This window comes from Lampris incognitus, chromosome 2 (assembly GCF_029633865.1).
Source record: "Lampris incognitus isolate fLamInc1 chromosome 2, fLamInc1.hap2, whole genome shotgun sequence".
NCBI lineage: Eukaryota > Metazoa > Chordata > Actinopteri > Lampriformes > Lampridae > Lampris > Lampris incognitus.
In genome coordinates, this window is record NC_079212.1 from 15,446,285 (window position 1) to 15,517,543 (window position 71,259).

Consider the following 71,259-nt stretch of genomic DNA (forward strand, 5'->3'; position numbering starts at 1 on the left):
ATCCCCCCCCCCCATAGGAGGACAATTTTATCACTGCCCAGTTATCCTTAATTATTATTTATCTGCTGAAGAGCCCAGTAAGTGTGAATAACAGAATGTAAAGCTATTTCTAATAAAAGGATTATGGTGAGTGCTCGAGCACGAGTACTCGCTTTCTTTGTGTGTGTGTGTGTGTGTGTGTGTGTGTGTGTGTGTGTGTGTGTGTGTGTGTGTGTGTGTGTGTGTGTGTGTGTGTGTGTGTGTTGCTGTTAGGGAATTAAGTCATCTGCTGGGTTAAAATACCTGTGTGCAGACTTTTTTTTTCTTTTTTACAATGACTGCAGATATTACTGTATGTAAACGACCCCAATGCACAGTGTGGTTCATGTGTATAAAGTTTGCATTTGTAATGTATTGGTTATATTACGTTTATTTTGTTGTTTCCTGTGAACGCGAAAGTGCTTTTATTTTGAAAAGAGTAGACACGGAAGTAAATCGACGGAAAAACGCTGGAGAAAGTTAACGTCAACACGGAGAAAAACGGGGCGATAAGCAAGGCGTAGAAAGGACGAACGGGGAGAGCATAACGGGAGTTTAGCTCCGGTCGAAAGGGCAACAAGGTATTTACGGTGTCTAATTTTCAATAATTTTGATTTTGTTTGTGTTTTGATAACTCTGGTGTTAAGCGAACTTTCTGGTGCTAAGCAAACTGAGTGTAACGTGCACGGATAAATAAACTCGCTAGCCCTTGGAGACTTAGGTTCGCGTCCCGGCTGCGGCGATTCTTGGCTGCCCCCCCCCCCCGAATTCGTTACATTGGTGTCAGAAGTGGGATGGTGAGACCGTGAGTCCATCGGAAGCGCGTGGGTCCAGAGGCGTGAGGGAGCTGATATGCTGAAGCACAGGGACGCGCTTCACGAAGGAGGGGGGTAGTGTAACGACCACGGATGAGTAGATGATCCGGGTTCGCATCCCGGCTGCGGCGATTCCTGGCTGCCCCCCCCCCGAATTCGTTACATTGGTGTCAGAAGTGGGGTGGTGAGACCGTAAGGCCATCGGAAGCGCGTGCGCGCAGAGGCTCGAGGGGGCTGATATGCTGAAGCGCGGGGACGGAAGTGCCACGTAAACTTGTCTATATGAACAGTGGAAAATCCAAGCACGTGAGGCAAGAGAAAAACTAAAGTGAGACATAAATGAAGCACACTTGTCATCACTTGCGGACATTTTAGAGAAAGGAAAAGATGACATTATGAAACTCTACACTGAAACAAGACATCATGCAGCCCCAACAGCTGATTTAAGGCTAAAAATTGATGCATGTGAAGCGGTAACTGCTGACATTATCAAAATCATATATGAAAGATTAACAGGTATTGATGGAGATTTTGATGCAGAACATGAAAGATGTCTACGTGAGCTGCTGGATCAGGACTATGCACTCTCCATTTATGGTTTTACTGCTGCACAGTCAAGTATCTCCCGTTGTTCCTCATCTCCATACATTGCATCAAAACGGGTTGATGCAGCGGCAGAGCTAGCAGCAAAAGAGGTTTGAATACAAGATTGTGCAAGAAGAAGGCAAAGGGAAAAGATAAAGGTTCTAGAAGAGCAGCACAAGAAAGCACTGGAAATTCAAAGGTTTGAGCTGGAGCGTCTGCAGGCTGAAAAGGACTTGGAGGCAGCTCGAGCCAGATTGGAAGCTTACAACAAAGAAATAATACAGATGGGTGATGTCCTATCTTCACAGTGGGAAAAGAATCCTTCAAGAAATGTGTCATCAAGGTACTGGTTGGGATGATCCGCTGCCTGGACATCTGAGACCATGATGGGAGCGTTGGATACAAGTTCTCATCATTCTGGAGAACATACAGATAGCCATATGTTATGTGCCTGCCAACTTTGGAGTGGTGGGGAAAAAAGAACTGCATCATTTCTCAGATGCAGGCACCACTGAGTATGGACAGTGTTCTTATCTGAGACTTAAGAACAAAGATGGAGACATTCACTGTGTTCTCGTCATGGGGAAATCTCGTGTGTTTCCCACAGTGGTCACCACTATTCCAAGGTTAGAACTGACAGCAGCAGCAGTCTCAGTCACAGTGAGCAACATGCTCAGAGAAGAGCTTGTTTATAGCAATGTGGAAGAATTCTTTTGGTTAAACTCTTAAGTCATCCTAGGGTACATAAATAATGAAGAAAGGCATTTTCACACCTTCGTTGCAAACAGGGTGCAGAAGATACGTTATAGAACAACACCCCAGCAATGGCTTTATGTCTCTACCAATGAAAACCCTGCAGACAACGCATCCAGGGGAAAAACAGTGGATGAACTGCTGTCATCCAGTTGGCTCATGGGTCCCAAGTTCATGTGGGAAAAGGAAATACATCCTCCAGTAAAGGCGATTCTGGAACTTCCAATCGGAGACCCGAAATTTAGAAAGGTTCAGACATTGCAAACAGACTGTTGTACAAGTGAGTCTCATGGACCGCCTGGTAAAGTTCTCATCCTGGTCTCAGGCTGTCAGTGCTGTAGGACGTCTCCAACGGCAACTCCTAAACGCAGAGCTTGTGATCATCAAATACCTGCAAATACAAGCATATCAGGAAGAAATTAAGACACTAACAAAGGTAATCTGTTATCAAGTAACAATAAGCTACTATATCATCTTGATGTCCTTTTAGACAGAGATGCTGTGCTCATGGTGGGAGGAAGTCTACGTTGTTCAGCCCTTCCTAGTTCATTCAAGCACCTGGCAATCATTCCCAGAGAGCCTTATATCACAAAACTGATAATTGCACACTACCATGAAAGGGTTAAACACCAGGGCAAAGACTTTACCATCAATGAAATCCATTCCAATGGCTATTGGATCCTAGAATTAAGTCAGTCAGTGACATCCTACATTCGCCCATGTGTGGTCTGTCAGAGACTAAGGAGACCTGTGGAAGGACAGAAAATTAGTGATCTCCCTAGAGAACGAATGGAACCCTCACCACCTTTCACATTCTGTGGCATGGACTGTTTCAGCCCATTCCTAACTAAACAAGGACAAAAAAAACCCACAAAAGATGATATGGCTTGCTCTTTACATGCTTTTGCTCTCGTGCCATTCATGTTGAGATGTTAGATGATGTGTTGACTGATGCTTTCATCAATGGTCTGCATTGCTTTATTGCATTGCGAGGCTCAGTCAGACAAATTAAGTGTGACCAGGGTATCAATTTTGTAGGTGCCAAAATGAACTGAATGCGGCTCTACAGGAAGTTGATACTGAGAGATTGGCAACATTCCTGGCAGAAAAACAATGCGGTTTTATCTTAAACGCACCTCATGCAAGTCATGCTTGTAGAGCGTGGGAGTGACAGATAAGGACTGTAAGAAATATCCACAACTCTACACTCTCACTCTCCCCTGGTAGACTTAATGATGCCTCCTTAAGGACTTCATTGTATGAGGCTACGACAATCGTAAACAGCCGCCCTCTTACAACTGACAACCTGAACGATCCAAATAGCTTGGAACCACTCACTCATAATCACCCTGAAGGCCACCACTGCACTACCTCCCCCAGGCAAGTTTGTCAGAGAGGATTTGTATGGACAAAAAAGATGGAGCCAAGTGCAGTATCTGGCAGAACAGCTTTGGAGCCGTTGGAGGAAGGAATACCTCCATAACATCACTGTCAGACAATGATGGCACACACCTAAGAGAAATATGCAAGCAGGTGACATAGTGATAGACACCAATGAAACACAGCCAAGAGCTGTGTGGAGATTTGGAAGAGTCTCAGAGACTGTATGGACTTGTAAGGAGAGTCAAGGTATTTCTAGGAGATAGAAATCTGAACAAAAGTGGTGAACGCATAAGCAAAGTGTCTGTGGTAGAACGTCCAGTTCATAAGTTAGTTCTGCTATTAGAGGCCTCTTAAGCACAAGGGGAAGGTAAAAATTGTAAGGGTTTGTAGTGTACATAGTGTTCTATAAAAGGTCATTTCATATGAGGAAATCATCTGTGTTTTAAGTTAACTTGTATGTAAAACACTTAATAATTTGGTGGGAGTGTAAATGACCCCAATGCACAGTGTGGTTCATGTGTATAAAGTTTGCATTTGTAATGTACAGTATTTGTTATATTGCTTTTATTTTGTTGTTTCCTGTGAACACGAAAGTGCTTTTATTTTGAAAAGAGGGTAGACATAGAAGTAACTCGACGGAAAAATGGTGTAGAAAGTTAACGTCAACACGGAGAAAAACACAGAGATGGATAAGCAAGGTGTAAAAAGGTGGAACGGGGAGAGCATAAAAGGAGTTTAGCTCCAGTTGAAAGAGCAACAGCTGTGTCTAACTTTCAATAATTTTGATTTTGGGTTTGTTTTGATAAGTCTGATGTTAAGCTAACTTTCTGGTGTTAAGCTAACATAGTTTAACATATTATTTTGCCTTCTGGTTGTTCAATTTCTCTTTAGGTCTTACATTGGTCTATGAAGGAAAGGAAACAAAAATAAACAGCATTAGACAATCAGTCCAGACTTGTATTTTTTTCGACTGGGACGCTACACTGCACTTCAGGCTCACTTTGAAGAATTGCCAACTCATTTTGTCTCTGCTTTTTGTGGCAGTTACAGCCAACTTGCCGTCCACTGACAAAAATCTTATCGTCGCTGTACAACACAATGTGACAGTAGTTTTACTTCAGCCTGCGCAGTCTGACAAGGGGGACATATCAAGATTTTACCTTTTCCCTATGGTACAGTGTGACATACAGTAGATGGCGAAAAATCACAAAGTGTTTTGGAGCCTTAATTATTGCCCTCATGGAACACAAGCACAAATTAAAAAATGTATATATTATTTAGATTCCCAGGAGGACTCGAGGTGGCACCCTGTAGGTTGCGCTGTTTCTTACCTTTGCTAATTTTAGGATTTTTTTTTCCTTTGACGCTTTCATAATTGTATATTTTTTCGCAGTTAACTTTAAAAGTCAGATAAGAATGGACTTTGCATTGGTCATTATATATATTTCTAAGTAATGTGCGGTACTGTAATTTATTCTTGATATTTTATTTGATTTTCTTTCCTTAATTTATTTGTGATTGTACTTTATATATATAGATATATATTTATTTCTGATTTTTCCCTTTTTTCTCCCAATTTAGTGACCAATCGATCCCTATTTTTTTAGTTCAAACACCCACCCTCATACTACATGCGTTCGCCAACTGCATCCCCCCAGCCGGCAGTCTCGAAGGAGACGCCTCCCCACTTTTGTGACAAGGCGAGTCCAGGCCGAACCACTGCTTTTTCCGACACACACAGAGACGCATTCAAGTGACGAACACAAGCTGACTCCGCCCCCCTCCCGAAGACAGCGTTGCCAAGTATTGCGGCTTCGTCGAGTCCGGCCATAGTCGGATCTGACGAGACCGGGGCGCGAACCCCGGTCCCCAATGGGCAACTGCATCGACACAAAGCCGATGCTTAGACCGCTACACCACCGCGATTGTACTTTTTACAGTGAATCAGAAAAGTATTGATCATTCTTTGATCAATACTTTTCTGATTTTTAAATAGTGTACTCAACTCACTCTAAGTAGCATGAAAGCTGTCTCATGCCTGCTGGTAGCGCATATGGCATACATGTGCATTTTCTGTTTGCTTTCATTATGGTACACTTGCGTTTTCTGATAGTATTTCTGAGTGTTCATACGATGCTGATACACTTTGTTCTAGTATGAAGGCAGAGATCATACCTGAACACGACAATATGTGAGACACTAGACACTGTAGCTTTAAGTGTATATATTTGTTTTTGCTATAAAGATTTAAGATTTTCAATTTTATGAGCATGTATTTTGTAGATGTCCCCCAAGTGTTTCATCGACAGAGAGTCGTGTTTAAGCTGTTCTGGTAATTTGTTAGACTCGCATATTGGTTTCCTTTGTCGGCTGACTGAGAATATGCAATTAATTCATGTTATTTCACAGTGCCTCTTAAAGATTGGGGTGATTTAAGTCAGAAAATTCAACGTCAAATCAAATGTATCGCAGTTAACTGGCCACTACTCAAACAGCCAAGAACCGATTAATTTTGACATGCACTCACGTTTGCAAACTGAGGATGCACAAGCCAGTGCATTCTTAGTGCCGGTCCCAAGCCCGGACAAATGGGGAGGGTTGTGTCAGGAAGGGCATCCGGCGTAAATTCTTTGCCAAATCAAATGTGCGGATCATAAATAAGATTTCCATACCGAATCGGTCGAGGCCCGGGTTACCAACGACCGCCACCGGTACTGTTAACCAGCAGGGTGCCAGTGGAAACTATGCTACTGTTGGGAGAAGGAGAGGGGGAAGGCATGTCCAGAGGCAGCTAGAGAGGAGGAAAGGTAGGCACGTGGAGGTGAGAGTCGGAACTTTGAATGTTGGCACTATGACTGGTAAAGGGAGAGAGCTGGCTGATAGGATGGAGAGAAGAAAGGTAGGCATACTGTGTATGCAAGAGACCAGGTGGCTGCCCCCCTCTCACCCCCCTTCTGCAAATGCACACACCTCACTTAATTCTGCACTGTTCACTTTCTGCCATACCACTCCTATGTACAGATATATGTACAGATATCCATCCACCCCTTATCCGAACTGCTTATCCTGCTCTCAGGTTCACGGGGATGCTGGAGCCTATCCCAGCAGTCATTGGGCGGCAGGTGGGGAGATACCCTGGACAGGCCTCACTCAGGGCCAACACATATATACACACACACACACATTCACACCTTGGGGCAATTTAGTACGGCCGATTCACCTGACCTACAGGTCTTTGGACTGTGGGAGGAAACCGAAGCACCCGGAGGAAACCCTGGCAGACACGGGGAGAACATGTCAACTCCACACAGAGGATGACCCCCAAGGTTGGACTACCCCGGGGTTCGGACCCAGAACCTTCTTGCTGTTAGGCGACTGCGCTAACCCCTGCACCACCGTGCCGCCCATATACAGATATATTTAACATATTCATTACAACTACATACCTCTGTATATAGATACATTTACATGTCAACTGTTAATTTTAGATTTAATATGTGACTTTAGTTTGAATTTAAGTTTATTTTTCTCCAGTCTGTACACACTGTGAATTGTAGCTTACTTTTAGTCTGTTTTTAGTTATTTTGGCTGGACTGTAAATACTGGAATTTTAGATTTTAAAAGTTTTTTTTAGTATTTGTTTAGTTTCAACTTAATCTGTTATGTCACATTCTTTAAAACTTTTGAGGTTGAACTGATGCCTAAGCACTGTGATGGCCTGGCGGCCTGTCCGGGGTGTCTCCCCACCTGCCACCCAATGACTGCTAGGATAGGCTCCGGCATCCCTGCGACCCTGAGAGCAGGATAAGCGGTTTGGGTAATGGATGGATGGACTGATGATGCCTGAGCATTTCATGGCCGGCAATGCCTGCCATGCTGTGCTGTGTGTGTGGTGCATTTGACAAATAAAACAACTTGAGATTTGAACTTGAAACTTGTTTTCTCTCTCCACACAACCTCTCTCCGTATAATAAATTCTCTCTCCGTATAATAAGTTCTCGCTTAGTATGATTTCTCTTTCAGTTTAATAACTTCCCCATCTATAATAACTTGGCCCCGGAGTCTTCAGACGAGTAACCTAGATGACGTCACGGCTGTCTGGCTCGCTTCATGCCGTCCGCTACGCGAAGAGGCGCGCAGGGCGCGTGCACAAGGAGGGGGGTGGGGGGGAAACCACAACATCATCGCGCTGGCGGTGCGGGGTCACGAACTATGACCTTTAACAGAAGAAAACCAAAACAAATATTTTATAAGATAGCAGAGAATTATAAATCTTTGATTCCGGAATCCAAAAGGTAAGTTTTTTTCCTCATATTTAAAACGGCAGAAAGCTCAAGTGTGATACTGGATGATAAAAGAGCCTGGTCGATCTCTCTGGCTAGCGCAAGCAGGCTAGCTAACGTTAGCTGTACGGAGCCTCTTCCCAGCCGCTCTCCGGCGGCTTGTGAACCGGGAGTGGATGGTGAAGCCCCGGGCGATGCCGTCATTCCGGCTAGAGCGATTGTGTTTCTCAAAATCGGAAATAACATTTTACAAACACATGACATCAACCTTAATTAACACTTGCACCTTAAAACAGAAAAACAAAGGGGAGAGGGGGACGGCACAGATGGTGTTTGTGCAGTAGCCCTTTTCCGCCTTGTTACGGTATTTGCGTTAGCATAGCCAGCTGTAGTTCGCGCAGATGAACTCGACCCTTTTACCTTTGCCATCCCGGGCACAGGAGAGGGCGGAAAAATACATTTGTTTATTCGCTGAAACATGACATTAGTCTCGACGTTATCTTCTTCAAAATGAATCACTGAATCACTAGGACACTGTCATCCATCGGATTGTCAAGAAAAATACCGTAATACATTTAATAAAGCTTCGCCACTGTTATTGGCCGGTTGCCAGGTTCTCCATTTTGTGTTTTTAATGCTCTGATGTGATTGGAAGAAAGTGTTGATGGATGTTCTGACTGGCCAATGAGCGTAAGAATTGAAGGTACATTCTCCTTTCGGCCAGTGAGGCCGCTGCGGAGATGATGCACGCATGAATAGACCATATATATTATATATAGTCATTTGTGACATTGGTTATATTTCGTATGTTTGCTATAATCTCAAGTCACTATAGATGAAATACATTCAACCGAAGAGTGGAGGTTATTGAATCATAAACTTTGACTAGGACCTGTGTTTAGGCAGAGGCTATCCCATATCAGAATGAGCTAATGGCCAATAACAATAGCATATTGCTTCTGCCTAGGAAATGAGTTGTCCTGTAGTGTGGTGACCACTTGGCACAGGGATGTTCAATTGCCTTGCTTATTACTTTTCAAATAGAGCAGAGATGTCTAGTGGTGCTGAAAATGATATTGTAACACTTGTAAACAGCAAAGGTACAGCCTGTATTTAGATTCATAGGTGAAGGACGGGTTTGTTTTTCAATAGTCAAAATAAAAACTAAATACAATTTAAGTAACATATTGACACCCCTATGATCTACCACCACCAGAAGTCTGCTCCTGAAGTGCTCAGAAGACAGTATTGTGCAGGTTCTTTCTAACAGTTTTTGCCTCTGCTGCTGATATGTGTGTTTGGCTTCTCTCCAGACAGACCTCACTAATGACCTTACATCACTGTGACAAGCAACCTGAAGCTGCTTACTCATCACAAAGTAGCTTCTAAGCAGGTGGCAGAGGTGAATGTGCACCGAGAAAAATAGCACTGAGAGATGCGCATTACAGTTAGAGGTTTTGGCTGGAGAGTCACATTGAATGTGAAGTATTTGATGCTACCTTTATGATTTTTTTTTTTTACATTAATGGGCTCTTACTCAGGCTGTATGAATTGTAAGTACTGGTGGATGCTGGGGGTTTTTTTCCCAAGGAGACGCAGGGCACTTTTACCCTTGGTCTGGGTGGGCCTTGGAGAGTGTTTATACATTTAAATGTAGGGGTGAGCTTATGTATTTGAATTTATTTGTTTTATTTGAAATGCCACATTGAACAGGCTGTTTTGTTGTATATGTATTGTTCAATTTTAAAAAAAAAATCCACAAATTTGAAATGTGTTGTAAATTGTAATACATTTAGGTGCCAACCTCTCCTTCAGATTCGATGATGAGCGGGTCTCCGCACCGCTTTCAAGTCATCTCCACGGAACCCACTACAACACCACAGCGAATACAGGTAACTGTTGTTGTACACCAACAAACCACTCAACTCCAGAGATGGAACACCCACTCCGCCACCTGTTGTTGACCATCTTAAAGCGCTTAAACAACAATAATAGCCAAATTTAGATGTGCATTAATTTGATATTGCTACATGTGCTATAGATCTCATGTCTTCTGTCTTTGTTTCAAGCTCTTTCTCTGTTTCCCTCCTCCATTGCTGCATCTTTATTTGTGTCTTCCCCTTTCTTTTCCATCTCTGCTCTCTCTTCCTCTGTCTCTCTCTGTCTCTCTCCTTTTCTCGCTTCCCTCAGATTGTAACTGACCAGCAGACTGGTCAGAAGATCCAGATTGTGACAGCAATGAACTCATCTAGTGCTCCCAAGCAGCAGTTTATCCTGGCTGCAGCTGATGGCTCTGCAGCAGGCAAGGTGATCTTGGCCTCTCCAGACAACCACAATGCCAAGCAGCTCATCTTCACTGCTGCAGACAGCCTGATGCCAGGCAGGATACAGGTACACATTGCCCCACAACACCACCCCAGAGCTTAGTACATGGTGTCATGTTATTTCTAGTGATATGGTGTACTGTCTTTGGTTTTCAGTATTTTAAAGGTGTAATGTTATTTTATAGTATCACTGTAATACTCTCGGTGTATGAGGGTGATACACAGAAATAGCTGCAATTGTTTGACTCGAGTTCTTTTTGCAGATTGTCACTGATGCAGTGTCAATGGAACGGCTACTAGGGCAGGCTGGGGATTTGAGCCGGCAACAGCCAGTGGAGTACTGTGTGGTATGCGGAGACAAGGCTTCAGGTACTCAAATATACAGTTACATACTTGGACATGAAATACAATGTGTGCACCTTGCCTGATGTGCAGGTCGTACTAAGGTGTAATACTGGACAGCATAGCTTGAGCCATCTCACACACACACACACACACACACACACACACAAGGCCCAGCCCAGCTCAAGCTCATGAAGAGGGCACTAGAAAATGGACAGGGGGCACAACTTTTTGCACTCTATGTATATAATACAAAAACAAGTAGGAGGTTGTGCACGCGCTTCACTCAGCCACTCATACACTTTGACATTGCTCATGCTCAAAGGAAATGTGCTCTGACATCAAGTTTTTCTACAAGATGATCATTAGAGTTTGACACAAACGGTCTATTTTTAGTGATATCCATTCAGTGTTCTATTTGCAAATAGCTTCTGTGCCGAATGAGATTTCCTAAGGAATCTTTGTTCATAACAACTGACTCCCCACATTCTCTTTCAACCTACTGCATGGTTTGGTTTCATAATTTTCATCTTACAACTTGTAAGTGGTGCAGCATGGTGGTTAGCACGGTCGCCTCACAGCAAGAAGGTTCTGAGTTTGAGCCCCGGGGTAGTCCAACCTTGGGGGTCATCCCGGGTTGTCCTCTGTGTGGAGTTTGCATGTTCTCCCCGTGTCTGCGTGGGTTTCCTCTGGGTGCTCCGGTTTCCTCCCACAGTCCAAACACATGTAGGTCAGGTGAATCGGCCATACTAAATTGCCCCTAGGTATGAATGTGTGTGTGTGTGTGTGTGTGTGTGTGTGTGTGTGTGTGTGTGTGTGTGTGTGTGTGTGTGTGTGTGTGTGTGTGTGTGATGGCCTGGCGGCCTGTCCAGGGTGTCTCCCTGCCTGGCGCCCGATGACTGATGGGATAGGTTCCAGCATCCCTGAGAGCAGGATAAGCGATTCGGATAATGGATGGAACCTGTAAGTTTTCTCTGTGACTTTGGTGAAATATCTCAAAAACTCCACCTTTTGGGAGTGGGGCAGGCTAAGCTATTTGCTAGCCCATGCAGACCAGCAGTTCCGACAGTCATCCTGGTTGGCGTTCGTTCTCCTAGACAGTGATTTTTTGTTGTTGTTTAGTTTAGATATGTGTCAGTTTGGATATATGTGTTCTTGTAGTTTTTGGATATGTGTTTTTGTCTTTGTGTTGCACTGCTGTGGGCTGGGCGAAACGATGTTTTGTTTCATTTCATGTGCGCAAGTGCATGAAATGAAATGACAAAGTGTTTCTGATTCTGATTTCACTGCCCGAAATTCATCAACCAGTTGTATGTATGTATGTATGTGTGTGTGTGTGTGTGTGTGTGTGTGTGTGTGTGTGTGTGTGTGTGTGTGTGTGGGGTGGGGTGGGGGTGCAATGTCCTCTCTGACACGTAACACACACATACAAACATGCACACAAACACACATGCACATATAGTGGATATAAAGAGTCTACACATCCTTATTAAAATGGCAGGTTTGTGTGATGTAAACAATGAAACGTTTTTCAACCTTAATGTGAAATTGCAACCTCTAAAAATAAAGTGAAAACAATCAGAAACATTTTAGGGGAAAAAAAGAAAAATACAAAAATTACAATAACCTGGTTGCATAAGTGTGCATACCCTTTTATAGCTGTGGATGTGGCTGTGTTCAGAATTAACCATTCACATTAAAACTCATGTTAAACAGTAGTTATTATACACCTGCCACCCATTAAAGTGACTGTGATTAACACAAAATAAAGTTCAGCTGCTCCTGTAGGATTTTCCTGACATCTTGGTTGTATCCAACTGCAAAAGCCATTGCCCACGAAGAGCTTACAAAGCATTGTTGAAAAGTATAGATCAGGAGAGGGGTGCAAAAGAATTTCCAAGGCATTAGATATACCATGGGACATAGTGAAGACAATCATCAACAAGTGGAGAAAATATGGCACAACAGTTACATTACCAAGAACAGGATGTCCCTCCAAAATTGATGAGAAGACAAGGAGAAAACTGGTCGAACAGCTGCAGCTGATTCAAAACACTGCTGCTCGAGCCCTTACAAGACCAAAAGAGTGGATCATATCACTCCAGTCCTGAGGTCACTACATTGGCTCCCTGTCTGTCAAAAGAATTGATTTTAAAACTCTGCTCTTGGTTTATAAAGCACCGAATGGTTTAGGGCCAAAATACATTTCTGATCTACTGCTATGAACCATCCAGACTGCTCAGATCATCTGGGACAGGTCTGCTTTCTGTCCCCAGAGTCAAAACTAAATATGGAGAGGCAGCGTTCAGTTTTTATGCACCACATATCTGGAACAAACTCCCTGAAAACTGCAGGTGTGCTACAACTCTGTTCTTTTAAATCTAGGCTGAAGACTTCCCTGTTTGCCACTGCCTTTTGTTAAATAAGGCTTGAAGCTTTTGATTTTCATCTTGTACTGCACTGTAACTTTTACTCTCTTTTTATTGATTTTTGAGGTTTTTTTTTTACTTGTTGCGTTATTCTGCTTCTCTTGATGCCTTGTGTGTTTTGTGTGGAGCACTTTGAATTGCCTTGTTGTGGGGATGTGTTATATTGATAAATTTGCCTTGCCCTGCCTTGCCTTGGTCAGGGGCACAGATGGGAATGTTGGCCCTAACATACATGTCTTTTGATATCTTTTTAGCTACTGTGCAACAAATAGCTGGAGTAAACTTCCAGAAGATTTGAGACTTGCTCCAACACTGACTACTTTTGAATCGATATTAAAAATGTTTATGTTTACCATTAGTTTTTGCTAAACTGCAAACCTTGCATTTTGACTTTTGCAAAGTTGTAAACCTTGCATTACATTTTGATTTTATTCTTTTATTCTTTAATTTAAATGTCTTTTATGAATTAGTTGTTAAATCCTTTTTTATTGTATGGTATGATTTTTTTTTTTTTTTTTTTATGTGAAGCACATTGAGTCTGCCTTGTGTATAAAATGTGCTATATAAATAAAGTTGCCTTGCCTTGCCTTACTTGCTTTGTCTTTATTCAGGGCGTCATTATGGAGCAGTCAGCTGCGAGGGCTGCAAAGGCTTCTTCAAGAGGAGTGTAAGGAAAAACCTGACCTACAGCTGCCGCAGTAAACAGGACTGCGTCATCAATAAACACCACCGGAACCGCTGCCAATTCTGTCGGCTGAGGAAGTGCCTTGAAATGGGGATGAGGACAGAGTGTGAGTTTGCATCTGATCCCAGTACCACAAATTAACATTCACAAAAACATGCTTGCACCAGGAAACAAGTTGGCATAATATAATGTATGTTTGTTGTTGAGCAAGATTCTCAGTCTCAGCCAGCACCAGTGCTGCTGTCCTATTCTAACCTTGCACTTTCTGGGGGGCAAGCAAAAAGAAAATTTGCATCATTAACTTATAGAGATGGGTATCGTTACGATTTTAATGGTACTACTACCCCTACCGATACTGCTTATCGACCCGGTACTTTAACGGTACTCTTATTGGTTCTTTTTATTATTTTTTTTTTAAGAGAAAAAACAAAACAAATAAGAACATAATTAACATTGCTTTATTTTCTCATGTCTGGACAAAGCGTTGCTCTTAATTATCAACCGATATTTGTATAATTTTAACTCTGTGTGGGCTGTAGACTGCTAGCAAACATAACATACCTGTGGTGGATGGGGCAGTGAGAGATGAACTACAAGCTAGGCAGTCAAAAATTGCATTTCTCTGCCTGTATTTGATGCACTTTCACTAGATGTTTTGAAAGATTGCTTGTCCTTACCTACAAAAGACAGGCCCCAAGAGAGAGATATCTCTGCTGGATTGGGAATAGCGAAAATGCATCATAGACAAATGTCCTAATCTTATTGCAAATTAGAAAAGGAGTTGATGAGATAAAAGGCGCAAGATAATGTTTATGCAGCCTAAATAAATAAGAAATTAAATTTCTTAATTTCTCCAATGCCGATGGCAGAACCATTAATGTCGGAGCTTATCAATACCACAGCCTTTAATAATTTAGCACCAGTGCCCATTTAATACCGGGTTTTGGTACCTATCCCTATTAACTTAACAGCTACTCATGCCAGTTCCAAGCCCGGATAAATGGGGAGGGTTGCATCAGGAAGGGTATCCGGCATAAAACCTTTGCCAAATTAAATATGCTGATCATAAATTAGATTCCCATACTGGATCAGTCGAGGCCTGGGTTACCAACAACTGCCACTTGTACTGTTGGCCAGCAGGGTGTCGATGGAAACTATGCTACTGTTGTGAAAAGGAGGCGGGGAAGGCATGTCCAGAGGCAGCAGGAGAGGAGGAAGGGTAGGAGTGTGGAGGTGAGAGTCGGAACTTTGAATGTTGGCACTATGACTGGTAAAGGGAGAGAGCTGGCTGATATGATGCAAAGATGGCAGGTAGGTATACTGTGTGTGCCAGAGACCAGGTGGAAGGGGAGTAAGGCCAGGAGCATCAGAGGTGGGTTCAAACTCTTCTACCATGGTGCAAATGGGAGGAGAAATGGGGTAGGGGTAATCCTGAAGGAAGAGTATGTCAAGTGTGTGTTGGATATGAAGAGAGTGTCAGACAGAGTGATGAGTATGAAGTTGGAAATCGAAGGTGTGATGATGATTAATGTTATCAGCACATATACCCCAAGCTGGGTGTGAGATGGAAGAGAAAGAAGAATTCTGGAGTGAGTTGGATGAAGTGGTGGAGAGTGTACCCAAGGAAGAGAGAGTGGTGATTGAAGTAGATTTCAATGGGCATTTTGGTGATGGGAACGGAGGTGATGAGGAGGTGATTGGTAGGTGTGGGGTGAAGGAGAGGAATGTGAAAGGACAGATGGTGGTTGATTTTGCAAAAAGGGTGGAAATGGCTATGGTGAATACGTATTTCAGGAAGAGGAAGGAACGAAGGGTGACATGTAAGAGTGGAAGAAGGTGTACACAGGTGGAATATATCGTATCTGAAAGAGATTGGAGATGGCAAGGTGGTGATGGGAAAACGTACGTAGCTAGGCAGCATCGGATGGTGGTTTGTAGGATGACTTTGGAGATCAAGAAGAGGAAGCGAGTGAAGGCAGAGCCAAGGATCTAATGGTGGAAGTTGAAGAAGGAAGGCTGTTGTGTGGCATTCAGGGAGGGTTAAAACAGACACTGGGTGGTAGTAAAGAGTTGCCGGGTGGCTGGGCAACTACTGCAGAAATGGTGAGGGAGACTGCTAGAAAGGTATTTTGGTGTGTGGTATGGATAGAGAAAGGAAGACAATGAGAGTTGGTGGTGAAATGAGGAAGTACAGGAAAGTACATGGAGGAAGAGGTTGGTGAAGAAGAAGTGGGATAGTCAGAGGGACAGAAGTACAAGGAGATGGGGTGTAAGGCAAAGAGAGAGCTTGCGAAGGAAATGGGAAAGGTGTATGGTGATTTGTATGAGAAGTTGGACACTAAGAAAGGAGAAAAGGACTTGTACCGATTGGCTAGACAGAGGGACCGAGCTGGGAAGGATGTGCAGCAGGTTAGGGTGATGAAGATGGAAAAATGTGCTGTCAAGTGAGGAGAGTGTGTTGATAAGGAGGAATGAGTACTTTTAGGGGCTGATGAATGAGGAAAATAAGAGACAGACAGTTGGATGATGTGGGGATAGTGAATCAGGAAGTACGGTGGATTATCAAGGATGAAGTGAGGGCAGCTATGAAGAGGATGAAGAGTGGAAAGGTGGTTGGTCTAGATGACATACTTGTGGGGGCATGGAGATGTTTAGGAGAGATGGCAGCAGAGTTTTTAACTAGATGATTTAACACAATCTTGGAAAGTGAGAGGATGCCCGAGAAGTGGAGAAGAAGCGTAGTGGTCCCGATTTTAAATAATAAGAGTGATGTGCAGAGCTGTAGTAACTGCAGAGGTATAAAGTTGATAAGCCACAGCATGAAGATAGGGGAAAGAGTAATAGAAGCTAGGTTAAGAGGAGAGGTGATGATTAGCGAGCAGCAGTATGGTTTCATGCCATGAAAGAGCACCACAGATGCGATGTTTGCTTTGAGAGTGTTGATGGAGAAGTATAGAGAATTTCAGAAGGAGTTACATTGTGTCTTTGTGGATTTAGAGAAAGCACATGACAGGGTTCCGATAGAGGAGGTGTGGTATTGTATGAGGAAATCGGGAGTGGCAGAGAAGTATGCAAGAGTGGTGCAGGATACGTATGAGGGCAGTGTGACAGTGGTGAGGTGTGCAGTAGGAGTGATGGATGGGTTCAAGGTGGAGGTGGGATTATGTCAAGGATTGGCTCTGAGGCCTTTCTTATTTGCAATGGTGATGGACAGGTTGACAGACAAGACCAGGCAGGAGTCTCTGTGGACTATGATGTTCGCGGATGATATTGTGATCTGTAGTGAGAGTAGGGAGCAGATTGACAAGAGCCTGGAGAGAGGTAGAGGTATGCACTGGAGAGAAGAGGAATGAAAGTCAGTAGGAGCAAGATGGAATACATGGTCAACTGTTCAAAATAACAGGTAGTACGGAAGAGAGGTGAAGAAGAGACTGCGGGCAGGGTGGAGTGGGTGGAGAAGAGTGTCATGAGTGATTTGCGACAGAATTGTACCAGCAAGAGTGAAAGGGAAGGTTTACAAGATGATAGCGAGACCATCTATGTTGTATGATTTGGGGGTGGTGGCACTGATGAAAAGACTGGAGTGGCAGCTGGATGTGGCAGAGCTGCAGATGCTAAGCTTTTCTTTGAGAGTGACAAATATGGACAGGATTAGGAATGAATATATTAGAGGGACAGCTCAGGTTGGACAGTTTGGATACATAGCAAGAGAGATGAGATTGAGATGGTTTGGACATGTGCGGAAGAGAAATGCTGGGTATACAGGGAGAAAGATGCTGAAGATGGAGCTGCCCGGAAAGAGGAAAAGAGTAAGGCCAAAGAGGAGGTTTATGGATGTGGTGAGGGAGGACATGCAGGGGGTTGGCATGACAGAGGAAGATGCAGAGGACGGGAAGAGATGGAAATGGATGATCCGCTGTGGCGACACCTAACGGGAGCAGCCAAAAGAAGAACTTATGCAACTGCACATTTCCTTTTATTAATGAGATTAACAAAATATCACTCTATTATTAGGATAATCTCTCCCTCTTATGTTTTAACAATTAATCAAAGTAGAAAGTAATGTTAGATTCCATTTGACTGAATTTGCCTTTTGTGTCCTCAGCTGTGCAAAGTGAAAGGAAGCCCATTGACTTGGTGCCCAGAGAGAAGCATGCAAACTGTGCTGCCTCCACCCACAAAATCTATATCCGCAAGGACCTCAACAGCCCACTCATTGCCACGCCAACCTTTATTTCTGACACAGAAACTGAAGGTTCCAGGTCAGTAGAGGCAAGGGCTCCAGATGAACCTCTTAGTTGAGTGATATGTTCTCCCATATTTAAGCTGTTGATGTTATGCATGCTCTAAAATTTGGTATGTGAGTGGTGGTTCACAGTTAATCAGAAGGCTATCACAGACAGTGTTTGAAGTGGAATTAAGTGCAGATATGCTCCTTGTTGGTGTGGCTATGGGCAAACCTTTAGGATTAAGTTTGGAATAAAAGATACTAAGAGATAATGCTGATGTTCACAATGTATTTCTGCTATACAAGGACACACATTTCAATTGTGAATTGTAATTGGCAAGTTACAAATAATGACCACAGTACTGTATTGCCATGGTAGTCTCTAGGGTATGAAAGTATATGTATGTCTGGTCCTTCATCCAAAAATTATCGCTACCACACAAATGATTTGTATAAGTGCACAACGACCTAATAGGTGGTTTTCCTATGCTGTGCTTTCCTATGTCTACTGTGCAAGGGGAAATTATTTCAGTCAAGATATCAGTGTTGACATTACAGCATCTTATACATAAGCTGGGTTGATCGAGTACTTTTCAGAAGAGATATACGATTCAGAAATATTAATTTATTAGATCTTAAACAGAAACATACATTCAGCATGCACTAAATATTTTTGAGAAAACAATGGGGTATCTATTAGAAATGTGATTTTTATCTGCTTGAATAGAAAATAAAAATTACATTTCATTAAGGGGTTCCGTAGAGATGAACAATAGAACAGCAGCGTGTGAGACTTGAACTGTGTAACATGATAATGGCGTACTTTGGTTTGACATTTAGCAAGAGCACACTGAAATAAATCGCTATGGACTACAGCTAAACAGTGACTTTTGAGGAGAGAGTGAATTGGCAAGAGAAGCTGGTGTGGGCAAAAACACGTGAGAGCAGAATGTAGAAGTACTGTTACAGCGCACCAGTGAGCTCCAGCTTACCTAAAGCACTGCTTACAAATACACAAATAATGCCATTACCCCTGTTACACAATCTGGGAATGTTATGCTGTCTTGATCCATACCATGTGTAATACTGTTAACACTTGTATTAGGGGATGTCCTGTGGGCTGTCACCTTATAACGCCACATAATGTTAACAGCACTCGTGTTCACTGTGATGGATAACATGAGCACTGTGATGGATAACATAGAGCATTTCTAGACTTAAGTGTAGAATCTTCCTACCAAGTAACGGAGTTTTCACATTGCTTTCACAATGAAATACTCTATTATTTATGCTACTTACGAAACTATCTTGTGATAAAAAACAGTATTATTGTTTTATGGCAACCTGTTGTTGATAGGTATTTTTCCCATGTACAGATCCAGCCTGCTGGACCAGGGGATGCTGGTGAACATTCAGCAGCCTGTCATCCAGTCGGAAGGATCATTGCTGCTGGCCGCTGACTCTAAGGTACAGCTGCTATTGTCATTAATTAGATTAAAGTTTGACCTGCCAGGCTACTCTGTCTCTTGCATTTGGCACAGAATAGTGTTACAAATTATATGTGGTGGTTTGCATATGGCTCTGAAAATAATAATTCTCAGCACTTTAAATAAAGGACAGATTTCTTTTTAGAAATTCATTCATTTTGTTTTGTGGCATTTATCTTGCTCTTATTTGGGCTGTCTGTTTTGTTTTGTGTATTTAATGCACTGGTTCCATGTGAAAGTGGCATAGAAATTCCACAACGGATGGTCAGTCATGTGTATAGTTACAAATGTCCTCTCTAGATGGAGTCAGGGCAGGGGGACTTAGGGACGCTAGCCAATGTGGTGACATCACTGGCCAATCTCAGCGATTCGCTCAATGAAAACTTAAACAATGGTGATACCTCAGACGGCCAGCAGGAGGAGCAGTCTGCCATTGAGATAACACGGTCAGTCAGCACTGATAAGTGGATTTTGAGTTTATGGGTTGTGTTGTTTGTTGTTTTTTTTTCAAGGAGTGGCTGCTGGTGACAAATGATTAAGTAGTGCCATACTTGCATGTGTTGTGTGCAGTGCCTTTGATACCCTGGCTAAAGCCCTGAACTCATCAGAAGGAGTGGGCCAGACCCTGGCAGATAAAGCAGAATGTGTTGGTGGAGCCACAATTCAGCTGATCAGTCGTGACCATGAGACGCCTATCATTGAGGTGGAGGGGCCACTGCTCACAGATACCCATGTCAACTTTAAGGTGGGTGAGGTGGCTGTTGAATTCAGTAGCCAGCGGTCATATAACACTTGGTGAATTTAGCTCAGAATTAATTTCATCTCAGTCATCTCTTAACCTTACAAAAGCACACAGTGCAACAGAAAGCCTTTTTTTGGGATCATACCGCAACCAAATATGAGTGGAAATGAGAAATACAAACGATACAAAAAAAAAATATTGTCACAACACAATAAAGTGCAACCGTGCAATACTAACAATCAGTTGTGAGAATTACTGCAATATTAAGAGTCGTTACTTATTAAAATATTTCAGAAAACTCATAACATTCAAGCATTTAGGAGGCAGATTTGAGTACAGGGTGTTGGTGTATGACTGCTGTATGATATTAAAGCATCTATATGTTATAGTCACAGTTAATGAAGTCACAGCTTGGCAGAAATTTTTAAAATGACAGGTACATAAGAGAGAAGGGACATTGCTGGGTGGAGGAAATGTTTAGTAAGGTTCTCTGAGGAGTGTCTGTCAGCCTTTGCTTTACCCTTTCTGTCTCTGCTTCTCTGCCCTATTTTTAGCTGACTATGCCCAGCCCTATGCCTGAATATCTGAATGTACACTACATCTGTGAGTCAGCATCACGCCTCCTCTTCCTCTCCATGCACTGGGCACGCTCCATCCCAGCCTTCTCAGCTCTTGGGTAAGAACACTTTTTTAACAATGGCAATTAAATGATTGTATGTTCTACAACAATGGAGCCCTGTATCCCTCTATCTATACAACCCCATCATTGCATCTCTCTGTTTCACATTCTCTTATTCTTTCTTGATCTCAGGCAGGAGGTGAACACTTGTTTGGTGCGAGCCTGCTGGAATGAGTTGTTCACTCTGGGTCTTGCTCAGTGTGCTCATGTGATGAACCTGTCCACCATCTTGGCTGCCATTATCAAGCACCTTCAGAGCAGTATCCAGGATGGTATGGCCTTTAGACCTTGTCAGCTGTTCACCTCGCCCTTGGGGTTGCTGCACTAGCTGTTTGCCTTAAAGAGACCCCCCACTCCCCCCAGCTTGGGAGCTTTTGAAATGTATATCGGGGTTGATGAAATGCCATCCCAGAAAAGCTTTAAAACATTCCAAATTCAACTTCATGCAAGTAGATGGACAGGCCAAATAAAGCTTGAATGAACAAATGACACATTACAATTCTAAATGGAGAATCCTCTTCCATCTCAGACAAGGTGTCGGGGGAGAGAGTGAAACAGGTGATGGAGCACATCTGGAAGTTGCAGGAGTTCTGTAACAGCATGACAAGGGTGGAGACCGATGGCTATGAATATGCCTACCTGAAGGCAATAGTATTGTTCAGCCCTGGTAAGTGTGTCCGTAGGGAGGTAGTTAAATTTAAGATGATATTGAACATCAGAGATGATATAAAGCATCTGAAAGAAATTACACAAGAACCTTAAATATGAATGAATGAATGACTAAATGACTGCTTATGTTTTGTACATATCTGTAAATTTAGACCACCCAGGCCTAGATAGCAACAGCCAGATTGAGAAGTTCCAAGAGAAAGCACTGATGGAGCTTCAGGACTACGTGCAGAAGACCTACCCAGATGACACCTACAGGTACGCACAAATCGACCAGACAACCAGAACCCAAAGTCCCACTTGCCAAAAAACAAATGAAAATAACAAACAAAAATCAAAATAATATAAATGGGTTTCATTGTTCATTTGTTTGGATTTCCAGATTGACGCGCATCCTGATGCGTCTCCCAGCCCTGCGCCTAATGAACTCAAGCATCACAGAGGAGCTCTTCTTCACTGGCTTAATAGGCAATGTCTCCATAGACAGTATCATTCCATACATCCTTAAGATGGAGACAGCTGAGTATAACAGCCAGGACTCGGACCCTATAGAATGACACCCCATCACTCCTCCATGCAGAGCTGTTTATTCAAAGATAAGTAAACGCATTTCATGTACTGTCCTCATCTCTCACAGGATTTAATATAGACATGTTCCCGTATTTACATGCGCCAAATGTGCGTGCGCAGATTGTGAGGCAAAAAGGGGCCACGAGTCTTGTGTTTGTAAACATTACTACGTTCATTTCGAAGCGATCATCACGGAGAAATTGATTTAAAATGAAACGAAATGCCTCACAATTGTTGCGCTGTCGGTTGTACAAATCGTAAAGGTGGTAAAAACAAGCATCTGCATTTTTATCGCATGCCCAAAGGGAAAACTCCAGTCAAAAAATGAAGAAGACAGGCGTGGATTCATGCGATCTGTTGAGAGGACTGGAAGACGTGGTCGGAAGAGCAAATATCAAACGCGAAGATTTGCAGAGGATATTTAATATCTGGTACTATGTATCCGTTTCTTACAAAAGTAAGTATTGTGATTTAACATAAGTAAGTAACAGTTCTAAATGTGATACTGTCCTAGTACAGCAACTGCCAAACCAAAGTTTGAGTTGTTGAGGCCTAGCCTTCCTCAAGTTTGACAACGGTTCCATCAGCTTTCTTGTGTCATGAAGTTTGAGGTCATAATTTGACTCCAGCCTTGATCTCATAACCGTAAAAACAATTCAACTTTTGTTGAATACAAATGATTCAACTGTACAAACAAACAACGAGGGCTTAGCTTTGATTTGATGAAGTAAAACTTGTTTTCCTTCGATAACGGATGGTAAAAGCAGTCTTGGACATGTCCACCAACAAAGTAATCGTATGCTTCTAAAGACTCGTATGCCTTCACTGATTCTTTCGTAAATATACTTGGTGTGTCTATGAGGTATTCAGTCACATCCCTCCAGCCGATGTTTGGCAACTCCATGATATCGCTTGTCCACTGAGCTTCAGCAAGCATAAACGGATCGGGAAGCTTTCTCCAGTGCTTAGCGTAAGTTTCGACTCGTAATGCTTTCTGTCTTCCTGGCTTAGACCTTCAACATATTCTGAGATTTCCATTTTCTCAAATTTCTAACTTTTCTCCTTTTAATTTAAAGTTGTGTACGCTTTCATCTGTGAGTTTCATAGGTACGCACGTCGTTTCTCGGCCATGTTTTGCCACACGTTCTGCGCGCGCATCTTGTTTACAACTCAGCTTTTACGTCACGCGATAAGGGGTCTATTGACCACAAGTCCGTAGTCCTGCAGTGGCCACTTGTCCCATAATGATACAGGACAAAGTGTCGCTTAGGAAACGCTTTTACATTCATTTCAACTGGCAGTGGAGACCCCAAGATACGGGGCCTGGAATATTTTCTGGAGGGAATACTCTGAGGAATTTTGTGAGTCTCTGGCCTAGATTTCATGGCACTCACATCTTTTTCTGTCTTTATAGCACTTAAAGCAAGTTCCTCATATGTGGACTGGATTGTTTGGTTTAAGCCATTCAAGTAAATTTTAGTTTTATTCAAGCCTTATTGTATGCTTATGGTGATGATATACATGTAATTTAATACTGGCCTCTGTTTCTAATATAGAAAAGTGTTATAAGTGCAGTACTTCATTAAAACTGTCAAGGAAACAGAGTTCATCTTTGTGGGTTTTATAAGCAGAGTTTTAAGTTTATCGGACTGGAATTTTACCTGTTGTAAAAGTTACATTTTGTACTTGGTGCAGACTTTAAAGGTTTTTTTTTGCGTTTTTTTTTAATAATGACATTACCTGTTAACATTAGTAGAGAATAAACCAGTATGCCAAGTTAGAATGGGACGATAAACAAACTTAGGAACTTGGAATTGAAGATTTAGCAAGCATTGTCATAATGTTATTATACAATAGTTGATTGAAACATTCTCTACTGCTTTTTTGTTTGTTTTTGTAATTTGAAATTGACGCCTTTTTTTTTTTTACTGTGGATGGGGTCAATATGCAGTTCTTGATAGAAGATTTGTTAATTTCCTGTACTAAAAAGGATGACTTTTAAATCAGGTACAAAATCCAACTCTCAGTTTAATCAGCAATTAACCTTGAGCCTTAGTCTGCAAGGCACTCAGACAGACTCAGTATGTTTTATCAAGGCAACAGAGTTGGAGCATCACAGCACTGCAGCCTGTTATATGATTATATGGCATTTATATATAAATTTGAATAACTGAAGCTGCCACAAGGATTTTTTTTTTATGTGACCATGTGGTACGCGCTCTAACCATTCACCCCCGATTTTGGGATCTTTGCCAACTTTGAGTTGGCCTCACTTGGAGTTGTTGTCTTTGAGTGTTTTGCAGCAGAATGACTTAATTGTTGCAAAGGTCAACATTCCCCCTCTGTCAGCTTCTGCACTTGTTTAGAAGAGAAGAGTGAGAGTTGTGGCAGCTTGGGAAAACAGCTGTTTGCAAGCTGTACAGGGTATCTAAAGTTGTGCATATGTATCTCGTCTAGTCAGAGTTCATGGGGAATCGGACTCGGAGACGAGCTTTTGGAAGGATTTGAAATCAGTGTATAGCGATATCTAATCTTCTCACTGATGGTCTCATTTATTTATGTCGGTCATATAGAGGCATCACAATTAAAGTGAGACTGATTTTTTTAAAAACGGTAAAAAAAACTCCTTGTGGCAGCTTTAATTTGAGTCAGATTCAGACTCCGTTTAAACTAAATTGGACAGTGAAATTGACCAAAGCCCTGCGTATGGGCAGTTGTCTTTTTCTTTTTCTTTCTTTCTCTCTTTTTCTTTCTGCCTTTCTGTCTTTTTATTCTTTCTTCTAAAAATATCACAGTATCTCAGAGTTTTTATATAGAGTTGAATATGAATAGGTACAATTATTTCTGCATTAGAGATGTGCATTTTGTATCATAGATACATTACAGTTGTTGTCTGTGCAATCACTGCATCACTTTTCCCATAATGACAATCAGTCTCACACTTTCCCTCCGGTTTTATTGTAGTGGTCAGTTTTCTACGAATCTTGTTTTTCTTTGTATGAGTTTGTATATGTATCAGTAGCATTTTTTCCTCCGAGGAATAACATAAACATTTTTATTTAGAAGTGTCATTTATGTTTTGCTTTGCTACTTTTATATTCAGTGTGCTGAAAATTGTATTTCATTCAATGCACATCAGTCATCTTTTCAGCTGCTCTACCGCATTTGTGCTTAAAACTGTGTTGCATATGTTTTCAGAAACATTAAAATCTAATTTGTTGTGAACAAATTAGCTTATTGCAAACTAAGTGTACTTAAAGTACTTTTTTGAGCAGGTTTCCTTGATTTAAAAAAGAAAAAAGTCAGATTTCCTAGGAACCCAATCCCAAGTGCACCAATATCTTGAAAACCATATGAAAATATGCATATGCATAGGCCTACCTACACATATTACTGTTCAATAACATCACCTGCAGCGATATGAATGATAATAGACTTAAAGTCAGCAATGATCATGTTTTCTCTTGAAATAAATGTCAATTCTAATATCTGGGTTTAACACTCATAAAGACTGTTTTTAAAGGCACTTATGTGAACTGACCTTTGTACATGTAATTTCATTAAAATGAGTGCATGTCATTTTTAAGCGGGGTTTTATAATCTTGTCACTGTATGCCCTAAGAGCTTTATTGATTATTATTTAATTTTATTGTGCATTGCCGTGCATGAAGTTGCTTAAATGCATTTTATTAAATGCTGTGCAAAAAATGCAGACTTAAATGTTGTGGCTTTAATATGTTATGAGCAGTTGCCATGGTAGAGGATATTAAACCAGAAAGAGTTTTTCTGTTTGCTTGATTTTCTTTTTCTGTAATGAGTATCCTATGGTTAAAGTTTTTATAAATGTACATGTAAGTGTTCAGTCATGTAAAACGTGGTTCTTCAAACATTGTGATTGAACAACTATTATTCAAACAAGATTCAATTTTTTGATCGAGTTTGTCATAACCCTTCATTTTCTACCTCATTAATGAACGAAACAAAAAAAGTGTATTTCATGATTGAGCTCTTGTATCAGCATTCCGTTCTCTCAGACTGGCTTTGAAGCCACAGAATTTCCAGTTCTGAAGAAATAAACACCTATTCATACTTAATTTTGTACATGTTTGTTTCTCTTTAGGATGCATACATTACAACAAAACTACTGTATACATTTACAAGTACACACTACAGTGACACTTGTTGGATACTGAGACACTGATATCATCACAAATAAGTTAAACTTATTTTTGGAGTAAATATCCATTTTGGCTGTCATTGACTTTGACCATGGCTGTCTGTGGGTGTTTTGGCTGTCAACAATCCCAGCTAAGACAGTTTAAAATGCTATGTGCAATTCCACTGGAATCATGGCCTGTATTTTCCAGCAATACAAATAACAAATTCAAAGAGAAATTGCTCTCATATTGATTCTCTGACAAACGAGAACCTCGAGAAAAAAAACTACAAGTACCGTGCTCACCCTCGACGTCATCATCACGCGCCTCTCAATGTAACGCAGCGTTCATCCTGAACAACGTGTAAATAAAACGTTAAAATGCCTATGAAAGGACGGTTTCCAATCAGAAGAACACTGGACTATCTCCAGAAAGGGGATATAATCTTTAAAAACAGCGTGAAATTGATGACGGTTAATTACAACACACACGGCGAGCTCAGCGATGGAGCAAGGTCAGTCAAGCCACCGAGTTTCATTTAGCTTAGCATTAGCTAGCGTTAACTAGATAGCTAGCGTTAACTAGATTGGCGGTTAGCGTCCTTAGAGAGAAGTTATTCGTGTCATTGATATGCGTCTGTACTACCGTGGTGTTTATAATTCTCCTCTGTGCACCTGTCTGTAATTACAGAAAGTTCGTGTTCTTCAATATTCCTCAAATACAGTACAAAAATCCCTGGGTCCAATTAGTCATGTTCAAGAACATGACACCGTCGCCTTTCCTGAAATTCTACCTAGGTGCGTAGCCCTAATCCTGCTATGCATGTTCTGTTTCAGATAATGCCTTCACTGAGTCCCGTCTCTCACATTCTTCCTCTCTCGCACAGATGATGGAGAGCAGGTACTCGTTGACGTTGAAGGGAAGGACCATAAACAAATTGCACAGCACGTAAAGAAAATTCTTGGCAAAACAGAGTAAGACGTTGTCTCGATGCATGCTAAGTAATCCAAGCGTAGAAATTCCCAGAAAAGTTTGAATCAGTTAATCTGGACACCCAAGTTTAGTGGGGGAAACGTTTCATTACTCGTCTAAGTGACTTCGTCAGTTAGATGAGATTGGGGATGCCTGCAGTCAGCTCAGAGCTGACCAAGTCACGTAGATGAGTGATGAAACATTTTCCCCACTAAACCTGGTGTCCAGATGAACGGAGTCTCCTTCTCAGGAGAGTAAGACGTTCTTAATGGATGAAATTAAACTGTGAAGCAACTTACTTTATGACCATGCACGCTTGATTTACCTTACTGTTCATGACTAAGGATCTTTAGTGCTCATTTGGTTCCAAGTTTCTTGGAGGTGAATGTATATGATAGGCCATACACTAAAGGGACAGTTCACTTTACAAGTATATGATGAAAGGAAATTGCTCTACTTTTAAATCCAGTATTGTAGAAGTTTAGGTGTCAGGTGATGAAGTGAAAATAAATACATTGAAATTAATTATGAGGAGAAAACTCAGCCTTACATAATACATTTCATTTTCTATAAAATGGTGAACTTTTTTTGTATTCCTTCCTGCCCTCAGAGAAGTCTTGCAAGCAGAAGCTTTAGCCAAAATGCAAGCTTCAAACCCTGCAAACTTCGGTCCAAAGAAATACTGTCTAAGGGAATGCATCTGTGAGGTGGACGGCCAAATACCTTGCCCAGGCACGACACCGCTGCCTAAGGAGATGACGGGCAAATACCGTGCCCAGATGGCAGCTTCAGAGGACAGAGGCTAACAGGACAGATGGAAAATGTTTAACTCAGTGGACAATATTTATGCCATTGTGAACTGCATGTTTTGTTTTTGTACATCAGTGTAATTTGTTAAAAAAAACCTTTTTTTTTAAATATTGAAAACTTGATGGGCCTCAGAATGGACTGGAAAGACTGCCTAGTCGATTTTCAAAGTTCATCGATTGAGACAAAATTAGCTAATGTTGACCTTTGGACACTTAGCACTGTAGGTTTCATATTAATGTATATTAAATGAATAAGTCACCATCGTTTTGCATGTCGTGTATTGCACCCCCTTTAACAAAAGACAAGTTGTGATTTCTTTGATATGAACACAAGTATGGGTCAGAAGTCATGGAGCTATAAAAAAATAGCATTTTCTCCATTCTTAGTTTTTGAACATTGGCATTTTGAACAATTGCAGCCTCATGATCGTCTTTATATCACGTTTAATGTACACATAACACTAACAGACAGTGAACTAACAAGTCAGTCCTTTTGCCAGAGACAATTTTATTAGAGTAGCGATAGAACCTTTCAATGGTTACAAACTGCCTGATAAATGTCTGGTGGCCCAACAACATCACATTTAACTCTTGCAATAAAAGCCAAGTTTCAAATGCAGAGAATTTTGCACCTAATGGCTTCCAAAGATAACGTGAACAGCTACAGTTATCAAAAGACTACATAAGTCATTTACATTTGCCACAGCACATAATGTCTATTTTTGATTAAAAATGTTAATTGCAACATAGTAGTGCATAACTAATAGAAAACTGAAAATACTGCTCGGTCTCTTGAGGGAAGTTGGGATATTGCGAATGACTAGGAATTATCACATTCGGCTTTCAACAAGTAGTGACAGCAGCATTATGAGTAATACTTGGTGATACTGTATTGATTTAGTGTTCTAGCAGCAGATACTATCAACAACAAAACTTTGTCTGAAATTTGCTGAATGATGAAAGGGTTTGGTAGACAAGTTAACGGATGGTGGTCAGCTCTGTATATAGAATGTCAGTGATTTTGTCTTATGTGATCGCTTTATGTCGCCCGTGATGAGGTGAGCCATGGGGATGGTGGCTTGTGTGTTGCAGATATGTAGAATGATCTGGTCAAAACATCTTTACAACACTTCTCTAAAACTGGATTTCATGCGATGCGGCTGGGACAGAACTTGCTAGATGGCATAAAAAGTGTATTCGTTTCGAGCTGTGAGATTGGGCTTTTGGTAACAGACCAGAATGTGAAAAAACTCTTGAGTAGGAAGAGAAACCAGGCCAACAACTGCATAAGACCAGCATCATCAACAGCACTACATAGGGATACCATTAACACATGACACATGCAGTAAAAGCTGGGCTAATGCATTGATCTTGTGCTCTGCTGATCAACGGTACCGCTGTAAAAGACACAACCTGCAGGGATTACAAAACGAGTTTCAAAACATGTTTGTTCACTTGGCTCACAATGGTTTTCACTGTGCATTTCTCCCATTAAAAATTTTAGCATACAAAAGCCAGTTAACAATTATAAAGACTGAAGGCAATTACAGATAAATTAGCTAATTGCTTTGTGTATGACTCTTAAATAAAGATGCATTTCGATAGATCCTACAACACATGCTAATTTGTACTCTATTTTCTTGAACTTCCATTGACAGGACAAATTGGACAAGATGGACACACTGTTCAGGAACAGTGGTTCAGGTTTTATGTGGCTGATGCAGTTAGAAAAGTGCTGTATAAATGCAGTCCATTTACCATTTATGCAACCCTGTTTTTTTTTTTGGTTTTTTCAAACTATAAGGCAGACTTGTAAATTATGTACCTTTCAAAAATACTTATTGAACCCAGCTTGCTGCTCCTGCTAAATTCAAAGATCTTAACGTGGTTAAATAAATCAAATGACATTATGACTTGATCCTTTGTAGTGTGCCTTGTGCTTTTACCATAGAAATCTATTTAAACCAACAGTCAAAGGCTCCTTAACAGCACCTCTAAAAGCGCAGACAGAATCGGTAGCATTGTTAATATTATGGTCAATATCCCTCTAGCAGTTATATGCTACCTATTCCTGAAACATACCCTACTAGATTGAAAATTTTTGTTAGTATTTTTTTTTCCCAATCCGTTTATTTGTTGGATTGTTGTCTGACCTGAGTTCAGACCATACTGACACTGGTTGATGCTTATCAAGTAAGACACTTCCTATTCATTTCTACTTAAAATCACACTAGCAGAGTCAAGCCTTATGTCAATGTGTGTGTTCTTGATGTGCATGCTCAGAACACAGCTCTATTCTCCAGCATCAACGCTCCTATAGATTTTTTCTTTGGGGGAAATGTGTTGGAGCAGTGCTAAAAACAGTGCTTTTCATATGTGAAGCGTGTCGGCTGGCAATCCTTGTTTGTGCTACAGACGGCGCATGGCATGTCATTTGACTTGATGCTCTGCCGGTGTGTGTCCAGCTTTAATGGCAAATACTAAATTGCAATGCATGATTTAGCTCTTTTGTTTATGATAACTGGTCTCATGACACCAGGCCAATCTCACAAGTCATTCAATCCGATCTTTCTTGGGGAATATGGTCTGGCCTCCCTTTCTTTGAGAGCAATTTCATCAACTCGGGCACATCCAAAAAGTGGATGGTCCAATCACAGCTTGGCTACTTGCCTGAGACATGATGCGACAGAAATATAAACAGCAGCAGCAGAGACAAACGACACATACTGTCAATGTGTCATATGACACATTCTGTGATACGCCTCCCGACAACCAATTCAATAATTCACTACGGCCGCAATTATTTTCAGTTCTGCTGTGCATGTATACTATGCAGCTCCCTAAGTCTTCAGTTGATTGGACTGTCCACTTTTTGGACGGGCGGGCCTTTTTAATCCTTTCCTCCATAAAAGATCAATATGAATGACTCAGGAGACTGTTCTGACTCACAAGGCTAAACCACGTCATGGACAGAGGAAAGAGAAGTTAACAAATGCTGACAAGGCACAAAGGCAACAACATGTTTCTTAACTCTGCCCCAAATTAACTCATATTGCTGCAGAAAGTGCTGCCAATGAATGAAAACATCTGGTCATGAATTTTGAAACATGTTTTAGTTGCCCCATGACTCCCAGTCACTTACCCTCAGCCATGGCTATACTCATATTTCACCAGGGCCATAGACTATTCTCATATTAGATATCGACCAACCACATGGATGAAAAACAGAAATTCTGATTAGCTGCCATTATTCCTTTGTTCCAGCTTTCACTGATGATGGTTAACAAGGTTAACAACATCAGTAAAATTAACAATTGCCAACATGGCTTTAATGACAATGTTCTGCAATGCTTGCAAATGAGGGAAATTAGTCAATATTGAGATAACGTTCATATATAATTATAGAGCTAACCTTATGTGATGCAGCTGACTTCACCCAAACCAAAATCAATGGGCTCATTAGTCATTCAAAGTGAGATAGCCTTTTGATAGAACCAGATGGATAACCCTGTAAATAGTAGGTGATTACAGACATTCTACATGGAAGGTGTCAGTGTTTTTTTTTCTTCTGTTCCTGCAGGGTGTGCTGTAACTCTCTCAGGTTCTGTGACAGCAGCTCTACCTCATCAAGACGGCCGCTAAGCTTGGCATCAAAGATGTAGGCTCTAATGTTGTCAATCTGCTGCAGCAGCAGTTCTTCCTCTATCATGTCAACGTCTGGCAGAGCCTCTTCATCATCATCCTCCACATCAAAAGGGTTGGTCGAGACTCCTGGGGAATTCCCAGAGGTCTCCACGAAAGGGTTGCCCGCGTCATTTTCATCCTCCTCTTCAAAAGGGTTGCTAGGTGTGGTCTCGGCCTGCCCCTCCACCTCACCCTTCTTCTCCTCAAACGGGTTGTACTCTTTCTTGCCATTGGTCACCTTTTGTTGCGCTTTTTGTATCTCCTCAAAAAAGGGATTGGACGGATCATCCTCAATGGGAGTAGAGTCCTCTTCATCAAATGGGTTAAGGGAGCTGCTGCTCTGTCCATCGCCACCAGGGGGTGTGACATGACCCCCTAAACTCCTTAATCTGGGTGGCGACTCTTCCTGGCCAGCCAGAGAAGGGGAAACCCTCAAAGCTGGGGGGCTTCTTTCAGCTTTATGAGTCTGTTCTTCTGCTTCCTTGTTTTCCTCTTCCTGAAAGCCCAGAGAGCTCTCCCAAGTGAAGGAGGGATGACTGGAGGCTTGAGCTAGAGGCATTTGCTCCCTCTCCTCCCTCTCTCGCACCTCCAGGCGATGGAGCTCCTCCTGCTGTAAGCTCTCCTCCTTGGCCAGCTTCTGGGAGAGTGCAATGGCCAGGCTGGTCTGCTGCTGGTCATATTCATCTTGCAGCTGACGCAAGTTCTCCTCCAGCATGGCTACTTCATCTGTTCGTCGGGCCTCGCGAGCTTGACGTAGGAAAGACTGAATGTTTTCTATCTGCTGGAGCAATGGGTCTTCTATCTCACTGCGTGTGTGGACAGAGTCTGAGGTGGGCAACCAACCACCAGCCTTGGTCATGCGTGGGGCTCTGGGGCCCTGTGGGAGCTCTCCATTGGTGCTGGCGATCAGACGGTTTTTCTCTGACTCTTGCCTCCTCTTCAGAGACTCCTGGGTAGCCTATTATGTAAAAAAAAGAACAAAATATATACACTTGGTAGCTTGTTAAGTCAACTAACAATAAACAGGAAAGTCAGTGAAATGAACTCCCCTCTTCCATCAGGGCTACAGACTTGCTTATATCATTCAAGAAGCCCTAAAAAACATTCCTTTCAAGCCTACCTTAATCCATAGATGGTCTCTTAAGCACAACTGTCATACTGATTTGTGGCATTGTTCACCTAACTTGGAATCCCCATTACTTGTGTTACTGTTGGTGATCTTCTTGTTACGCACTTATACTAGTTGCGCTTGACATCACAACCTTTGTCTATGATGATTACTATTCAGTGCTCGAAGATGTCTGTAGGTTGATACACGAATATACACTCACCGGCCACTTTATTAGGCACACCTGTCCAACTGCTCGTTAACGCAAATTTCTAATCAGCCAATCACATGGCAGCAACTCAATGCATTTAGGCATGTAGACATGGTCAAGACGATCTGCTGCAGTTCAAACCGAGCATCAGAATGGGGAAGAAAGGTGATTTAAGTGACTTTGAACGTGGCATGGTTGTTGGTGCCAGACGGGCTGGTCTGAGTATTTCAGAAACAGCTGATCTACTGGGATTTTCACGCACAACCATCTCTAGGGTTTACAGATAATGGTCCAAAAAAGAGAAAATATCCAGTGAGCGGCAGTTCTGTGGGCGAAAATGCCTTGTTGATGCCAGAGGTCAGAGGAGAATGGCCAGACTGGTTCGAGCTGATAGAAAGGCAACAGTAACTCAAATAACCACTCATTACAACCGAGGTATGCAGAAGAGCATCTCTGAACGCACAACACATCGAACCTTGAGGCAGATGGGCTACAGCAGCAGAAGACCACACCGGGTGCCACTCCTGTCAGCTAAGAACAGGAAACTGAGGCTACAATTCGCACAGGCTCACCAAAATTGGACAATAGAAGATTGGAAAAACGTTGCCTGGTCTGATGAGTCTCGATTTCTGCTGCGACATTCGGATGGTAGGGTCACAATTTGGCGGTAACAACATGAAAGCATGGATCCATCCTGCCTTGTATCAACGGTTCAGGCTGGTGGTGATGGTGTAATGATGTGGGGGATATTTTCTTGGCACACTTTGGGCCCCTTAGTACCAATTGAGCATCGTGTCAACGCCACAGCCTACCTGAGTATTGTTGCTGACCATGTCCATCCCTTTATGACCACAGTGTTCCCATCTTCTGATGGCTACTTCCAGCAGGATAACACGCTATGTCATAAAGCTCGAATCATCTCAGACTGGTTTCTTGAACATGACAATGAGTTCACTGTACTCAAATGGCCTCCACAGTCACCAGATCTCAATCCAATAGAGCACCTTTGGGATGTGGTGGACCGGGAGATTCGCATCATGGATGTGCAGCCGACAAATCTGCACCAACTGCGTGATGCTATCATGTCAATGTGGACCAAACTCTTTGAGGAATGTTTCCAGTACCTTGTTGAATCTATGCCACGAAGGATTAAGGCAGTTCTGAAGGCAAAAGGGGGTCCAACCCGGTACTAGCAAGGTGTACCTAATAAAGTGGCCAGTGAGTGTATCTGCTAATTGTCGACACTTTGTAAGTCATTTTGGATAAAAAAGTGTGCACTAAATGAGCAAAAAACATGCATTGCATTCATATGTGCACCGCCTTACCAGTCTCTCCTGTTGGAGTTTCTTCTCCTGTTCCAGTTTTCTCTTTTCCTTTAGCTCCACATACTTCTCCTTGGTTGGTAAAGACATCAGACCTAACAACTTCTCCTATTAGAGGGAAGATAGGCAAGACATGAGCATAAATAATAGCAAAAATACGGAAGATTTGTCTTTTCTAGGCAATATAGTACATCCATCTCACTGTTTGTACTGCATTCAGATGCTGACCACTGTCTGCTCAAATTCTCACCTGGACAAACAGTGTGGCTGTATAGCGGATCATCCTCTGTAGCTGGAGGGTCTTTGGGTGGGGTGGTGGATCCTCTTTTGTTCCCAGTGTTAAAATTCTCTTACTGGCAAGAATTTATAAAACTCTGTTAAACCTCTAAAAACTAAAACATATAAAGAGAACTACAGCAATACACATAAAATAATCAAGTCTTGTTGGAGTCAAGCTTACTGTCAACATGGTTGACATATCAAATAAGAAAGCTCTTCAAATTCAAAATGTTTAAGGCCAGGCGCCTACCTTAGTGCATCAATTAGTTCATAGTATTTCTGTACTTCCAATCTCAGTCCACCAGCAGTGTCCAGATTGTATGTGGTTTCTCCAGCACTAAAGAAAGTAAAGAGCTATCACAGTAGGCAACAGTGTTTTCCAGTATCAAAAATACCTGACTTGAGGTATAGTTAATCTATCAAAAAGATGGTTGCAACTTAGTAGGGTTTATACTTGAGAGATTCAGCCATTCGGGTGTACTCTGGAGCCCTCTCATCCACCTTGTCCATGCACAACCTCAGCCTCTGACAGGAAGACAATTATTCCAGTGAATGGGAGGAAACCACACCAGAACAAAAGGATCCAGCGAAGTGAATTCCAGAAGATTTTATTTTAAGGTGTAATGAAAACATTAAGGAACAAACAACCTTACCAATATGGAGGATATTAGAGTGATAGGCTGATTGTAAATGTTGCAACAATACTTCTATAGTTCTGATGGCTGCTAGGTTCAATTTCCTACCTCGTAAAGCTTGACTATGTCAGGCACATGATCTTTCTCCTCCAGCTTCTGCTGCCTCTTCAGCAGCGTGTCCATGCAGTGGCGGCAGCAGCGAATTTTCTCATCATCCTTCTCCTCCAGCATGGAGGTGACACTGCTAAGGCTACTTATACTGCCTCTCCTGGAGCCCATTCCAGTGCTGCTGCCCCCTGCTGGGGCAGGCTGGGATTGGCCTGGGCTTCCAGGAGCACATAGGGCTTCCCTTGTTCCAGTGGTTAGCTTATCTAAGGAAAGTCAGACAGAGAGGATTGCAATTTCAACACAGTAGCAGTATAAAAGGACAGCAGCTTGACTCCAACAAAATGTTTGATGAGCTTATGTATTTTGCTGTAGTTGTCTTTATACTCACAAGCCAACGGCAAAGGGACAAATTCCATGCACTTCCTGCACATGATGGACCCGCAGAGACGGCAGTGGTGCCGCCTGTTCCGAATGTTGAACTTGTTCCCACAGTCCGGACAAAAAGGGACATCTGAGTCATTCACCCATGCTACTACAGACTTCTCTATCGCTATGCAGGGGAGATCAGTATTCTGTTATTTTAATATTGAATAAATTATGTTCATATAAAAAAAGAACAACAAACAAACAAACACAGAAAACATCTGGACAAACCTCTGATTTTGGCAGCATCTGAGTTGGTTCGGTCAAAAGATGTCAGCTAAAAAGAAACAATTTTCGTGACAATGGATGAAGGGGTACTGTGTAGCTAGTGGTAAGATTGTAGAAGAATCATGATTTAAGTGAATAGTGAATTGCTACCACAACCATACCTTTTCCAGTCTGATGATTAGTTTGTTAACTTCAATGACATAGTGGTCTATCCTTTCTGCGCGGTGTTTTTTGAAAAAGTCCAAATGGCTTCTTGTTGCCCCTATGTATGAAAAAAAAACAAGTCACCATCTGTGATTCCCAATTCTCTTTTTTAGATATTTTACTATTTTTTATACCTTTTTAAAAAAACAAAATTTTAGATTGTGCTTATAGATAAGTGTTTGAATAAAGTTCATTTTATTATTTGAGTACTTATGAATACTTAAGTCCTTAATTAATTCATTAATGAAATACACTTGGCTATGTGGCCAAGTGGAGTCCATTTTGCCTAAATTTTCAAGTCTAGTCCTGAGGTCTCACCCAGTTCCTGAGGCTCCCACATGTATGGGTCGACTCCGCCATAGTAGAAGGACTCATAGCTGCCTGTCTCAGGTCTTTCCTCTCCAACACTCTTCAGAAGCTTGTCTTTGGCCTTTATAGCCTTCTGAACCAAACCTGCACATATATTGGAGCACAAATTTAACTCCCGAATAGAAAAATGATGACATATTTACCAGTTTGCATAAAATCTATCTATCCCTTTTGTTAGTTTGCCTATGGAAGAAACTGGCCATTATGAATGGATGTTAGCTGTAGCTATAAACTGACTGTATTTTCAGTAGTGATGCATTTGAAATTAGGACAGTGAAAAAGGGAATACCATAGAAACCTTGGTCTTTCTCAAAATCATACTGGATTTTGATCACTCTTGATGTAATGGACAGGGTGGTACAATACTTTGTGGTATTCAGAGACAGCTAAACACACGTTGCTTGTCTGATATTACTTCATATTCTTAATCCAACTTACAGAAGATGACCCATGTTTTGCATTTAACATGACCTTGTCTCTGCACTTGGATGACATTTTTGCTTCTCCAACATCAATATGTGTGTATGTCTATTGGTTGTTAGTCTTTTTGTTTTTTCATGTATTTATTAATGATAAATTTTAGCAGCAACTTGCAGCTTGCCCCTGAAGGAGGTAAGGGTTAAGTATCTTTCCCAAATAAACATCAATAGATGAATTGGCACACAGAATCAAAATTTAGGCTTTTTGGTTAAAAGACTACTTCACTGATCGCATCGTCATCATCTTTTGCAATTTAATACTTTATATTCAAGTTCTGTGCTACTTGTTTCTCCCTCTAACATCATCTGTAGATCAACTTTTCCTGCTATGCCTGTATATGCTTGGGTCACAAGGAATGGTGAATGTAAACAGATATAACACATTGTATGTTGCACACTCAATGTCTGCGAGTACAGAGCTCACTGTGAATGGAGGAAAGATAAGAATGCTGGAATTGCTGCCATGGCAAGCTACAAACTGGAAAGGATTAAATACATAAAATGACAAATTGCTAAATTTGATAAATGTATCCCTATATGAAAGCACTGGAGCACAACATTCCTGCATAAAATAAATTCCTTTCCATCTCTTTTGCAAATGCCAATGACATGAAACCTTGATGTCCTGGATCAAGACTGGTAACAATTATTTGAGCAGCTCTGCAAGTGAAATAATCCCCTTTGTCAAATTTAGGATTCTGTTTTTATTATTCTAGCTATGCAGTTCTTATAACATATTATCATATATTGCAGGCTTAGTTGTTTTCAGGATAGACGTGTGACATAAATCTGAGGTTTAAAATGAAATGACTGACAGACCAAAGCAGCAGTCAAGTGTGAGTAACAAAAGGCTCCAAATTCAAGCCTAGCTAATCAACCTATAAAAGTACCAAACACATTACACAACAGAGTATGACTGAAGAGACACAGAGATTTCTTTGAGCCACACACTGAACTCAATTTTGTAGTGGCTGAACTAGAGGAAAAGGCCAAGGTGACTGGAGAAATGGAATATAACTTCGACAGACTTACTTTTCAGCTGTCCCTTAACATGGCGGTCTTCCCCAGAGTGCTCATCTTCATAGTGCTCCTGGAGATGGTAAAATGATTGCAGATCTTTCAGGCAAAGCGGGCAAAGGAAGCCCTCCTTCACTTCTCCAGTGCCCTCAAAGGGGGGTGGGTAGATGGAGGCCATGACAGATTTTAGTTGGGGTGAAGGACCGGAGAGGAAAGACGCAGGGTGATACGGTCCTTCTTCATTCCACACAATACTGGGTGGGCAGGCCACTCCATAGCCACTCCATTGCACCAGAGGAAAGCATGGCTACTGAGGTCAGAACAAAGCAAGAGTATAAGGTTTAGACTACAGCATATTAGATTCACTCATAATTACAGGAGAAGTGCTATACAGTACGGACATGGACACTACTCCTATCCAATATAGGTGAATGAATCTCAGTGGCACTGAAGTTTACCATTTTAATTCACTAACTTGAACATTAAACCAACACATGCATGTATTCAACTTGGAACATGAGAATTTCAAATACTCTTGGTCACGTATGCCTGCATAATATGCAAATCTATATGCACAGCTGAGTGATACCTCACTTTAATCTTTAAATTTAGGAATCACAACTCACACAATAGAGGTTTGGGGTTTCCTAAATACTTAAAGACACGTTTACTGAACATATTCTTTCCTACAAAGGGTTATTAAATTGGCAAGTAGCACATAATCCTATGTTTACTGCCACCGATGTTTGCGATAGGCACACTGAAGCCAGCGTAAAGCTGTCAAATAGTCTGAACGTTTTGGTACAGCATGCGCTCTGTTCATACAACAGATCCTCTTAATCGTGTTTATTACACTGAGCGACTGGCTTTATTATGTAATGTTAGTTTAATACGTTTAAATTTACACTCCATCTGGCTCACCCACAGCAAGTGGGCCTATCTGGCAACAGCTCATTGCGGCAGACCACAATAAACTAAGTGGGCCGAAGTTTCGTGGAGAACAAGACACGTTCATCCGACGAGTCAGTCAACAAATCAACGCAACCCCTACGGTAAGCGACCGTCAATGTCCATTTTCTTTATTTATGAATTGCATCAGAATTAAAAATTAAGCGAAGCTTTCAATGCGGTCTGACTTCTGTACAGGTTTAGATCCCCTCCCAACAATTACGAGCACAATTTACACATGCAGCTGCTCAGATAACCAGAGAAGGAAACAGGGATTAGCGATGCTACCAAAACAGTCCATCCTCTTTCAATATCATACGTTCGTTCGTTAGCTATCTGGTTTAGCGTTAGCTTATGAGAGCTAGCGTTAGCTGCCAGTCTCGTCAGGTTTCTCCAGCCTTGGTCGCCAAACATCAAAGTTGAACTTGACTTTTACCAACGAAAACAGATACCGGGGAAGCCAAATATTTCTCTCTAAGCCGACTGCTGTACTTACAGGCTGCTGAATTTATGTGTTGTTGTTGACAGTTCTGGGCTACTTTGACAGCTCGAAATCAGCAGCTGCTGCAACAACAGCAGCAGCCCTGCCTAGTCATGTGATTGGGTGACAGTCGCTACGGCATAAGGAGAGGGACAAACGGAACAAAACAGGAGGCGGTGGTACAAAAAAAATATGCACGTTTTCAGTAGGGTCGTGTAGGCTTTGGAAACATTGGAAATAATGAGTAGTACTGATGCAGTAAAGCGTCGCTAGTTATCTTGACTGACTGGTTTGATGCTGTCTTGTTCGGAAGGCAGCGTAGTGGTACAAACAAGTGCACAGTTTATAAGGGGTCATGTAGGCATTGGAAATGGTGAACAGTACTCATACAATAGTATGAGCAATAGCATGAGTAATTGCAGCTGCAAAAGTGCTATATGAAATGCAACTTGATTGATTGATTGATGTAATAAAGTGTCACTAGTTATTTGATGCTGTCACAGGGAAAGGGAACGAACCAAACGAAACACCAGAGGAGATCACACAATGATCCACTCACACAGTGTAAGAAGACTTTCGTGTAGGTATTGGAAATGGTGAAAATAAAATGTGTTATTAGTTATAGTGACTATTTGGCAGCATGTAAAAAGATGTATTCCCACACTATGGGTGGTAAAAACAGTGTGTTTTACCTTCCTCAAAACCTTGATTTGGTCTGTAAATTGGTTTAATGTTACCAGCAGGAAAGTCTATTGCGGTAAATAAAACTGTATTTGGTCATATAACTCACTGTAGGTATACATAGGCCACTGGATCTTGTTAATCTATATTAGGCCTGGCCGTAGTGTTTGTATGTGTATGGAGAAGTATGGACAGACAAGGCTTTGGTCACTGTCAAGGCTCATGTTTATGTAATCTTTATTAAACCCTTTATTGTTTCAAAATCTTTTACCATTTGATTGTATTTTGAGGAAAATCTCTCATGAATAACACAAAATTGGCAGAGAGTCCTGTCAGGGGTTGCTCTCGAACCAAACAAAAATCTTTGCCCAATAACAAAACCCATTTGTTGCTCTATTTCTTACTCCAGTCGTGTCAAATATATGGGAGAAAAGGCATGAACATGTAAAACCTTTGGGCTAATAGCTTGGGGTACCTTTCTTGGCCACCCCCTTTCTACGTTCGTTGTAATTTTTTGTTCAATTCTTGTCCAGTCTCTTCTGCTGAACCGTCTCCATATTGACAAAGCTCTTGGGCAGATGCTGCAAGGCAGTGGTGGAATAAGGCCAATTATGCTAATGAGGGGCAGGCTACCTGACACTGTCATTGATTTGCATTAATCATTACAGACTGGGCTATGGCAGTGCAATTGCTTTGTTAGACTTGACACTGATCCAGCCGGATGTTCCACGGACTATACCAATGCTAGATACTGCCATCACTCTCTGCAGCCAATGCAACGTGCACACCGCAGAGTTTACCGCTGCACCTTATCGTGCAACAAAATGATCGGCGGTAAGTTTTAAGGCAAAGACATGCACCTTACAGCAGTAGCTTATTTAAACTTGGAATCCATGCGGTTATGTTTGTGTAGAAAAACAATCAGTGACACGCTTTACTTTGCTGGGGTATGAATTATATTTTACACAAGTATAAAATAAATAATAAGGATAGCTTGGGATTTTGCCTCTATAACTATGACTGTAACCACCAGTAAGAGTGTATTTAAAGAAGTCAACGTGCTTTGGCAAGCATCTGCAGCCTCACAGAGGCTACATTACAAATACCTGTATCGACAATCACTTTCAGTCACGGGAAGCGACATAATCTACTCAACTGAATTCATAATGATGATAATGATGTTAATAATAATAACAATAATGGAAATAACAACAACAGTAATGTCAGTGCTGTTAACCTAAGGTGGAATAAGAGTCCGCGCTGAAGGTTCGCTGCGCAGTTACGCACAGTGTGTTCAAGGAAGTGACCAGGTAAATGTTCTGCAACGCTTGAAAATAAACGAAAGGTACATTAACACATGCAGAGGACGGCGGAGTCTATAGTTATGGCCAGTTGATTAGAGAGAAAAATCTGCAAAGGAAAAAAATACTGCTGCACAAAGTTATAGTTGTGTAAATGCATGGTTTAACTCCGTAAAGATACTTCATTATGCTCAATTAATTTACACATTCAGTTGTTTACATTACAACAGTTGATTTACACACTAGATTTGTTCTCTTCTTCTCTCATTAGTCTACTTCTCCTCCACTAAATCCTCCTCGGGTGCGAGTCTTTTGCCCGGGTGTTGTCTCTTCTCCTCCGTGCGGCTCTTGGTAACGTTGTCTAATAAACTGAGCAACAGGTGGGTCTTGCTGCAGCCCGTAGGGTCCACCGCATCGCACGGGCTGTTTGTGCCTAAATCTGGACTCGAGTTATCCCAAAAGCGTTTCCCCGGGTGCTGGCGCTTGTCCAACTCTTGCAGGTCCCTGTCCTCAGCCTCGTCTCCGGCGTTGCGCTTACCTGGGTGCTGGCGCTTGCTGTACAGCATCAGGTAGCGCTTGCCCGGATGCTGCCGTTTGGAGAAGTCATTCAGGAGCGCGGGGTCCCCGGAAACGCGGCCGTCGTGCATCGAGCGCCTTCCCGGGTGCTGCCTTCTCTGGAGGTCTATGAACAGACGCTGTGTGTTTTGGGCGTCCGGGTAGTCTTCGTCTTCCTCCGCCTCTCTCCGCCCCGGGTGCTGCCGCTTCTCCAGCTCCTCGTCGTAGCTTCTGCCGGGGTGCTGTCGCTTCCCTGCCGCCCACTCTGGCTGGGACGAGGAGTCCTCTGCGGAACGGAACAAAGTGGTCTTAGGTTTCTTGCAGTCAAGCTCAGCTAAACGTAGCCGCGCGTGCGTGAAGTGCGCATTGTCAAAACGGTGTGTGTTCAAAACAAAATGATTGAAAAACACAATATTGCGTCGGGCATTTAAAAGTTAAAGGGAGTGGTGTTGCGTGATTAGCCGGGAAAGGTCCGAATGAAACACGCGAGGACGCTTTTACGCCACGCGCAAAGTGCGCGTCACCAAAACGCGCTGAATAACGCAAGACTCGGTCGGCGTTTTCAAGCAAAAGTGAGTAAATCTGAATTCTGTGTTACTTACACGCCATTTTGATCATATGTGGGCTACCTATAGTTGGATCTAAATGATGGCCCGTGACGCGCCGGAGGACCTCACCGAGCTGTCAGGTGTTTGATTCGGTAAGTTAAAACAACACGAAGAATAGTCATGGAATATTTACACTATGAATTTTTCGATGCTGTCTATTCGGTTGTGCCGTTGTCGAGACCAGCGGGCAGCGGGCGGTTCTGTCTAAGAAGGTCGCTGCTGTGCGTAACTTTGCTGGCTGCCGACAAAGCGGTGCCGATCGTTTTACGCACCGTCTGGGCTGTGCTCGTCCTCTATCTTTTGGAGAATGGAGCGCAACAGGAGGCTCTCCGCCCTCTGCAGGATGATGTCGTCTATGGTCTCACGCTGCCTCGCCTCATCCTCGGCCGGGATGCTCTGTCCTCCGGACACGGTCAAGTGGCAGACCACCAGAGAAGCCAGGATGAGTAGAGAGGTCGACCTCATGTCCAATTAGCTGGTCCTGTGTTACGGGGGCATACGGTCGATGGAAAGCATTACACAAATATCAGAGTCCGAAATCAGTAAGAAGTTGAGCAGTGGAAAATATGCATCGATCGGAGCAGCATGAAACACATCTTGAACACATGCATTGGTGGAGGTGAGCACACACACACGCACACACACACACGCACACACACACACACACAAAATGGCCTGTATTAAATCTAAATCGACTTACTTGCAGATTCAGCAGATGCTCCTCCGTCGTTGCTGTGCGCACCGCAGGCGATGATATACCGGTTGTGTTAAGATGCTGCACAGACGTCTCTGCTCTTCACAGCGGGGAACAGTGACCCGTAAAGGCCAAGTCTACAGGTATGAGCAGACACTCGGCGTCTCACCATTTATAGTCACTAGTCTCTGTCGTCACACCGCCGGCGTAACTTTTCGGGGTTTCACGTCTCCGCTGATGTCAATAAGTCCCTGCGCCACTGGCCAGTGGAGAGTGATTGCCCCGGTGGGCGCTGTCCAATCCATCACTAGAAAATCAAATGACCAGCACGAGGTCGAGAGGGAGGACAGCTTCTGTCGGAGACAAATTCATTCATAAATATGGACGAGTGCGTAATTTGTTTTTCAGCTCGTATAGGGTTGGGATCCTCCGCATTTTATGCATCGCGATGATCGTGCCCAGAACCATTTTTAAATCAAATCACTTATGACAGTACCCAATCAATGTCCGTTATGGGTTTCAGAAGAAGAAGGAGGGAAAAAAAGATTACTCGACTCTATCTTACCAGTCATGGCATTTTATAGTGTTATTTTACCAATATGAGACCAAAAAGACACATGGTCTAGACTGGTAATATATATATAGGTGTCAGCTATGTGAGGAGCCATGCTGGATGCCAAGGCAGAGTTGAGTCCCTTCATCTCCTTTAATCACAAATAGCGCATGCATCTCAGCACGGTTTGATGTGCGTAGTCAAATTACCCAAGACCCCATTGAGCCCCTTGAACTCACTCTCGGTCATACGTCCTGGGGTATTGAATTGACCGTGTAATGGTAAGATTATTTGCTTTCAGTGTGCTGTCGTGTCCAATATGTCAAGTGAGTCATATGGTCTAGTCAGGCTTACACGTAAAATATAAATATCGTGCGGAAGACGTGGAGGAACATTAGATATGTTCTATGGCGGACTTTTCGTTTTAACGGTAGAAAGTAGGACCATTGGGAAATGTACCAGATCCAATAAGATCCACAGCACAATGTTCAGGATGGGTTAGTTAGGTAGTCAAACCCTTCAGTACATCAATGCCCAGGTTACAAGAGCTGGATTATGTCTCGGTGGACCACACAGAAAGTGGTGAATTCGTGTCTCTCTCCTCAGCCAAACTGAGTGTATAAAGGAGGGAGAGGTGCTTCCTTTGAGCCAAGAAAGTGTGAACTGGACCCTGTCTGTATAGCTAAATGAACACACACAATGACAGGGATTCAATTAGCATCCCTGTCATTATAATGAAAACATGTTTGGCCTATACAGGTTACAACATCCATCTCATCGTTAGGTATCTCTCAGCATGTGTGTTCCTCAAGCTCTGGTCCTCTACTAGAGGCTTGGGAGTTTGAGGGTTCTGCGCAGTATCTTAGCTGTTCCTAGGACTGCACTCCTCTGGATAGAGACCTCAGATGTTGTTTCTGGAATCTACTGGAGCCACTCTCCCAGTTTGGGGGCCACAGCCCCTAATGCTCCTATTACCTCTGGGACTACTGTGGATTTGACCTTCTACATCCCATCTAGTTCTTCCCTCAGCCCTTGGTATTTCTCTAGCTTCTCATGCTCTTTCTTCCTGACGTTGCCATCACTCAGGATTGCTACATCGATCACTACTGCTGTCTTCTGTTCCATGCCAACCACCACAATGTCCGGTTGGTTGGCCAGCACCTGCTTGTCAGTCTGGAACTTTGAAGTCCCACAGGATCTTAGCTCTGTCATTCTCAACCACCTTTGGCTCCGTCTCCCATTTGGACTTGAGGACTTCCAGTCTGTATTCAGTACAGATATTCCTGTGCACTATCCCAGCCACTTCGTAATGCCTTTCAGTTTACGCTATCCCAGCTAGCATTTTACACACTGCAACTACATGCTGGACTGTCTCAGAGGCGTCTTTGCACAGCCTGCTTCTTGGGTCTTGTCTGGTGTGGTAGACCCCTGCCTCAACCGATCTGGGGCTGAGTGCCTGTTCTTGTGCTGCTATAATCAGAGCCTCGGTGCTGTCCTTCAGTCCAGCCTTTTCTAGCCACTGGTAGGATTTCTCAATATCAGCTATGTTGTCTATCCATTGATGGTAGAGATTTCTTTTCACACACACACACACACGCACACATATACATATATATTTATTATAGAACACAAAAATAGAACATGGGGTGTTTTTCCATTTGAAATAAAAGAAAAAAGGAAAGAAAAAGTACAAAAACCAGACTTACATAAACAAATTTAAACAAAAAAAGGACGTTTTGGGGAAATATACAATGTCCACTTCTCCCAGATTTACTCAAATTTAGTTTCCTGACGCCTCATGGAGAACGTGATTCTTTCCATCTCAAAAATTTCCTTAATGATAGCATACCAGTCCTCTATAGATGGGGTGTCTGGCTTAAGCCATTTCTTTGTAATTGCTTTTCTAGCAACTACACTCAATATTCCAAAATAAGTAACTTGTATTAATATACATGAGTGTTGCATGTAATAGACCAAAGAGGAGTTCATCCCAATTAAAAGTAATTTTTGTCCCAAATATAGTCACTAAATCTATATAAATCTCACACCAAAAGGTATTTACTTTTGGGCGGGCCCAAAACAAGTGGTAGTGATTGGCTTCCCGGGAGCTACAATTTCTCCAGCTGCTGGAAGAGCCCGAGTGGTGAGACGTCTGAACAGGTGTGATGAAATATCTACTAAGACTCTTCCAGCCAAACACTCTCCATGAGGTTGAGCTTGTTATCCTCCATTGAAATTCGCAATACTTTGTCCAAACTTCCTGTGGAATGGAACTGTTAGTTTCCCTTCCCCGTTTTTGGATCTTAATCTCCTGAAGTCCCCAGTAGAGCCTAGAGATTATTTTAAGCCCTGAATCCATCCAGGGATTTCTTTTCAATGGCAGCTCCCTTGCCGCATACACCACACAACCCCAGGAGTGCTCTTTTATTTATACACTTCAGAACAGACTTCTACCCAGTCTGAGTCAAACCCCCAAACACCAACACATCCCAACATGAACAGAACACCTGAACACGCAAATATATAACACAATCAACTCAAACATTAACAGTACCATCAGCCATTATGTTCCCTCAGCGCAGCTCCAACGACAGTCAGAGCGATCGATCCAGTGTCGCCGCTGGTGAACAGACCACCCAAAGCACTGTGTACCATAGGCCCTCTTCTGCCACACTCCAGAGCCAGCCTGAGCCCGGTGGGTGCAGGAGTCACAGCAGTGCACATGCAGCTCCACGTCTCATTGACAGACAGGCCAGTAGAACCACTCACTGAGGCGGTGGAGGGTCTTGGCGTTCCCGTAGTGCCCCTGCCCCCACCGAGCCATGGACCATCTGGAAAACCTAGGGACACAGCACACTGGCCACCTATAGCTGCAGGAGGCCACTCCCTCATCCGGGAGCTTGCCACCTCTGGTACGCCAACCCATTGTGGAGCTTGAAGTTGCCCCATTGAGAGTGGTAGGTCTTTACCTCAGGCCCCAGCACTGACACCTCTGTCCACTCAGAGTGCTGCTCCAGCCCCTCACCAGTGCAAGCACCACGTCTGCCTCCTGCTGCCTCAGTTGCTGCATGGTCAATGGGAACCACCTCTCCTCATTGCTGGCGGTCTGGATGGCTGCCCCTGTTGGCATCATCTGGCCCCATTCCTCTTGCCGCTGACAGTAGCAGCACTCCAATGCCACACTGGGGCTCTGTGCCTGCTGAGCAGTGGCTGCTCGGTTGGCTCGCTGGTCTCTGGGCCCGCTCTTCCCCCAGCCGGACCGGAGCGCCATGGTCTTCATGCCGAGAGTGATGGTTGCCTTCGACATGTTCACACGGGCTCCCCAGTGGATCAGCAGGTCCAGGCTGATGATGCATGGGTCATGGATGTTGGTGAGCCAGAACTCGTGTGTGAGCTCCTGGTCTCCAGCCTGGACTCACAGTGATCTCTTCCCTCTCATGCCAGCCTTCTCCCCTGTCACCGTCATCAGCTTGGTGTAGGTTGGTGACCATGCCACTAAGAGGGGGCCAATGGTGCCCGGTAGGATGCCAGGTCGCACCAGGGGAACGGTAGACCCCATGTCTACCAGGGCCCGGCAGTCTCAACCATCGAGTTGACAGTCCAAATACAGTCCTTTGGTGTCACCTAGGCAGCCAATCAGTGTGCATTGGCCTTGAAGGGGGCTGGAGAATGAATCAAGAGGCAGAGATTTCTTTTCAATGGCAGCTCCCGTGCCCCATACACCACATGACCCTGGGAGTGCTCTTTTATTTATACACCGGCCAGAACAGACCTCCATCCAGTCTGAGTCAAACCCCGAAACAACAACACATCCCAACATGAGAAGAACACCTGAACATGCAAAAATATAACACAATCAACTCGAACATGAACAGTCCCATCAGCCAAAGAGCAGCTCTGGCTTGTGCACCAACTAATAAATGTAGATGGCACGTGACTTTCTTGATGAATTGATTTAACTAACGGAGTCCTGATACAGATGAGACCCTCCAGAATTTGGAAAGGAAAACAACTATACAATATATTACATATATAATATATATGTGACCCGACCCCAGAGAAGTGGCTGATGATGAGATGAGAGATGAGATGAGGAACGACTATACAAGTAAGTACTGCCAGGTTAGCACTTCTTTGTGTAGTGCTAATAACTGCAAACCTGTGATTAAAAGTATGCCCTTCTTTCTGTTGCCTCACTGAATCAACTATAAGTGCGGGGTTCTTAAACACTGGGTTGCTGTTTGCCAGTATGTGTTGAAGGAGACAGACCAAATATGCATTGTCTACATACAGACCCTTAGCTCCCGTCCTCTGTTTATTTGTTACGCTCCGGATTCATCAATTTTGTTTAGTCATGATGAACTTCCTCAACGTGAAAATGACATTTATAATGCGGGGTGGCAAGCAAAATACATGACTCCTCTATGTTGTCGCATGGCTACAGCGAGTGTGCCGTATGCACCTCCAGCTTAACACAGCACAGATGTGATCTGATCCACTAAAGCCTGTCATCCGTCAAGTTAGACATCTTTCATGGGCATCTCATCATGTCAAATCTTAGCGGATTAAGTCAGTTTATAGGCTAAACATGCAGCTCAGAAGAGGAATTGAATAAAAGGTAGAATTCCCCAAGGTAAGTGAGTGCACGATGAATCCTTTAGCTTTTCATTACATCTCTCTCAGCCCTCGCCGCTTTAGTAATTGGCAGTCCTTGCTACCTTGGATGAACAAAATTCACCCAAAGGAGAAAAAATACACACACATACGTACGTCACTACACCTCCACCCAACCATATATGTGTGTGTGTGTGTGTGTGTGTGTGTGTGTGTGTGTGTGTGTGTGTGTGTGTATGTATAGTATATGTTAGTGATTCAGTTCATTGTAAAGTAAAATAGGCAATGATGAAGCTTATATTGTGCAGCTGTTCCTTGATATATCATGGGACAATTGAATAAATGCAGCACCAATAGCTGAATCAGAAACAAACAAACCTGACATAGTGAAGATTAAATTAAGTGTTTTCATCTAATTCAGTCCAATCGCTTACTTTGTACAGTGATTGTGATTCTTCTTACTCAAATAGAAAAAAAATCACCTCTAACCATGCATTGCATGCATGGTTAGAGGTGAATGCAACAAGGAAGGTATGACTCTAATCATCTCAAGTGGCATCTCTTAATTTAGAGTAATTTACCCAGGCTTTGGATTGACGCAAATATCTGTCAGTGGGATTTTTGCAAGGGCCACAGGTGAAAAAGCAGAAAAAACGAAGTGCAGCAGCGAAAAACTCATGTACTTGCACATCGAGGCTGAGTCAACAGAGGTTGCATCGACAGAAATTAGTTTGCAGGAGTCAAAAGAATGTCCCCAAAGTGCACTGAATGCCTTTTCCAGGGTGTGTGGACGCAGAGAGGGGGCAGATAGAGACAGACAGGTAAAACGTGACAACGCTAGAGGAAAGGGAAGATGGGAGAAGATAACAGTCAAAGACACTTCCAAGAGAGGCAGTCAGCGGTGGGATTGAAAAAAACCTGGCCAGACATTTGACAGCAGGGGCACCAATGACCAGCCGCCGAGAGATCGGCCGGATGAGAGCAGACACCGGGCAAGCGAAGAGACAGAGATAAACAAACGAATGGATGGGCGGGTACGGGCGGATGTCGTGATACCTCCGCCTTGCACCACTGACAGTGGCCTGACAGGGGTCACAGTTGCTGAGAGTGAGTGACAGCTTACAGACCCCTTCGGTGGGGATGGCTTCCTGCGAGGCAAGCGTTGGTCACTGGGGGTCAAAGGTCAGGAAGAATTGCAGTGTCACTGGGGGCTTAACTTTACCAACGGGCTTATTCCCTTGCAGTACTACAATCTTGGAGCTCCCCTGCATGTTAATGGGATGCGAGACCACGAACAGGAAAGACAGAAAGAAAGAAAGTAAGATAGAAAGTAAGAAAGCGCTGATCTATTCCTGTTAAGCTGTTGGAGCGATTGTTTTTTTTTGGTTAATTCAAAAGTTTTGATGGGTTGGGGCATCCGGATAGCGTGGTGGTCTATTCTGTTGCCTACCAACACGGGGATCTCGGTTCGGGGATCCCTGTGTTACCTCCGGCTTGGTCGGGCGTCCCTACAGACACAATTGGCCGTGTCTGCGGGTGGGAAGGCAGATGTAGGTATGTGTCCTGGTCGCTGCACTAGCGCCTCCTCTGGTCAGTTGGGGCACCTGTTCGAGGGGGAGGGCGAACTGGGGGCAATAGCGTGATCCTCCCATGTGCTACGTCCCCCCTGGTGAAACGCCTCGCTGTCAGGTGAAAAGGAGCGGCTGGCGACTCCACATGTATTGGAGGAGGCATGTGGTAGTCTGCAGCCCTCCCCGGATTGGCAGAGGGGGTGGAGCAGCGACTGGGATGCCTCAGAAGAGTGGGGTAATTGGCCCCATACAATTGGGGAGAAAAAGGAGGGGGGGGTTTACTGGGTTTAATGTTTGGACTATTGGGCACACTTATTCTGCATCACTGGCTTCTTATTGTCCTGTGATACTTGTTACACAATTTTTTCAAATATTTCAAGTAAACAAGTTGTAGATTAGATTAGATTACATTAGATTAGATAAAATAAAATAAAATTAGATTAGATTAGATTTAAACTGTTATCATGTTACATATAAGCATCAAGAGAATAATGTGTGTTCTCACTGATGTGTGTGTTTGACGTGTGTTTGCGTTTCCCCGAGGAACAGTCGTGTGGTTAGGATGCTGTATTTCGTGCTCGTCCGTCTCCTGCAGGGCACCATAGGTGCACATGGTTGACGACGGTGAGGCGCATACTGAGTAATCTGTGAAGGCTGCAGAGCTCAGTGGGTGTCCAATCTCAGGGCACGAGCAGAGCATGGAAGGGAGAGATGAGGGACGAGGACTATGAAATCATGTTCCCTCCCAAGATATTTGGGGAAAATGTCAAAATGGGCTATCAAGTGGACCACAAGGTGCGACATTTTTGAGCAGTCCCCCTCCTGCTACTTCTGTAATAACGCCACAGTCCAATGATTTACCCAGAGGATGGTCCCACCTGGTAGCACTGGCAATTGAACACTTAGATCTTACTCATTTACTCGCTGGGCTACCTTCTGTCACTCTCTCACGCACATACACACACTCATTACTCACTTGAGCCAAAGTGATTAAAAGTGGTAATTAGTGTTACTGGATGTTAACTTAGTTTAATTCAGCACAAAGCAACTAGAAACACCTGTATAGGAACTCACTAAACTCGTTCATTATACTGAGGGTTTTGCGCGTGTTCCAACACAACACACACTAATACAGACACACACACACACACTCTCACACACACACGCACAAACTGGAGAGATAAAGAGAAAAATTTGCATGATTTATTTCAAATTTCATCTGTCTTTAGCGGTCTGCTTGCTCTGAGAATCCCATTATCTCTCAATAACTCACGAGGCGGCTGTGTGTTTCGTCAATCAGGGGCCGTGATTAGTGCAGTGCTACCACAAGATACAGATCACTTATCACCGCCACCTCTTCCCAGCTCTTCATCTCTATCCCCCTTCGTCTTTCCACCCCTCCATTAGAGCCAGGTAGTGTCTGGGACCAGCCATAATGGAGGCAGATGGAGCTGATCTGTCAGTCTCAAGGCCTGGCTGAGATGTAAATGTGGACGTTTAAATATTTCACTCTTAAAGAGCGATGGAGGGGTTATTATTTCAGGGGATGAAGTTCACTGAGAGGTTTCTGACCAGAGTTGCTTCCAGTGTATATCTTGGTGAAGTTTGGGCTGGTAACCCTCACCTACCGTTTAGGGCAGCGGTCGGGAACCTATGGCTCGCGAGCCATATATGGCTCTTCCGGTGACGGCATATGGCTCCCAGACAATTTTGAGTTGAAAATTATTTTTTTTTCAAAAAAATCAGTTTGGAACTGATTTTAAAATACTTGTGATATTTCTTAATAATACTGTGTCATTTTAAAGTAAACAGAAATTAGTTTTGAAGATAAATTTCACGGGTCACGGGTCACCCGTGGGTCGGGTCGGGAACCAATGGCTCGCGAGCATGTCCGGGTCATTGTAAAGGTGAAGAAATCAATTTTATCAGATAGCCAACTAGTTTATCCGCTTCAACCCTTGTAACGGAAAAGATGGCGAAAAGAAAAAAAGACGATGATTACCGTGCATTCCAGGCTGCGTGGACAGAGGAATTTGCATTTGTGGAGAGAGCAGGATCTGCGGTATGTCTAATATGCAATGATAAAATTGCATCGATGAAACGGTCAAATATAAAGCGGCACTTCGATACGCACCATGCTTCATTTGCATCGAAATATCCAGCGGGGGACGGCAGGAAAAGGGCATGCGAGGAGCTACAGCGGAGAGTGCAGACGAGTCAGCAGCAACTACGTGTGTGGACCAAGCAAGGTGACGGGAATTCCGCTAGCTTTGCGGGGGCTTTGGCAATAGTAAGGAATGGAAAGTCATTCACAGATGGCGAGTATGCCAAAACATTCATGCTTGATGTGGCCAATGAACTGTTTGATGACTTCCCAAATAAAGACAAGATAATCAAACGAATAAAAGACATGCCCCTGTCAGCAAGAACTGTGCACGATCGTAGCATCATGATGGCAAATCAAGTCGAGGAAACACAAATTAAGGACATAAACGCCGGGACATACTTTTCTCTCGCGTTAGATGAGTCAACAGACGTTAGCCATCTATCTCAGTGCAGTATCATTGCCAGGTATGCTGCAGGTGACACACTGCGTGAGGAAAGCTTGGCTGTTTTGCCAATGAAAGGGACAACAAGAGGAGAGGATTTATTCATGTCTTTCATGGAGTTTGCTAAAGAAAAGAAAACTACCGATGGATAAACTTATTTCTGTCTGTACTGATGGTGCACCCTGTATGTTGGGGAAGAACAAAGGATTTGTAGCGCTTCTCCGTGAACATGAAAAGAGAGCCATCCTAAGTTTTCATGGCATGCTGCACCAGGAGGCGCTTTGCGCTCAGACGTGTGGCCAGGAGCTTGGTGAGGTGATGTCTCTGGTCATTCGAGTGGTCAACTTTATTGTTGCCCGAGCTTTAAATGATCGCCAGTTTAAAGCTCTGTTAGAAGAAGTTGGGAATCATTATCCCGGTCTGCTTTTACACAGCAACGTGCGTTGGTTGTCAAGGGGGAAGGTGCTCAGCCGTTTTGCAGCTTGCCTGAGTGAAATCCGGACTTTTCTTGAAATGAAAGGCGTCAAGCATCCTGAGCTAGACAACACTGACTGGCTCCTGCAGTTTCACTATCTCGTGGACATAACTGGCCATCTGAACCAGCTCAATGTGAAAATGCAAGGTATTGGAAATACAATCTCATCCCTTCAACAAGCAGTGTTTGCATTTGAAAGCAAGCTGGAAGTCTTTCTCAGGGACATTGAAACAGGTCGTCTTCTGCACTTTGAAAGACTGCAACAATTTAGAGATGCATGCTTAGCAAGTGACTCCACTCAACATCTGGATCTCCAGCAGCTAGCTGGCTTTACGTTCAATCTCCTGCAGTCATTCAAAGCACGTTTTGGAGAATTTCGTGCGCGCACTGGTCTTTTCAAGTTCATCACTCATCCACATGAGTGTGCAGTGGACAAAATCGACCTGACATGCATCCCCGGGGTCTCTATCGGAGACTTTGAGCTGGAAGTTGCTGACCTGAAGGCATCAGACATGTGGATGAGTAAGTTCAAGTCACTTAATGGAGAGTTGGAAAGTCTTGCGCGACAGCGAGCAGAGCTGGCGAGGGAACACAAGTGGACAGAAATTAAAAATCTTCAACCTGAAGACCAGCTGATTCTTAAAACTTGGAACGAGCTTCCTGTGACATACCACACAATGCAGCGTGTGAGTATTGCCGTATTGACCATGTTTGGCTCTACATATGCATGTGAGCAGTCTTTCTCGCATATGAGGAACATTAGGACCAACCTACGCTCACGTTTAACTGATGGAAGCCTCAACGCCTGCATGAAGCTCAACCTCACCATGTATGAACCAGACTACAAGGCCATCAGCAAAACCATGCAGCACCAGAAGTCGCATTAAAAGTAAGACATATTTAATTTATTATACGTTAAAAATACTATATGGCTCTCAATGAAATATATTTAGAAATATTTGGCTTTTATGGCTCTCCCAGTCAAAAAGGTTCCCGACCCCTGGTTTAGGGTTACCCTTACCTGTCATTTAGGATTACCCTCACCTGCCATGTAGGGTAACTCTCACCCAACATTTAGGGTTACCCTCGCCTACCTTGTAGGGTTACCTCACCCGTCATTTAAGGTTACCCTCACCTACCATTTAGGGCTAACCTTACCTGCCATTTAGGGTTACCCTCACCTAACAGTTAGGGGTACCCTCACCTAACGTTTACCCGTACCTTCACCCGAACACCTACAGCTCAGGCGGAACTTCTCCCTACTGGGTGACGTCATCCTTGTACTGGGATGAGGCTGTGTATCGTAGTGCTACAGGCAAATGTTCTGCACTATGGACAAAGGCCAGCCGCTCTATAATAGCATCAGAGTACCTGGAAGAGGTCAGCAGTAAAAAGTTGATTGTTCCTACTGTAACCAGGTGGAACTCATTCTATGAGGCATATGCCTGCATTACAGAAATGCCTCTCACTGTCATCAATAACCTCTGCACAAAGCTTCAGATTAAATGTATGAATGACAGGGAGTACCAGTTTCTAAAAGAATACTGTTCTATAATGAGACCTTTCACAGCTGCTTTAGACATTTTGCAGGGCGAGGAGAATTGTTTTTATGGATCACTTCAGCCAACATTAGAAATTCTTATGAACAAAACCGTCGCAATTAAACATGGCCTATCGTAGATGACCAGTGGACTGCCAGACATCATTGTGACCGCAATCAAAAGTTGGTTTGCAACAACTCTTGACTCCAAGGAGGCTTTGCTGGCTGCTGTCTCGCTCCCCAAGTTTAGGCTCCGCTGGTTAAAAGAGGAAATGAGAAAAGACAACATTAAGCTGCTGCTCATTACGGAGTGCCGCTCCTTTACAGAAGAACCAGCAGCCCTGACGCATAATCCTCATCCACCTGTTGCTGCCTCCAATGAGGAGGACTTTTTTTCCTTTGATGCAGAGGCCAATGTAACCGGTGCAGCTATGTCAGTGGAAACAGAGGTGGTGGACTATCTCAAATCTGATCCTGTGATGGAAAGCCTGCACAAGTTTCCACGAATTAAAAAGGTGGCACTCCGCTATAACACGGCAACACCATCCAGTGCACCAGTGGATTGACTTTTCAGTCTTGGGGGACTTGTTCTCACTCCAAAGAGAAACTGTCTCAGTGAAGCACGCTTCCAGCGCCTACTCCTGCTGCATTTTAACAAGTTCTTTAGCAGTATGTAGTAAAGCCTTAGGTCAAGGCTAATTGCCTTCTATAGTTTATTTTTATTTATCATTTATTATTACTATCAGCCTTTATAAGGCTGTATGTTTCCCTTGCTTGTACTGCAGGTCTACCCTGTTTGGCTGTAGTGTTTTTTTGTTGTTGTTGAAATAATAGCCTACACTACAAGCTATGCACTTGTTTATTTAATGAAGTTGAGGTTATGTGTTATTTTTTTCTTCATCCAGGACTGAAATGAACCATATTTTATAATCAATGAATGATGCACTAATATTTGTTGCTGTTGGTCCCATACTATTTCAGGGATGGAAAAAATGAATGCCCTTCTGGTGGCTGTATGTTTAGTGACGCTCTAACATGAAGTTGTTGAAGTCCAAGCAATTAAAAAAAGCATAGAAAAATATATTTTGTGTCTTGTCATGTATTTGTTTGTTGTGGTGTAATTCTGTGTAATCAGCTCCAGTTAATCTGAGCTTCTGTGCTTCCATTATTCGCCATGAAAGAAGTAGTATGTGCTTTGATTTTTTTAATGCCTAGGTTTCGGTGTTTAGGTTGGTGAAAGTAACTCAAAGTAATATGTAATCAGTAACTAATTACTCTACACATAAAGTAATATTGTAGTGTAACTCATTACTTTTAAATGAAAGTAACTAGTAATATATTACATTTTGGAAGTAACTTGCCCAACTCTGGTTATGACTGTGCAAAAATGTTTTGAGGCTGATGGGCCCAATAGTATGTGAGATTAGCTGCAGACAGACAAACACACACAAACCCACACACCAACACAATATCCCATGGCTACCAGCTGGTGGGGATAATAAAATAGCTTCTTTCCTCTATATAATTATCCGTAATTGGAATCAAACATTATTCAGCCGTAAAGATGAAACCCCCTTCTTGATGCATTCTCTTAATGATGTGTGCACATGCATCTAAGAACGCTAAGTGCTTATAATTAAAATGATCCGGCAGTATTTTAAGCTATCTGTAGTCCTCAGCGGCTGTGTGGACATGAGTTAAAATGGTAAATGATGGTTGCCTGGCACCAGTGGCTCACTACATGCATATGGAGTTAGCTGGAGCGGGGAGGCATTTGGCAGTTAGGTGCAAACCATCCATCTTGACTTGATCACAGACAGACATCAAGTCCTTCTGCAGCATCCCACCATAAACACCCTTCATCTTGGTTAATCTAATAAGAGGAGACAAAAGGTGGCAGTAGCCGAAGAGTATATTTATCACGGCATCTAAATGCCACAAAATGCAAATGCTGTGATCTTCTTCCTCATTTTCATCTTCCTCTATACGCAATGAAATTGTCATGTCATATATATATATATATATATATATATATATATATATATATATATATATATATAGTGGAAGCACCATTTTTGCTTTTTTGGGGCACCAGAAGACTATTACTACTGGCAATACTGGTTAATAATAACAATACGAATAATAACAATGCTAATAATTGCGGGGACATATTCCTGCCATTGCTGTAGACCTGGAACTGGTCCCCATGCACCACAGAAATGGCTGCCAACTGCTCCTAACAGTTAGGATGGGTTAACTGCAGAGGACAAATACTGGGTATGGGTAAAAATGTACTTGGAAAATAAAGTGATTCTACTTCTACTTCTAACTATACTACTACTACCCAGAGTACTTCATCTAATGAATGTTATGACAATGATGATACTACAAATAACAATACTACAACTACTTCTACTACTATTACTATTACTAAAACAAACAATAGAATTATTATTGTTATTATTGGTGCAGTAGTAGTGGCAATATTAGTAGTATTAGTTAGTATTTGTATCATTGTGAAGTATTTTTGCCAGAAAAAAAATGTGTGGTTTTGTTGAAAGTGGTAGTTATGTAGATACTAGTTGGCAAGGTAGTTACTACTACTACTACTACTACTACTAAGTACTACTTCTGATACTACTACTACGGCTACTACTATTGTTACTACTACTACTACTACTGCTGCTAGTACTACTACTACTACTACTACTGCTACCGCTAGTACTACTACTACTGCTAAGTACTACTACTACTGCTAAGTACTACTACAACTACTACTACTACTGCTACTACAGTTGCTACTACTACTACTACTACTACATACTACTAGTAGTCAGGGGTGTTTCCAGGATTTGAGGACATTCGGGGCTTAGCCTGGACTTCTGTAGGGGGGTCCGGGGGGATCCTTCCCCGGACATTTTTTTTGATAAACTTTGATGCTTTTTCTTATGCACTCTGGCACCTTATTGTTCATTCAAAGCACATGTCTTAATCATTAAAAAAAATTGAATGTGTACCTCAAAAACTGTTGCTTACTCTCCAAATTAATCGTAAATTGTGATGTTAAAAATATTAGTAATTGTTAGTAATTAGTATTAGTATTGAGTAGTAGCAGAATACTTCACAACTGCTATCTTTAAACATTTATTGACATGCCACAGTACCAGACTAGAGAAAAAAAGTTAAATGTATTTACATTAACATTAGTTTATTGGAATATTACATTTTCTTTCACACACACACACACACACACACACACACGCACACACACACACACACACATATAGTTTGTTTAGAGACCTGCATATATCCTGACAGGCTGTTATGTTATGAAGACTATCGTACATTCACACACGTTAGTTTTTTGTCGGGCTTCACATAGGCTTGAATTTAAAACTATATTCGGGGCTACACTTAAGCCCCGGCAAAATGACCTGGCGACGCCGATGCTAGTAGCAGTGAAGTGTTGGCTTGGTGGTTATTTAGCAGTTACTAGAGCAGCACTAGATGGCTCTTAATTACTTGTTCTTCGCTGTCTTATTGATCATGTTCAGTAAGTAAGATAAGTTCGATCACTAAGATAAGTTTAAAATGCAGTCCCTGAGGTCTTGTGGGTATGTCAAGGACCAAACTGCCTGGTGCCATTTTTACTGGTACCTGACCAGTGAGGGTATCCAGCACCTGAGAGACTTCCTCCATCTCCCACCTGAGATTGCGCCCACCACCTTGTGTCGCCAGACCCGTCCTGAGACTGCAAGGCCTCGGCCAAAGGGTAAGATGTCTGAGTGTCAAATGAGTAATGATGAACATCTGAACAATAGTTCATTGTTTATACACTTTTCAAATGTAACTTTTTAAGAACAATGCATTATAGCTTTTTATGAGTTAATGTTGGTATTTTTGAAGAAACTGGCAACCAGTGTGACATGAATGTCTTTGAAACGTTGGGCCCACGACAGGTAGTGGCTGTCCCCTTCTATTCAGTTGATGGAGATGTGCCGAGCACAAGCATTCCAGAGAGCATGGCATCCAGAGTGCTGATCTGCGATGTCTGAAACAGTTGACAGGGGAATCGTACTAATCAAGACCATCTAATTGATATAAATAGCCAATAATTGAAACTATAAGAATGTCAAAATGTCTCGGTGCATGCTCAATAATCCAGGTAAGCAAGGTTGGATCAGTTCAACTGCCTACACCGTACACTCTAACAGCTCTAGCAGCAGCACAAACCCGTGCTGGTAAGGTAGAGAGATCAGCCTGGAAAAGGGCTGGATGTACGTATGTAAATAACGTATGGCAGTCTGAGGACAGATGTCCTTGCCTGTCTAAGTGTTTCCTTATTATGTGGAATTGGCACATAGGAAGGACCACGTGTCAGCCCTGTGATGGACTGGCGGCCTGTCCAGGGTGTCTCCCCGCCTGCCACCAAATGACTGCTGGGATAAGCTCCAGCATCCCGCAACCCCAATTGGGATAAGCGGCTTGGATAATGGATGGATGGATGGAAGACGAGTTTGATTCTAGTTACTGTTGCTCTGAATTGAAATGAAATTCACAATAGCTTTACATTTCGGGGCGTTTCCCAGCATTTGTTACAACTTTACTTTGGAGAGCTTCGGCCTTCCTCGTGGTATGAAGTTTAAAGTTTGCAGTTTATCTGATTTAAAAAAAATAAAAATCCAAAGAGATATGATTAAAAAAATAGAAAGCGGAGTTGCAGGCCCGCCACCTTCAAGAGCCAATTAGAGCTGTCACGCACAGTAACGGCAGACAGGAAGAAGAAAAAAAGAGTAAATACAAGCAGATCACTGTCAGATTAATGGCTTTGCAAACAGGAAGCAAAGTTAAACAAGCATGAAACATGAAATATGAAAACATATTGAAAGCTTTAGACCGCTTGTTTGCTCTCTTTTCATCCAATTTATGCCGCGGAGTATACTACTATATGGTATAGGTGTGTTCTATCTATCTATCTATCTATCTATCTATCTATCTATCTATCTATCTATCTATCTATCTATCTATCTATCTATCTATTTAGCACACAAAAAAACTCATATTAAAAGCACAGTTAATCCCCTGTACCTGACTTGTTTAGATCTTTTTTCATCAGAGAGGTATTTTTGCTCATTTCTCCCTTTCATTCTCGCTTTCTCTGCCTCTCCCTTTGTCATTTCCCTGCCTCCATCGCTTTCTCCTTGGCTGCTCTGTCTCTGAATCTGGCAAATAAACACATATCCACTATATATGCGCAGTTGTGTGCGTGCAAACATGTACACACACACACACACATACACACACATGCTCACATCCTCTTTGCAGCTTATTTTCTCGAGCAGTCAATCAGAAGGCAGGCCGCAGGGAGGTGTGACGAGCACCTCCTGGTTGTGCCTTTGTGGCGCTGCGTGTGAGCAGCTAGTTACGCCTGCTTCCAATGATCAATGGGCAAAGCGGCGCGATTGACAGGCTTGATGATCAGGAAACGGGCCCGATATCTGGGCTCACACCGGGGATACACGTTTCCGACCCCGCACTGCGAAAGAGAGATATGAGTGGGCAGGCGGTGGGTGAGCACCTCACGTCACACACTGAGCTGGTGGAGGGGGGGGGCACATGGGCTCGGCGGGCTGGAGAGCGAATGAAACCTTGAGTTATCAGAGGCGGCGGCATCAGAACGACCCGCATTAAAGACACGCACGGCGTCCTGAGTGATGACACGCTGTGACATCCATATGAATCTGATACTGACTGCTGAAAAACCAACACGAAGATGAAAAATATGAATATGTGGACACAACTGTTTCTCTCTATTTCATTCAATATATTTTTTAAAAAAGTATTTTTGCCAAAGAACAAAGACGAGATGACAGGGTGATTGCTTTGGGGGTAGGTTTACTGTCCTTTATGAATTGTTCTGTTCTGGACGTAGATCATGCTTAGTATGATCTGTGTCATGCCTCTCCAAATGCTAAATTGATGCTGCAACACATCAAATTTGGGCTGCAGGAATAACCCCACGAAACAGACAAAAAGTATTTTGTTTGTTTTGGATTAAGATATCCAATGCAGGGAAATACCTGCTATGTGGTCCTTCCACTCAGAGAGGAAGCTCCCAGATATGGGACTGCCCCGCAGCAGGCGGTTATTCTCCCTATTGACTTATTCTCAGGAGCCTGCAGTGTGTGTGTGTGTGTGTGTGTGTGTGTGTGTGTGTGTGTGTGTGTGTGTGTGTGTGTGCGTGCATGCCTTCGTGCATGCCTGCGTGCATGTTCCTGTCTGTTCTGTCAGCTTTGATGAGGCCGTAACCGGAAAGCCACGCTCCAACCTCTCCATTAGCCGTCACTGCTGAAGAGAAATGCGCCTGTGTCGGTGCTAATAACATTGTTCTCATTATGTTGCAGCAAAATGAAGTCAGGACCTATTAGGTCACAACTATTGTTCTTCAACTTTATCTTAATGAGGTTGCACTCAGTGGAGGCTCGCTGCCATTTCCCAGAGCTATTGTTACTCCATCTGAATTTGGGCCATGATGTATCACTCCGACATTAGACAAGTCCGCGGTCTCCTGGGATGGCAACACGGCCGTTGTTTACTGTAAAGAGCAGGCCTGACAGGATCGTCTGTTCCACCAACCTAATTGTGCGGAGGCATGGATGAAGACTCATTGTTTCTCATAGTACGTTTCAGAGATGCTGTAAAGGCCAGACTGCAGGGAGCTGATCTGAGGGGCCGACAATCATGGTCAGTCCAAAGTGAAGTCTTAGATAGCGACGAGAGCTGCCTGGCATGAGACTCCAAACATAGTATGGGTAGGGGGTCATCCAAAAATGTGTAGAGACTTTAACTGAATCTGCTCTATTTGAAGTGAAAAATTACACTCTAAAGATGACAAACGTGTCTGGGGTTTCTACGCACCACACAAGCCAAACGCGGTTAGCCGGCCTGCGATGCAAGACGTGATGGAGCTCAACTGAGCTTCTTTTTACCTCCAGCGTTTATCAAACTGATGTGTGGCCGTCATTCCACACTGACAGAGGTCCTTTAAAATAAATTATTTACTGACTTATCTCCTAAGTGAAAGCTTCGAAGAAGGTTGAATCAGTTCATCTGGACGCAACGTTTATTGACAGATACGTTTCATCACTCAGCTAAGTGACATCTTCGGTCTAAACTGACTGCAGGTATCCCCACCCCTTATAAATGATACAGTTGCATAATGACCGAAACACACGACCAGTTTCATGTGCAAATATGGGTCTGACCATTAACTTGAGTTTCGATAGCCATGTGTACTAGTCACAGAGGATTTGGGAATGTTTGCAATCACAGCATATTTGCACATGAAGCTGGTCGTTGGTTTCGGTCGTTATGCATCTGTCACCACCTTACAATGCAGTGATTGCAACAATCCCCCCTCTGTGAATAGCACACATAGCCATTGAAAGTATTGAAACTTTAGTTAATGGTCACAGCCATATTTGCATATGAAATTGGTCGTTGTTTTCGGTCGTTATGCAGCTGTACTGTACTGTATTATTTATAAGGGGTGGGGATACCTGCAGTCAATTTAGACTGAAGAGGTCACTTAGTTGAGTGTTGAAACGTAGTATCTGTTAATAAACATTGTATCCAGATGAGCTGATTCAACCATCTTTGATTTTCCTACCTGGATCATTGAGCATGCATCAAGACAGGGTTAAAAGCTTATGTTAAACTATAAACAGTGGGGTACTATCGAAGCCTTGTGAGTAAATGAATGTTTTTTTCTGGTAGTCATGGTTGTAATAGATAAATGTTTTAGAGATTTGAGATTTGCTGGAACCCTGTTTCAGTTTTATCAGGAGAGAAAATAATTGTCATCCAAAAGAATGATGAATCCATAATCATTAGCAATGGCCTTTAGCAGTGAAGGCCGTCTCTTAGTTACAAAGCAGATTTTACATGCAAAACACCTCATGAACCCGACTCCTAATTCACTCACTCACAAATTGACATTTACTCTTACTTTTGGCTGTGCCATCTGGTGCGAAAATGTTTATGAGTGAATTATATCTAAAAATACCAGAATCAGAACCAGCTTTATTGGCCAAGTGGGCCTATGCACATGAGGAGTTTGACTCCGGTACACAACAGCTTCAAGTACCAGCAGGCTCAGACACACACACAAAAAGAAAACATACAGCAAACAAAACAGAAGAAGAAGAAAAAAAGAGAGAAGAAATAAATGGAACAACAACAGGACATTGGAGGCAAGCATGTATGCACAGCAGGTATGTCGCTACTATACGGGTTTGTTATGGTTGAATAATCAACATCATATGCCCATATATTATACATTATTACACAATATTGCTTATATACTATATTGTGCATACACTATACCATATAACATACCACGACTCCACAGCCCATCATGCCATATATAAATCTCCCTCTCACCATTTTTCAGGTGATGCTTGTGTTCTTCAATCTCGGGTCCTCTACCAGAGGCCTGGGAGTTTTAGGGTTCTCCGCAGTATCTTAGCTGTTCCTAGGACCACACTCTTCTGGACAGATACCTCAGATGTTGTTCCTGGAATCTGTTGGATCCACTCTCCCAGTCTGGGGGTCACAGCCCCTCGTGCTCCTATTACTACTGGGACTACTGTGGATTTGACCTTCCACATCCCATCTAGTTCTTCCTTCAGCCCTTGGTATCTCTCTAGCTTCTCATGCTCTTTCTTCCTGATATTGCTGTCACTCGGGATTGCTAACTCAATCACTACTACTGTCTTCTGTTCCTTGTCGACCACCACAATGTCTGGTTGGTTAGCCAGCACCTGCTTGTCAGTCTGGAACTTGAAGTCCCACAGGATCTTTGCTCTGCCCTTCTCAACCACCTTTGGTGGTGTCTCCCATTTGGACTTGGGGACTTCCAGTCTGTATATTAAGTACAGATATTCCTGTACACTATTCCAGCCACTTCGTAATGCCTTTCAGTTTACGCTATCCCAGCTAGTATTTTACACCCTGTTACTTAGAGCAGGACTGTCTCAGGGGGGTCTTTGCACAGCCTGCATCTTGGGTCTTGTTTTAGGCCCCTGCCTTAACCGATCTGGGGCTGAGTGCCTGTTCTTGCGCTGCTATGATCAGAGCCTCTGTGCTGTCTTTCAGTCCAGCCTTTTCTAGCCACTGGTAGGATTTCTCAATATCAGCTATGTCTTCTATCTGTTGATGGTACATCCCATGGAGGGGCTTGATCTTCCATGATACTGCCTCTTCTTTCTCCACACTCTATGTCTTCTGCTGCCTGAGGTACTCACTCAGCAGTTCATCCATTCATGGGACAAGGCCCCCTAGGATATATTTGAATATATATATATATATATATATACATACATATATACACATATATATATATACATATACATGCATACATATATACATACATATATACATATATACATACACACACAGTATATATACATATATATATAAAATATGTTAAAGATTTTGCAATAACTTAATACTCATTGGTAACAAAACTGGCAAAGTATGTGTTTTTCCTCCACCCTCACCACTATTCTCGCTTAGCCTCTCCCCCATGTGGTTTTATTCGAGGTAGGATTTCACAGAAACACCATCGCCAGAGGTGCAAGTAAGACCTGCTCCATCCCCTTTAATGTGCTCAGACAAATCCATCTTTTAGTTCAAAGTTTTTAGGTGTTTCTGATGTGCTAGCTTGTTTTTCTAAAAAAAAACTTTTAAGCTAAACACGATTCAGACAAACTAACTTTGGCTCTGTTGCACTTGCGTGAAAGCACCTTTGCTGTAATGTCAGTGTTTTGTGTGTACGTTACACACCTGAAAATGTAAAACCAGCACCAAGCCTACTTTCAATGACCAACTTTAAACAATGATCCCCGTATCATTCCCTTCACGACAAAATCCCACAGCAGTCGCGCTTTGCGTTTCATGTCTTCGTTAAGACTTTGGATCCTCAGTGAATACCTCTGATTAAAAAGAAAAAAATAGACAAAGCATACTGTATAGTCTCTGTCTAACATGTGGTTGTGCAGTGACGACGCGAAGTGAATCAGGGTCTTTTCACTGAAACAGATGGGTCCATTAAGTCGGGGACAGGACACAGGTGGGACCGATGAATGCACATCTGGGTGTGAGTTGACGAAATCACTACTTAGGTCCTTGATTGCGTGGAGATGGAGAGAACGTCGGCCGATTCCAATGGAACAAAATAAAGCCGTTGCAGTGGAGACACAATGGCACAGTAATTTGGGATGGCCTAGGTGGCTTGCTCGTTTTACGCCTCATGCATTTACTGTCTTCCTATGGCGTTGCTCAAATGCGCTGTTTAGTGTAAAATGTTTACCTCACACACACACACACACACAAACACACACACGTGTGTGAGGTAAAAAGTTACACTATGTGTGCACACACATGCACACAGTCAAGTTTTTGCTAACCTTTTCCTTGTCGTGCAATTGATGCTATGAACTCGTAACATATTTTGATTTTTACCGTTGTGTGACGAATGTGTTCTAAGTGAAACGGATATTAATCTGCTGGCTCTCAATGATGTAATTAAGTGTCATAAACCCGAAGGCTGCTGTCTGCGGTGATGTGTTTACTTGTGGCTGACCTATTCCCCCTGTCTGTGCAGGAGGGATTTATCCCCATACAGGAGAAGTTCAAATGTTATTTAAAGGACCTCATGTCTGCTAACATGAACCCGCTCAGTACCTTTGCCATCTTTTCCCTCCTCCATATCTCTTATCTTTCAGACCTCCACTGACTGAAATTGAACCCATCATGGCTGATAATAGCTAAAGGGCCATTCGTGAGCCTTCCTGTATTTAAACCCATGCCAACCCACATAGCCTATCAAATGGAAGGCGGCATAGAAAAGCAATTTTTCAGATCTCATTGAGATTTTTCTTGACGTCTTTCTATAGCCTCCTTACTACTTCTCTCTGGATCTCATTCCCCTCTCTTATGTTGGCTTTGTTTCTCTTCTCATTCCAGTTTTAATGTTTGATTATTTTGGCATTTTCATTTTCCATTCAATCTCTCTGTTTGATCCCTTGTGGATTTCTAATGGATTTTTTTTCTTTTCTTTTTTTTTGGTGTGTGGCTAATTTAGAGGCTGGTGTGAGTCATGGCACTAATATGGTGCTGTGGCTGTGTAGTGCGATGGAGTACACGCAGGGCAGGAGGAGAGTTGATTTTCTTTAATGCGTGATTTGACTCTCCGAGCTCAGTAATAGCTTTGCGATCAGCTCCAGTGCTCGAGAATGGGACTTTTGTAAGAAAGATCTCCACTCATTCACCAAGGCCATGCACCATACACATCTACTATGATTAAGTCTGAGTCCCCTGTCAAAACACTGATGGACCCTATGTTAAGGGTCGCTGGAGTGGGGAGTTCAGAAGATAGTTTTGGTAACAGCTCACTAGATTTCTCCTGGTCTATCTTTTTTAGGGGATTATTAATGAAATGATTTCATCACAATGCAGAAACTTTGGCTGGAGTTTCTCTCAGCCCTCTCACTCCTAATAGTGTTGAAGGTGGCTCCATTATGATCACTTTAAGGGTAGGATTCTTTCAGTTATGTTCACCATCATGTCTTGAACGATGTCTTCTCCTTCCCCCTTTTCTGTGTGAATGTTGTGATGTGAGTCTCCCTTGTTTGCATGTGTAGTCTGTCCTTCCTCCAGGTCTCCATGGTGATGGTGATCGCCACCTGGACACTGCTTGGCATCCCCCGTCATCATATTCTTCATATATTTTATAATTCCATTATAATTCTGTTATACTCTTTCAGTGTTGTATTCTGTAAATCGTGTAAACACAACATCCACCACACACTGTCCGTCTTGGGAGAGAGATCCCTCCTCTGTTGCTCTCCCTGAGTTTCCTTCCTATTTTTTCTCCCTGTTGAAGGGTTTTTTTTTAGGGAGTTGTTCCTTATCCAGTGCGAGGGTCTAAGGACAGGATGTTGTGTTGCTGTAAATCCCACTGGGGCTAATTTGTAATTTGTGATATTGGGCTATACAAATAAAATTGACTTGAATGTTTCTATGTGCTGCTATCTGTAATTCTCGGTGAGCGAGCGGAGTAGACCCTCATGTGTCGGCCTGTCCCTCGCCACCGGGCCTTTTTTCACTGTCAGACGTTGACGTCATGGCCCTGCCACCTTGCAACCCTGCCAACCCTGCCAACCGGACGCCTGACTGCTGCCACAATGATGGAGCTGAGGAGCCGAGAGCCTCCCAGCGTGACTCATCAGCAACAACTGGGTACTGCCCTGTGACCTTAACACACTCACTATGCCGGCCCTCAAGTCAGCCTCTGAACAAACACACCATCAATGACGACAGCTGCAACTTTTGTTAGACACTTAGGAAATAGGTGTTATTATTGACCTCATTATATCCAAATTTAAGAATTAAGATTTAAGATTATTAAGATCACCAGTGATGTTAGATTGATTTCTAAGTTAGGAGGTGGCGATGTTACTAGTTTATTTTTTTCTGGCTTCCCAACCATTTGTAGCTTTCTACCAGATGGGACATGATCAGACACATACAGGCAGGTAGTCTACACAGATTTACTGGGCTGACAGTGTGTGTGTGTGTGTGTGTGTGTGTGTGTGTGTGTGTGTGTGTGTGTGTGTGTGTGTGTGTGTGTGTGTGTGTGTGTGTGCGTGCGTGTGTGTGTGTGTGTATGTGTGTGTGTGTGTGTGTGTGTGTGTGTGTGTGTGTGTGTGTGTGTGTGTGTGTGTGTGTGAACATATATGCATGTGTGACAAGATGTGAAGATACAATACAAATAGATTGTGCAGCGGTAGAATTGAAATAAAGCCATAGAATGAATTGATATATATATATATATATATCCCATATATATATATATATATATATATATATATACCACATTTTTTTCAGGTGGTGTGTGTTTTCCTCAAGCTCGGGTCCTCTGCCAGAGGCCTGGGAGTTTGAGGGCTCTGCACAGTATCTTAGCTGTTCCTAGGACTGCACTCTTCTGGACAGAGATCTCAGATCTTGTTCCTGGAATCTGCTGGAGCCACTCTCCCAGTCTGGGGGTCACAGCCCCTAGTGCTCCTATTACCACTGGGACTACTGTGGATTTCACCTTCCACATCCCATCTAGCTCTTCCTTCAGCCCTTGGTATCTCTCTAGCTTCTCATGCTCTTTCTCCCTGATATTGCCGTCGCTTGGGATTGCTACATCAATTATGACCGATGTCTTCTGTTCATTGTTGACAACCACAATGTCTGGTTGGTCAGCCAGCATCTGCTTGTCAGTCTGGAACTTGAAGTCCCACAGGATCTTAGCTCTGCCATTCTCAACCACCTTTGGCGCTGTCTCCCATTTGGACTTGGGGACTTCCAGTCTGTATTCAGTACAGATATTCCTGTACACTATCCCAGCCACTTCGTTTTGCCTTTCAGTGTATGCTTTCCCAGCTAGCATCTTACACCCTGCTACTAAGTGCTGGACTGTCTCAGGGGGGTCTTTGCACAGCCTGCATCTTGGGTCTTGTCTGGTGTGTTAGACCCTTGCATCAACTGATCTGGGGCTGAGTGCCTGTTCTTGTGCTGCTATGATCAGAGCCTCTGTGCTGTCCTTCAGTCCGGCCTTTTCTAGCCACTGGTAGGATTTCTCAATATCAGCCATGTCTTCCATCTTTCGATGGTACATCCCATGGAGGGGCTTGGTCTTCCATGACACCTCCTCTTCTGCTTCCTCTGCACTCTCTGTCTTATGCTGCCTGAGGTACTCACTCAGCAGTTTGTCCTCGGGGCCCCTTTTTCTGTGGTACTCATGGATGTTCCTTGTTTCATCCTGGATAGTGGCTCTGACACTCACTAATCCTCAGCCCCCATCTTTTTGCTTATCATACAGTCTCAGGCTGCTGGACTATGGAAGGAACCCTCCGTGCACTGTGAGGAGTTTTTGTGACCTGATATCTGTGGCCTTTATCTTCTCTTTTGGCCAGCTTATTTCTCCAGGTGGATAGCTCAGACGGTAAGATTGCCGGCTGAGACCCCAGTTGGGACAAGTCTCCAGTAAGAGTCTGTGGCTTAGAGTCTCAATGCTATACAAGCCAGCGACCTCAGATATGAGTGAGAGTAACATGAATAGAGTCATACTGGCTCAGACATCACCTGGATTTACAACGTACATGTCAGGTGTTGGGGAACCGGGGCAACCTGATGAGAAATGGGCTACTGGAACAAGACATTCGTGGACAAGGGCTGAGAACCTGGAACTGATGGAATGCTACGATAATATATATAAATTACAGCATTTAAAAAGTGTAAAGTCCTTTCACATTATATATTTCTAGGGGATACTGTCTATAGAGCTTTTGAAAGCGACCACATGTCTGACTGAGAGTTAAGTGTCATATTGAAATGACACAGCTTCCTGAAGATCCCAGGCAACAGTTGATGATTTAAAAGGCTTATTCTAACAATCTATTGTATTCCACATATTGTGATCCAAACCACCTAAAATGTGGTTTGGATCACATGTTTTTGATGTTATATCACAGCCAACTTGAAATCACAAGAACTGGGATTGACAATCAATAGTTAGTACATGTGAAATCCTGCCGTGTGTGTGTGTGTGTGTGTGTGTGTGTGTGTGTGTGTGTGTGTGTGTGTGTTATAGATGACAAGGATCTAAGGTTCTAGCTGTTGATCAAAATAAGCCTTGGGTCTTGCTTTCTGTGCTTTGGTCTCATATAGATTATGGGAGGAGTGTGTAGTGTTTTAAAGCAGAGTTCTAACGTGTGCATTTTTTTTCTCATTTCTTTTTCTCTTCTCCCTCCCACTATAGCTTTTCTTTTTATGTCTTTTTTTCACTCCCTTCCTTGTTTCTCTATCTCTCAATTGGCAAACACATACAAACGGATAAGCATTCGGGTGCATGCACCTACAAATACATGCACACATGCACATATATGTATGTACAAATACACCCACACACACACACACACACACACACACACACACACACACAGATTAGACCGAGAGACAGTGTTTTATGATGTGTTTTAGGGTTGCAGTCTTGCCTGTTGCCCCTCGAAAGGGAGCTTTTGTGAGTTCACGTCCATCCGGGATGGTGGGTCACATCATCTGTGAGCAAAGCAACATGCTGTTAATGTTTAGTAATCTTGAAGCCGGCGCCGAGGTGAGCGTGGACTGTGTTTAAGGCAACTCCTGTGTGGAGAGTGTCTTATTTCAGCATGTGGGCGGTAATTGAGGGTCTACGATGATAGTATATTTCAGATAGGCCTACATGTAGTATCTAATTATCATGGACTCCTGACAGCACCGCCAGCTTCACCGCCTCTTAAACTCCCCGTGCAGAGAAGGGGGGGGGCACTTCATCGTTGGTGGGGTTTATTCAGGAGAGAGCAAGTCGAATGTCAAGAATTAAGAGTATGATGTCAGCAGGAGAGAATAAAGAGATAAAGATAGAAAAGGAGTTGTTGTTTTTTGTTTTATCGTGTGTGTGTGTGTGGGGGGGGGGGTTGCTGTAATAGAGCTGACAGAGCAAGGGGCACACACAACACTGAGGCAGCAGGAAGTAGAACTCCACTGAGCCCTGTCCATCTCTAATGAGGGGAGTGAGAAAACAGTCACGCCCTCTTTTACCTCACACAAACAGTTCCTCTTCTTCCCTGCCTTCCTCTTACGCCGTCGATGTTTTCCTCTCCCTTCATCCTCTTCATGGCTTCATTTCTTATGGGGGTTTTTTTGCGCTTCTTTCAAGTTCAAGTTCAACTTTATTCTCACGTGTATTGGAAAACAATGAAATTCTCGTGCTCTGGCTCTCTCTGCCTTCACACAAAGGACACGAGGACAAATGACACAAGGACACGCCATCCCAAAAAAACAACACTACAGACCAAACATAGACTATGTACACATGAATTTATACATTCTATACACAATATAGAATATTGCAACACGATAATGCAACAATGCAAGGTGCATATGGGTGCATCGGCGGCTCAGCAACCTGACTGCCTGTGGAAAGAAACTGCTACTGAGACGGGTGGTGTGTGACTTGATGCTCTGGTGACGTTTTTTTTAGATGGAAGGAGCGAGAGCAGAACACGAGCGGGGTGGCTGGTGTCCTTAATGATGTTTTGGGCTTTATCTTGGGGAGGCATGGTGGCCCAGTGGTTAGCACTATTGCCTCACAGCAAGAAGGTCCTGGGTTCGAATGCCAGGCCGTCCCAGGTCCTTTCTGTGTGGAGTTTGCGTGTTCTCCCCGTGTCTGCATGGATTACCTCCAGGTGCTCCGGTTTCCTCCCACCATCAAAAAGACATGCATGTTAGGGTTAATGCTCCTGTCTGTGCCCCTGACCAAAGCAATGGAAAGAAGAACTGGAGTTGGTCCCCGGGCGCTGCAGCTGCCCACTGCTCCTATACAATAGGATGGGTTAAATGCAGGGGACAAATTTGTTGTAAGAATACAATGACAAAATAAAGTGGCTTTATTTCTTCATCTTTTGCAGTGAGAGGTGTAAATATAATGAAGTTGTGGTAGTTCCATGCCACTGATTTTTTTTTTCTGGTGTCTTTACAGGTCCTTTGCAGCAGTCTACAGTCCTGAGCAGTCAGGTTGCCAAACTACACTGTGATACA

General features: G+C 43.0%; 4 protein-coding genes across 6 annotated transcripts; 2 read left to right on the forward strand and 2 right to left on the reverse strand.

Annotated features, from left to right (window-relative positions):
* Positions 1 to 7,739: 7,739 nt before the first annotated feature.
* Positions 7,740 to 26,074, forward strand: nr2c2 (nuclear receptor subfamily 2, group C, member 2). Of its 3 annotated transcripts, none has more exons than XM_056302094.1 (14): positions 7,740 to 7,849; positions 9,634 to 9,729; positions 10,028 to 10,228; positions 10,425 to 10,530; positions 13,544 to 13,723; positions 17,723 to 17,879; positions 19,222 to 19,312; positions 19,633 to 19,778; positions 19,903 to 20,077; positions 20,629 to 20,750; positions 20,886 to 21,025; positions 21,283 to 21,420; positions 21,575 to 21,680; positions 21,805 to 26,074. In XM_056302094.1, exons 2-14 carry the CDS (start codon positions 9,658 to 9,660, stop codon positions 21,977 to 21,979), a joined length of 1,809 nt encoding a protein of 602 aa, XP_056158069.1. In that variant the 5' UTR covers positions 7,740 to 7,849; positions 9,634 to 9,657; the 3' UTR covers positions 21,980 to 26,074. The 3 variants fall into 3 exon arrangements, with proteins under 3 accessions (XP_056158069.1, XP_056158068.1, XP_056158070.1); XM_056302093.1 differs by having other exon boundaries at positions 7,761 to 7,849; positions 9,653 to 9,729; XM_056302095.1 differs by lacking the exon at positions 7,740 to 7,849 and adding an exon at positions 9,168 to 9,239.
* A 405-nt stretch (positions 26,075 to 26,479) lies between these two features.
* Positions 26,480 to 28,206, forward strand: mrps25 (mitochondrial ribosomal protein S25). Its single transcript, XM_056302097.1, has 4 exons — positions 26,480 to 26,663; positions 26,840 to 26,946; positions 27,036 to 27,123; positions 27,732 to 28,206. Exons 1-4 carry the CDS (start codon positions 26,530 to 26,532, stop codon positions 27,925 to 27,927), a joined length of 525 nt encoding a protein of 174 aa, XP_056158072.1. The 5' UTR covers positions 26,480 to 26,529; the 3' UTR covers positions 27,928 to 28,206.
* A 1,583-nt stretch (positions 28,207 to 29,789) lies between these two features.
* LOC130133708 (rabenosyn-5) lies at positions 29,790 to 39,514 on the reverse strand. The gene is made up of 12 exons (XM_056302092.1): positions 39,442 to 39,514; positions 38,013 to 38,307; positions 36,451 to 36,585; positions 36,090 to 36,190; positions 35,932 to 35,977; positions 35,666 to 35,827; positions 35,278 to 35,540; positions 34,989 to 35,059; positions 34,785 to 34,871; positions 34,506 to 34,608; positions 34,259 to 34,363; positions 29,790 to 32,572 (listed from the first exon to the last, which is right to left on the reverse strand). Exons 2-12 carry the CDS (start codon positions 38,173 to 38,175, stop codon positions 31,481 to 31,483), a joined length of 2,328 nt encoding a protein of 775 aa, XP_056158067.1. The 5' UTR covers positions 38,176 to 38,307; positions 39,442 to 39,514; the 3' UTR covers positions 29,790 to 31,480.
* Positions 39,515 to 41,680: 2,166 nt separating this feature from the next.
* On the reverse strand, positions 41,681 to 43,036 carry trh (thyrotropin-releasing hormone). The gene is made up of 2 exons (XM_056275009.1): positions 42,844 to 43,036; positions 41,681 to 42,249 (listed from the first exon to the last, which is right to left on the reverse strand). The coding sequence occupies exons 1-2, from the start codon at positions 43,034 to 43,036 to the stop codon at positions 41,681 to 41,683; spliced, it is 762 nt and encodes a 253-aa protein (XP_056130984.1).
* Positions 43,037 to 71,259: the final 28,223 nt, after the last annotated feature.

What these genes read in the sequence shown, in the direction of transcription:
- LOC130133708 (XM_056302092.1), bottom strand. Translation starts at nt 38,175, where the DNA reads ATGGCCTCCATCTACCCACCCCCCTTTGAGGGCACTGGAGAAGTGAAG. An exon ending in TGTTAAGGGACAGCTGAAAA is followed by an intron (nt 36,586 to 38,012) that starts GTAAGTCTGTCG and finishes ATATATGTGCAG; the next exon opens with GTTTGGTTCAGAAGGCTATA. An exon ending in ACATAGTCAAGCTTTACGAG is followed by an intron (nt 35,060 to 35,277) that starts GTAGGAAATTGA and finishes TCTTCCTGTCAG; the next exon opens with AGGCTGAGGTTGTGCATGGA.
- nr2c2 (XM_056302094.1), top strand. Translation starts at nt 9,658, where the DNA reads ATGATGAGCGGGTCTCCGCACCGCTTTCAAGTCATCTCCACGGAACCC. An exon ending in CAACACCACAGCGAATACAG is followed by an intron (nt 9,730 to 10,027) that starts GTAACTGTTGTT and finishes CGCTTCCCTCAG; the next exon opens with ATTGTAACTGACCAGCAGAC. An exon ending in ATGCGGAGACAAGGCTTCAG is followed by an intron (nt 10,531 to 13,543) that starts GTACTCAAATAT and finishes GTCTTTATTCAG; the next exon opens with GGCGTCATTATGGAGCAGTC.
- trh (XM_056275009.1), bottom strand. Translation starts at nt 43,036, where the DNA reads ATGAGGTCGACCTCTCTACTCATCCTGGCTTCTCTGGTGGTCTGCCAC. An exon ending in GGACGAGCACAGCCCAGACG is followed by an intron (nt 42,250 to 42,843) that starts GTGCGTAAAACG and finishes TCCGTTCCGCAG; the next exon opens with AGGACTCCTCGTCCCAGCCA.
- mrps25 (XM_056302097.1), top strand. Translation starts at nt 26,530, where the DNA reads ATGCCTATGAAAGGACGGTTTCCAATCAGAAGAACACTGGACTATCTC. An exon ending in GAGCTCAGCGATGGAGCAAG is followed by an intron (nt 26,664 to 26,839) that starts GTCAGTCAAGCC and finishes CTGTAATTACAG; the next exon opens with AAAGTTCGTGTTCTTCAATA. An exon ending in TTTCCTGAAATTCTACCTAG is followed by an intron (nt 26,947 to 27,035) that starts GTGCGTAGCCCT and finishes TCTCTCGCACAG; the next exon opens with ATGATGGAGAGCAGGTACTC.